This window comes from Scomber scombrus, chromosome 18 (assembly GCF_963691925.1).
Source record: "Scomber scombrus chromosome 18, fScoSco1.1, whole genome shotgun sequence".
NCBI lineage: Eukaryota > Metazoa > Chordata > Actinopteri > Scombriformes > Scombridae > Scomber > Scomber scombrus.
In genome coordinates, this window is record NC_084987.1 from 26,255,013 (window position 1) to 26,327,101 (window position 72,089).

A 72,089-nucleotide genomic window follows, 5' to 3' on the forward strand; every position below is an offset into this window, starting at 1 on the left:
GGTGTGAAGAAGCACAATGAAGAAGCGGGTCGGAACCGGCACAATTTGTCCAAGGTAATTGACTGCATTAAATTCTGTGGGGCTTTTGAGCTGGCTTTACGGGGCCACGATGAGACTGAATCCTCAGACAACCCGAGTGTTTTCAGGGGCTTAGTCGATCTGGTCGCTTCGCTTGATAACGTGTTGGAGGATCACCTGAAGACAGTCTTTAAAGGCAGCTCAAAGACCGTGCAGAACGAGCTGTTGGACTGTATGTTGTCAGTGCTTAAAACCCACATTCTTGGAGAAGTAAACAACGCAGATTATCTTGCTATTCAGGCAGATGAGACTACTGACATTTCCACCCGCTGCCAGTTGGTGCTTGTGTTGCGGTATAACGACACTCAGAACAGCATTCAAGAGCCTTTTTTCTGAGTTCCTCCCTGCCGGAAAAGAAGGTGAATGTGGGTCCACAAGACAAATGCATTGTATGCAGACACATCGAGGATGTTGTAAAACACAACCATTGGCCATCTCCTGGTCATTCGCTGGCAAGTGTAGGTAGCAGTCAGCTTGATCACCGGTGACCTCCTCATCAGACTGATCAGATGTGTCTGTGTCTTTGGGTTGATACTCCACTTCATCTTCCTCCTCAGAAACCTGCTCATCCGTATCGCTATGTTGCTGTGTGTCCTCAATGTCAGCACAGATATAATCCAAAATTTGGCTTACAGTAAATATTCTTCTCATTGTTGCATACTGTGAACTGGAGATGTGTACTCTGCAAGTCACCAACTCTAAACTGAATTGGCCTTACATATCTGGACATGTCCGTCTTTGTTTGTTTGGTCAAACAGGCAAAGAGAGAAGCCCTTAACTGAAGCTCAAGTGGTTTGAGGAAGAGCTGGCTGTGGGCTGTTGGCTGATAGTGTGTTCATGATTTCAGTTTTGGCACTTATAATATAAGATTGTAAAACAATAATAACTGGGTCGAACCTGACCCTAACAACACAGAGGTCATAATTGTCACCACACTGTAAGCCCAAACAGTACTACTAGTTTATAAAGACTGAGGTCACTACAGTTAAAATCTGTTGCTGAGTTAATCCACCTTTAAACTATTAATGTCTATGAACAAATATGTATTTTTATGTTTGTGTGGCTCAGCATTTCTGAGTAAACACAGCTGGTTCACTCACTATTTTTAAGTGTACTGTCGATCACGTGATATGACGTCATGACGTGTGGTCCTAACTGACGTTACCTGAAAAATCTATCCAAGATGGCTACCCTCGTGAGCGAAGCGGTATCGAGCATGAAACAACTTGTAAGTAAACCAAAACACTTCAAAACTACTTTGCTTGTTGTAACATTGTAAGAATATCCTATTACACGTGATATTTGATTGTTAGACAAGGCTATTTTTAACATATAAGTTGCAAGCGCGCAGCTTCATGGTGCTGTGGGCATTTTTAATGCGCTGAAAGCGCCATTGCCGTCAGTCCGCCTCCTAGTGACAGATAATATTGTAGATATATGCTATAACTTGTCAAATGCTAAAATATCCGATAATGTGATTACTGTATTGTTTGTTTCAATTGTTAAATGTGGTACAATGTATAACAGTGAAAACATGATGTGTGTCATAAGGATAGGAATACATGTGAAGAGCATGGGAACCAGTGTCACACGGAGGTGTGATTGGAAGGGGGTGACTGTATTAACATAGTCCTGAGCCTCCATCTGTTGATCAGCTGGTAACAACAGGGTCAGAAAACATCTGGATTTGTTTGTATGGGTAACTTTTAACCTTTTGTTGGACAAATGGAACGAACCCTTGAAAGACCCCCCGCAGAATTTCTGGAGATTCTGTAGGGGTCAACACGGGAATCACACCTTACCCCACCTGTAAGGGATTTTCACAGGGAGGTCACAGATCCTGGAGTCAGAAGATGAAGGATGAAGCCAGACCTACAGCCCAGCGGGAGACGGCACAACTCACATTTCAATTTGCATTCTGTTTTCCTATTTAAGAAGGTCAGGGAAAGAGATAGGAGTCAGAAATTTACGAACGCTGACAGAGATGCTGTTGACGTCAGGGAGAGTAAAATCGACCCGGAGCTCTGTATATGCTTTATAAATTTACTGTTAAATAAATAGCGTGTTGAGACCGAATATTCTTCTCCTATTTTTTCATCAAAACGAACACGTGGACTGAGCTCACACATAGAGAAAGATTTAGCAAGTAGTATAGCTCAGACCACAACAATATCCTGTGTACTGTTAATATCGGGGTAAGGCAATAATGTTAATGTTAGTCAATAACTCTTTTCAGTAAGCGATAGTCCTTCTGTTTTTGAGTGTTGCTGCTGTTTGTGTTAAGCCCCCTGCTCTGGTAAGTTCAATGTGATGTTATTCCTACATGCATCCAAATGAGCTAGTGGCTAACGTTAGCTGTAACTTTTACTCAAACAAAGTTAAGGTTATGGACTTAATAGTTACCGAATATCTGCAAGTTTACATTAAACATTTACAAATGTATTTTCATTATAGGTTGAAGTGGAAGAAGTGCAGTGAGCATCCCCCAAAATCAAACTGCGGTCAAGTGAGCCGGCGTTCGTCTTATCGTGGTCAAACCAGCCGCACCAAAATTTCAAGTGCGCCCGTATTACAGAATGTATGGCAAATGCACGCAGTTCACTGATACGGAGCGAACAAACTTCCGGTTTCCAAAATAAAACGTTGGTTATTGCAAGGCAGTAAAAACAGACATGCCAATGTGATAGGCCACATTGAGCTATTGAACTAAATTGCTAATATTTTCTTATGAAAAGGCTTGATGCTTTCATATTAATTTTTGACAATGGATGACTTTTGGACCTCAAGACTACATTTACTACTCACAAAACACATAAACAATGGAGGACATTGAGGCAGTGGTGTACTTGCTGCTGTATGTGGCTTTTTGTCACACACAAAGCAAGAAATTGAGCCGTATGGCTGTAACTATGGTTGTAACGCTGCTGCCGGTATTTAAAAATGCCGGGTTTGATTCTTGTGTGGGACGGCTCATGACTCTTCCAGCGACAACTACCAATCAGCGGCCAGCAGTGTGTCAACGTCACATTTTAGTACCGGCTTGGCTCGCTTGGAACCTCACCAGAGCAGGTACTAAAAAAGTATCAGGTACCAGGTACTTTCCCTAGTGGTCAGCCAAAAGAACCGAGGCGAGTCGAGTCGTGCTGGAACTATGTAGTGGAAAAGCGCCATTAGTATCAAACATGTATCATTTGAGAGAAATTCAGCCTCGAAATTCCTTCTTTTGCATTGTAAACAGGCCTCATGCTCTATATTTACGCTACTGTAAAGTCCCTTTGATCCATATTTTTTGACAAAGGTTCAAACATTTGATCTCAGGACCATCCTGACTGTTCACTCACTCAGTATCAAGCATATTTACTATATCAATTTTGAGATATTCAGCCTCAAAGTTCCTTCTTTTGCATTGAAAAAATGCATTATTTGCAATATTTACGCTACTGTAAAATCCCTTTAATTTATAATTTCTGACAAAGGTTGATACACTTGACCTCAGGGCCATCCTGACTATTCATTCGGTCAGTATCAAGCATATTTACTGCATCAGTTTTGAGAAATTCAGCCTCAAAGTTCCTTCTTTTGCATTGAACAAAGGCACTATGTGCAATAATTACTCTACTGTATAGACACTTTGATCCATAATTTCTGACAAAAGTTGATACACTTGACCCCAGGACCATCCTGACTGTTCAAACAGTCAGTATTAAGCATATTTACTGCATCAGTTTTGAGAAATTCAGCCTCAAAGTTCCTTCTTTTGCACTGAAAAAAGGCCTCATGCTCTATATTTACTCTACTGTAAAATCCCTTTAATCTATAATTTCTTACAAAGGTTCATACACTTGACCTCAGGACCATCCTGACTATTCATTCGGTCAGTATCAAGCATATTTACTTTATCATTTTTGAGAAATTCAGCCTCAAAGTTCCTCCTTTGCATTGAAAAAAGGCCTCATGCTCTATATTTACGCTACTGTAAAATCCCTTTGATCCATATTTTCTGACAAAGGTTCATAAACTTGACCTCAGAACCATCCTGACTGTTCACTCACTTAGTTTCAAGCATATTTACTGTATCAGTTTTGAGAAATTCTGCCTCAAAGTTCCTTCCTTTGCATTGAAAAAACGCCTCATGCTCTATATTTACGCTACTGTAAAATCCCTTTGATCCATATTTTCTGACAAAGGTTCATAAACTTGACCTCAGGACCATCCTGACTGTTCACTCACTTAGTTTCAAGCATATTTACTGTATCAGTTTTGAGAAATTCTGCCTCAAAGTTCCTTCCTTTGCATTGAAAAAACGCCTCATGCTCTATATTTACGCTACTGTAAAATCCATTTGATCAATAATTTCTGACAAAGGTTTATACACTTGACATAACCCTCACTCCTTTCACCCATACGTCACTTACATGCAATATTGTGTGTTTTGATCATTTTGAGTAAATAAAAATCCCCATTTCCCCTGCTAATGTCCGTGTGTCTCTCTATCTCCTTGTCAGATTGCAAACATCAGCCAGGTTTGCAAGAATTGATTCCATATCAAACACTGTCACTGTAGCTTTGACAATGCTTTTGATGCTTCTAAAATAATTTTGTTCTATTTTTCAAGAATGCCAAATTCAAAGTCAAAACAGAAACTTTGACTGATTGACTAGCTTAGTGAATTCATTTATAGTTACTGTAGATTAAAATTAGTTTTATTCCCTTTATTTATTTAATATTTATTTATATTTAATTATGCATTTTTATTATTTCCTGAGTTGGTAACTTTCCACTGTATAAGCGCATATGCAGTGTTATAACAAGAGATTTGCCTCTCCAACGACCGTCAAACGTGGAGGAATGGCGCTCAAACGAGGGTAAGTTGCCTTCTTTCCTAAGCCTACTTGGGCTAAAGTGACATGGGTTGTTGACAGTATATTAGTAGCTAATTATCACCATCCTGTCCTATCTGATAAATATTTGTGCCATCTACACCACACATGTTCAGTCTAATTTTAATAAACTAGGTAACATATGCAAAGTATGCACAATAGGCTATGTTGTATACATTTTTATCAGTGCAAATGTCAAAATAAGGTATAATATGTCAAATGATGCCTAACTGTGATTAGTTTACTGCACAGGGTAATCTTATATGATATTTTGCTATTTTACAGTAGCTACATAACTCATCCGCAGCTTGTTGCATAGCCTACATCACACAGAAACGGGGGGTGACAGGCATACCCCGCTAGTTTATAACTATTACACTGTGGTTATTGTTAGGGAAATTATTTAATTTCTGAATTTTTAAGTTTATAGGCTACAGCACGCGCAGCTGAGTATGCGCAGTCAGGCGTACAGTAACACTTGAAGAAATGCAGTGGCATAACACAATATCTTTTTCTTTTGTTCACTTTAGTGTCTTTGTGTTCTCTACGTTTTGGAAAGGTAAGCAACCCCACTCCAGCCAAATGTAGGCCTACTTTTAATTTATAAATGTCATTGTTTTCCCCTGGATGATATTTTGTTCATTTGTGTTGTTGCAATCATGTTTCTTTCCCGAGAGCCCCCGCCGGCGGGGGCAACAGCGCCCCCTATAAATTAAAAACGTCTCAGGGCAATTAATAATAATTCAAGGCAGTTTCCATTTATTTACACGGCATGGGGGATGAATTGCAGATAGCCTGCCTCGTCGTCCTCAATGCAACACACTGTCTTTGTCTCCATCTAGTGGTTGAATTGTGCTATTGTGACAGATTTAGCCAACTGTTTTATGTTTACAGGTTTACTCTGTCATCTGTGATGTGTGAAAAACATCATATTTCCACACACTCTGCCAGCCACTGTAGTGTGTCACCTGCCCTGCACACTCTCTTTCTAAAACATTCTTACAGATTAGTTAATTTTTTTCTAGAACGATGTGGGACCAACCCCATTCATGCAGGAGAAGTCATTGAGAGGCAAGAATGTGACCAGGAAGGTGATTTGAACATTTACTTCTGTCCAACCTTCATCCCAACATTGATGAAGTACTTTCTACCTCAGGCTGCCCTATGGTCTGGCTTACTCATGGGTTAGTCCTGTTTAATTTTTGCTATTAATCTATATGATTATTTTAATATCTTTAAGTAAATTTAAACAATAAATAAATGTTCAATCTTCTGCCAGGTGATCTAGGGCGTCATGGATCAGGCCCAGTATATGACAGTCTGACAAATAATTACAGCAGAGCTGCCTGTAAATCACAACAGGTACAATTAAGCTGAACATCTGTTAATGAAACTGAATATTACTTGCAAGTTTCCATGCTGGATATTACACATGATAAAATAAACCAAATTGATGAAATCATTTCGATTTGATGTAATGTTTATGTTGAACCCTAGAATTACACTCTGGACAACAAAACGCAGGGAATAATGGAAAAAAGCCAATGGGACCTCAAACAGATCCGTTTCAACGCAGAAAGTTGACCAGACTCGATGACTTTGTAGACACCTACAGTCACACTCAAAGCCCTATTGAGGGAGTATTCTGACTCCCGGAGGAGAAAGAAGAAGGTAAGAAGTTCATATGCTGATAATAAATACTTCAATTACTAGTATTATAGACATTTGTGATTGTGCACCAGTAATTGCTATCCCAATTTCTAATTAATGTAGCCCCACCCTCACACTGAACAACCACACAAAAAGTAATGAAATGCTTAGACTATGGCTACAGAAATCAAAATCAAGATAATTTCCCATTCAAAGTCACATGAAGAATAATTACATTTTTTTGATAGTTAAATATAATAATGTAGCGTGGAACAATGCAATATTGTGGTTCATGAATACTACTATTAAATTAATTTGATATTGACAATATTATTTTGTTGATTTACTTTAGACACATCGGGTGGACGTGGAACGATGGAAGAGCAGAAAACAGAGAAAACGAGGGGTGTATGTGTCACGACTGAACAAGCCTTTTGTTTATAAACAACAGAAGAAGAAGGTAAGTGTTTTTGAGAGATTCATTGGAATTTCATAAGTGGATACAGAATAATGTACTGTGTCTGTCTATTTTAGAGAACATTGGTCAAAAAACCATCCAAAGCATCTGAAGATCATTCTCCATCACAGGTAATTTCTTGAGGCAAAATCTGCTACAAATAGCAAGCAAAACCAACAAAGTAGAAATCAAAAACCTGATTTTACATTTTCTGATTATAACACTTGATTTTAGATGAAAATGTATAAATGCATATAGTGATATGGTGAATTTCCATTGATTGCTATATGTACTTGAAAGATTTTTATAACACTACTATTTCTATCCCTAGAGTCCACAAAGCAGCACACAAGCTCCACCAGCATCACTCAGTGTCAATCAGAGTGCAGAAGATCTTCAATCACAAGTATGACCAATATAGCGTAATTGACTAATGTTATATTTCTTATTTATATTTTATGTATTTTATTAAATTGACTTTAGGATGGAAAAAAATATATAGAAAGGAATGTTTCCCACCACAAAAATAAGTCATTGCTTTTTATGATTAGTAGTTCACAGAACTGTGGGGAAAAAGGGACACAGAAGTGGTCGTTTCTGTGGTGCCCTCTCAATTAGGGAACAACTTTGTTATTCACCACAGTGAGTTCAACACTCTAAGACCTCACCAGTGGCTTGTAGGCGAGGTAAGTACGTTCATTAAAAGAACAGAACCACTTATCATAAAGACATAAAAACTATGAAAGATGCAGTCAGCGATGACCAGGCAGACTATTACAGTACAAGCAGTTTGAACATGTGTGATAGTGAGTCAAATGTCTTTGAAAAACAGCTCCATTAGCCACAACGATTGATATAAGTATGTGATTTAAATGTTTTTTGTTGACTTTGTGTTATACATCAGTGGTTTTCAAAGTGGGGGCCGCGGCCCCCTGGGGGGCCGCCAGGGGGCGCTAGGGGGGCCTCAGGAAATCAGAGGGAAGATGACAAAAAAGTGCAAATATGAAAAAAAAATTAAAATAATATATTTGTAAAAGAAATATAAAAGAAATATTCAAATTATTTTAAAATCATTATTATAAAATATAACTTATAATATAAAATTGTCATTCGTGACGTCATGAGGTCATTGTTGTTGACCGTTTACCCGGTGGTTTGCGCGCCATCAAGCTGCTTTGCTCCTCGAACTCGCATAGCTAGCACAAAATGGATAAGTTTTTGACAAGAAAGAGACCGAGGGAAGAGACCAACAGTGAAGAAACTGCTACAAAAAAACTTAACACCTCCTGGCCAACAAAAAACAGAAGGTATGAGGCAGCATACATCAAGTATGGCTTTACAGCCACACAGAAGAATGGGCGTGACTGTCCAAAATGTGTCCTCTGTCTGGAGACCCTCTCAAACGAGTGTTTAAAGCCATCAAAACTCCAGCGTCACCTGATGCAAAAACATCCGGCAGAGGCCGAAAAAACAGTCGACTTCTTCAGACGCAAAGAAGAGCATTTGGCCAGGCAATCCTCTGCATTTACACAGCAAGCTACTGTTCCTGAGCGGGCCATGAAGACATCATTTTTAGCCTCATACCACATTGCTCGTGCGAAAAAACCTCATACAATTGGAGAGGATTTAATTCTACCAGCTACCAAAGACATTGTCCGAGAATTGCTTGGTGATGACGCTGCTAGGAAAATCGACGCTGTCCCACTCTCTGATAACACCGTGAACCGACGGATCGGTGACATGGCCCAGGACGTATCTGCTCAGCTGTTGGACCAGGTGAGAGCCAGCGAATACTTTGCACTTCAGCTGGATGAGAGCACAGATGTATCCAGTGAGGCCCAACTGCTTGTATACATACGATTTATTTCCCAGGAAAGATTTGTGGAGGAAATACTGTTTTGTAAAGCGCTTGAAAGGGGAACCACCGGGAAAGAAATATTTCAGGTTTTGGATGATTACATCGAGTCTAACGGATTGGACTGGACCCGCTGTGTGGGGGTGTGTTCCGACGGAGCCGCTGCAATGACCGGGAAGAGAAGTGGAGTGACCGCTTTCATTAAGCAGAAAGCCCCGCAAGTTGTGGCTACACACTGCATGCTCCACCGCGAGGCACTTGTCGCGAAAAGGATGGACGACAAGTTGAATCAGGTACTGCAGGATGTTGTACAAATAGTGAATTTTATTAAAGCCCGACCCATGAAACACAGGCTGTTTACCCTGCTTTGTAATGAGATGGGGGCCCGTTATGAGGGACTGCTCCTTCACTCAAACGTGCGCTGGCTGTCACGGGGCGCAGTGTTAACCCGTGTCTATGAGCTGCGGAGGGAGGTTGCTGAGTTCCTCTCAACAGAAGAGCATCAGCTGGCAGATCGGTTTAGCGATGCGACGTGGATCCGCAAACTTGCGTACATGTCAGACATTTTTCAGCATTTAAATGTACTAAATCAAGGCATGCAAGGACGTGACACGAATACACTGCAGGTGCAAGACAAAGTGTGTGCTTTCTCCAAAAAGATTGCGCTGTGGTCAGACAAGCTCCAGGAGGGAGTTACAGAAATGTTCCCACTTCTTCACCAGGAGCTGCTGTCGTGTGATGAGTTGGGCTCCATCTCTCCACTGATCCAGTCCCACCTGGATCACCTTAAAGGATATTTCAAAAACTATTTCACTGATCTTGACAGCACACATCTAAACTGGGTTAGAAACCCCTTTGCCCCCGGTGTCGGTTCTAGTCTGGACATAAAGTCACAAGAGCAGCTGATTGAGATGGCAAACTCTGGGGATTTAAAACTGAACTTTGAGGCTCTCCCCCTGTCCACCTACTGGCTACACGTGAGAAAGGAATATCCCAGCTTGGCTGACAGAGCACTGAAATGTCTTCTCCCATTTGCAACAACCTACTTATGTGAGTCTGGCTTTTCAACTTTAAAGGTGCTCAAAACAAAACATAGAGCACGTCTCAATGTGGACAATGACATGCGTATGGCACTGACAGACATTAAGCCCAGGCTTGACAAACTGTGTAGGAGCCACCAAGCCCATCCCTCCCACTAGTGTAATTTCTGTATCACACACACACACACACACACACACACACACACACACACACACACACACACACACACTGAGAGAGGTTTGATTAGAGAGGTTTGATTTCTATTGTTCTGTTCTTGTTTATCAGCAGTTTGTTGAAAAGTTTATTATTTAGTGAAAATGAAATACAGCGTTGAAAAGATGTTAATATTGTTATGTTTAGCAAATGAAATAATTAGAAATGTGAGGGGTTGTGTTAAGGGAGGATTGTGTTTGATTGGTAAATCAATGTTTCTTGGGTTTTTAAAAAAATATTTGTGGTAAATGATAGTAGTTTGTATGTTTATATTTCATTGTAAAGAGACTCTTAAGCGGTTTTGATCTATTTATAAATAAGTGAGGAAGGGTTAGAGTCATATATGTTTTTTATTTGATTGTATTCCTTTTTTGTTATTACATCTTATTTTTTTGTTCTTGAAATCTAAAATTTAAATAATAATTGAATATTGAATAAAAATAAGGAAATCATTCTAAAAGTCTCTCCACATTTTGTCAGTGGGTTTGCCAAGGGGGTCCCCGGGCAGAGGCTAATGCTGTTTAGGGGGCCTTGGCATGGAAAAGTTTGGGAACCCCTGTTATACATAACAAAGATGAACAGTAATCCATAAGGATAATTTTTTCAGCATTTTAAATAATTGCATGACTTCACAAGACTTTGTGTGTGTTTATAAAAAATTCTCTGAAGGTCATCGAGCGTGTACTTCAACACACTGACAGGAAACTAAATTTGGGAAGCACCATTTACCATTATGTGGCTGGGGTGATCCTCTTTGGTAAGAGGGAAGAAGTAAGGAGACAGAGTATGTCAAAGGTAATATTTCTGCCAGGTACAAAAACAAAGTATAACAGTATGTCAAGTTAGCTGTGTGTGTGTGTGTGTGTGTGTGTGTGAATTAAGATTAATCAAGCCTTTTAGTCATTCATTCTTTGACAACTATAAGGCCATTGTGTCCTTTATTAACATTGCTAATGTACACTGGAAGTTTCTGGTAAGTCGTTACTTAATACATCACAACTGCCTTCAATTCTCTGTATGTCATTACTAACTAAATAATATTTCATATTTTCTCGTTTGGCTACAGTACATCAATGCTGCAGACAGTACTGTTTATGTGGTTGATCCCGCACACAGTGCTACCGAGCAGGCAGACTCTGACAACGCAGCAAAAAGATTGCGATAATTAAGCAGATCTATCTGTACAGCGTGACTGAAGCAATTTCAAAATTGAGTATTTCTTATATGTCTGCAAGGTGTGTTTTCTTTAAATGAAAATATTTAAGTATGGATGCAATGTTGTAAATCAGGCTTACAGTAATCTGTTAAACAACATGTTAGAGGCAGGTTTACAAAACAGAAATAGGTAACAAGCTGGATTTATGCATAAGGCTGAACATAGGCAATATGGCAGAAACTACTTTCACCCTTGCTAAACACCTAAACAAAGTTAGAAAATACTTGTGACTAGGGATGCACCGATATGAGTCAAGTCAATTTCAACTCAAATCTGTGAAATAGGCTAAATCAAAAATATTAAAACATGTCCTGACTACATTCTTGGAAACATCGGAAATGTAACGGCGACTTGGAAGGGTGTAGCGGGGTTCAATGTGCTCTATCAGCTGACGAAAGCCTCGGTCCTCCACTATGGACAATGGCTGGTCGTCAAGAGCTATAATTTCCATTACCTTGTTGGTGATTGACTTGGCCTTTGCGCTGTCCTTGGCAAATTTCTTTGTTTGGTCAAGTGCTTGCTGTATTGTGCTCCCAACTGCGGCTGCTGCTGTTTTTGTTTTGGGCTGCTTGCTAGCAACGTTAGCTTCCTGACATTGTATGTGAACTTCTGGATTGCGGTTTTTCAAATGACTCATTAAATTGGTGCCGTTGAATGATTTGAGTGCTGCAATTCGAGTATCTTTGTTTGAGACCGTAAAAAACGTCCAGACCGCTGACATGTATTCCTCTCAGTTAACGTGACAAGCACTCCTGTATTTTTTATTTTTTGACAAGCACTCCTGAACTGCCTCTCTGTGCGTCTCTGGCTGCGTCACTGACACTGTCACATGACCAAACAAGCTACGCATGGGCAAAAAAAACACACACACACACACACACACATAGGCCACCAGACGGAAATAAATATCGGTTGTTAATATCGGACCAGTTTTACTTATCCGACAGATGCCGATATGTTAAAAAATGACTAACATCGGCCGATACCGATATCACTGCCGATATATTGTGCATCCCTACTTGTGACCACTTAAAGACATCATTACCAACATTATAATTTTTTCAATCAAACTTGTTAACACCATTAGCTGAACAACTATTACAATATTTGTAATTCTGACCCCAAAATATTAACTCTGTCTAACTCTCTCGGCCAAACAACCCCATTTTTCTTTACTACGACATGCATTGTTTTCTTGGGTGAATAATGTGTACATATTCCTTACATTAACCACTTTAAAAAATGTCCTCTCACAGTGAGTATTTCAACATGAGGAGGATCTGTTACGGAAAAAGTGACTGGGTCAATATCAAGTGGAAAGGCGGTGTTATGGAACACCCATTTCAGAGGGACGGGAGTAGCTGTGGCGTAATTGTCATCGAAGTAATAAAAATGTTTCTTTAAACACCAGCTTTATCAAAATGATCTACATCCATTAAGAATTTGGATCAATTTCTATATTATTGCAATTCCAATTCCTTTATTCTGCTGACTAGGTAACTTATGCAAACAGATACTTTTTTTTAAAACTGTTTAGATGGCAAAGGCATTCATGGAGTCTCTTCCCAAGACAGCAGAAATGTCATTTGAAACTGCTCGAAGAGTGATGGCAGATGAAAGAAAACACGTGGTTGCAAAATCTTGTCAAATCCATATACCTCTCTATCAACTGAGTTAAACAGAAGACAAAGGTGAATATTTGCAAGAGAGGAGTTGCACTGTGGCGGAAAATTCTTCAAGGTAAAATAGACAGCTACTAGCTTATGTATTTTTGTCTTGGAACCCAAAGAGTTTGTCATTTCGAAGTCATCAAAGTAAAGTTGTATTTGAAGAGCATCAGGATACTTTTTAAACAACAGGTTTGAGGAGAAGTGAGAACCGTCATAGTAATCATGCATTTTGTTATCAGTGCTCTTCCTATTCTGAAGAAAGAGGTCTTGCATTTCCTCATGTTGGAATAGAAACCTTAAAGTTTCAATGACAGATATGTACTGACATGAATCTACCATCCTTCTTGCGGTTTCAGACCTGTGACCCAGGAAAATTTTGTGTGGTTTAACAAGGAAAAACTTCTCAGTGAAGTATTTATACAGGTAATTGCTGAATGATTGAATTGCTGTGGCATTGACTTCAAACCTAGTTCGTTGTTAAAGTAAACTAGATGAAGGTTCTGCGGACTTCATGGAAAGCGACTGTTTTGCTTCACTGTTCTAAACTGCATGGAACTTGGTCTAATTTTGGTAACGAGCACTGTAGAACTTAAGCTAACGTTAGCAGCTAAGTTAGCTTACTGTTCAGCAGCCCTGCTGAACAAAACGGGAGGCTTATCTGGATATGGTTTAGCTGGTGGTTTTCTACAAATGTCGAATTTAACTGAATGATAAACAGTTTGATGAGATATATTAAATTAAACTGGTAATGGATAACTTACCAAATACTCCGACAGCACCCAAGGCGAAGCATCCTCCATCTTCCTCTCCTTTGTCTGTCTTAGAGGCGGGAACATAAAGAGCGACCCCTAACCGTCTCTTAAGGTAACACACCCATTGTGTTAAACTAGTGGCAGCCACTCAAAGTAACACACACACACTGTGTTAAACTGTCCAACACATTAAATGAGTTAAGCTTTCGGTGCATTTTATACACATCTCAAGATGTGTATAAAATGCATATGTAACACATTTTTTGTGTCATTTTTTAACACATCCCTTCTAAGGCCAGGTTCAGACCGGACGCGGAAGTGCCGCGATTAGCTGCGAAGCGCTGAGGAGCAGAGCCATTTTCGTTTCGGTGCCCATGTTAACCAATGGTGTCGTTCACATAGGAAGCACCGCGGCGCTCTGCCCCGCTGCTGGCACACACACACACACAAAAGAGAGAAAGAGGGACACAGAGTGGGCTGGTCATATACCCCTTTTCCACCGAGCTGGAGCTAGAGCTTGCTGGGAGCTGGTGCTACAGCAAGTGCTCAGTTGGTGTTAACCCGAGCAACTCTTACGAACCTGTTGTGTTTCCACCGGCAAGGAGCCACGCGATTACGTCACTGTATAACGTAGCCAGCGTGCGCCTTTGAAGCACTTCCATGATTCACCAGTGAGAGGCAGCAACATGTCACAAGGCATCTAGCCCGCCGGAAACGAAGAAGAAGAAGACGAAGAAGAAAACAAATAAGTAGAAGAAGAAAACAAAGAAGACAACAAAGATGAGGAGAATATGACGAAGATGGAGCAAATTGCGGCCGCGATGCAAGTGCTGTTCATGTGTTTGCAAGCGCACATAGAAATACAGGAACGGAAAATGTTACTGCTTAGCACCATTCTTCTGCGTCGTCAGCGTACCAATCGCCCACAAAGCCGATTACACGCCAGGAGACAGGTATGTTTGATCGATGACATTGAATGCATGAAGCTAGCCTTTAACTTTGCTTACTTAACTGTATGTTTAATCCAGTTAAACGTGAAACACAGAGACTAAAATATCGCCCTTTATTCATCTCTGTAGCTCGTTCTATGGCTCGTGGCCAGGCGGAGATCGCATGTAATCTGCGAACATCCACGCTCACGCCACTGGTGGGACACGATTGTTCCGGATTTCAATGCTCAGCAGTTTATGCAAAACTTCCGGGTGTCCCGAGACTCCTTCATGTACATCTGCGATCGGACAAAGACCATCCTGGCAAGACAGAACACAAACTACCGCTTGAGTGTACCAGTGGAAAAGCGGGTCGCAATTGCCATCTGGAAACTGGCGACGGGCAGCGAATACAGAACCATCAGCCATCTGTTCGGTGTCGGCCTGAGCACCGTGTTCAACTGTGTCCAGGAGTTTTGTAAGGCAGTCAACACAGTGCTGCTGCCAGAACATATCAAGATTCCTGATGGTCCAAAGTTGATTGAAGTGGCCACATTTTTTTCCAATCGATGAAGAGTCCCACAGTGTGTAGGTGCTATAGATGGCAGCCACATTCCCATAATTCCACCAGAGGAATACCCCAAGGACTACTTCAACCGCAAAGGCTGGCATTCAGTTGTTCTTCAGGCTGTTGTAGATGGAAGAGGCCTCTTCTGGGATGTTTGTGTCGGCTTTCCAGGAAGTGTGCACGACGCAAGGGTTTTTCGTCAGTCACATTTGTGGGAAGTTTTGAGTGGTGGACAGTTGCTGGGGCAGAACAAAGTGAACATCTCTGGCTGTGATGTTGGACATTATCTTCTCGGTGACCCCGCCTAACCCATGCAGAGGTGGCTCATGAAGCCGTTTTCGGACACTGGGAGACTGACCCCTGACCAACAGGCCTTCAATTACAGGGTGAGCAGTTCACGCTCAGTAGTGGAGATGGCTTTTGGGAGACTGAAAGGATGATGGAGATGCCCCCTTAAAAGAAATGACTGCAAGCTGGAACTGTGCAAGACCATGGCCCTGACCTGCTGTGTTCTCCACAATATTTGTGAGGAGCATGGTGACAATTTCATGGAGGAGCTCCCAGGCAGACACATCAACGTTCAGCCTGCTGTCCGAGCCTTACCTGACAATGGTAATCTAGAAGGGAGTGATGTCAGGGCTGCTTTGATGGAGTACTTTTGTAAAAATTGAGACACTGTATTTGTTCTGCCTCCTAGGCAGTACAGTGTGTGTATATGTATGTATATATAATCTTTTTCAATGCATGTGGTTTTGGTTTCATAATAAAGTTTATGGTGTTAATTGACTTCTCGCGTGTATTTCTGGCGGGAGTGGGGTTGGAACTAATAAGAAATGAAGATAAGTTTTGCAAGATTTCTTCAGAACTTGTGGTATGTCGTTGTACTCAGTAAAAGACAAAAGAGGGTTTTGGCAAACAAAATTTGTATTGTCAAATAGATATATATAAAAAATAGTTATACACAATAAAAAAGTTATATACACAATAAAAAAAGTTATATACACACAATACAAAAAAAATGTTCCAAGGGCTCAAGGCTTCTTGCATAAGCCCTCCAGCACCGACACCATTCGCCCCATGAGCCCAACCACGGCGCTTGCGTTTCCGTCCATGCGTTGCATTGTCTGGAGGATTGCCGCAGTAACGTCCTGGTCCTTCCGACTCTGCTCCTGGGTGCGCTCCTCGGACCTCTCCAGGTACTCAAGCAAATCGGAAGACTCCCGCTTCCTTGTCCCTGTGTAAAAACAGAGTAATCAGTTAATACGAAACATGCCTGTGTTTACATATAATAGAGTATACAGTTTGCCTTCTATACTTTTGGGTAATAGTGCTGTAAGATGCATGGGTCTGAACAAATCTTACCATATCTGGACTGGGAGGAGGAGGATGAGCTGGACGGTACAGGCGAGCTGCACATCAGTGGTCCGGTGGAGCCCGCTCCCTCATCCAACGCAGACAGTCCTGGCAAAAAAATGATAAAATTAGTGCTTTAAATCAACAAGTGTTTAACCCTCTGTAAATCAGCTAGCCGGTTAATAAACAATGGCTAATGAACGTTAGCCCCGCTAGCCGGCTAATGAACAATAACACCGCTAGCCGGCTAATGAACAATAACACCGCTAGCCAGCTAATGAACAATACCCCGCTAGCCAGCTAATGAACAATAACACCGCTAGCCGGCTAATAAACAATACCCCGCTAGCCGGCTAATGAAGGTTTACGTCGCTAGCCGGCTTTTGTGCTAACATAAATTATACTACTACTTGCTTTAGACCAGCAAAGACTTGGTGCTTGCTCTAGCTCCCATTCTGAGGCTCGGGGCTGGAGCTTTGGCGGTGGAAAAGCAAAGAGCAGGTGCTTAGTCAGGCTCTAGCTCCAGCTCGGTGGAAAAGGGGTAATAGTGTGACAACAGAGGAGCCGAGGAGCAGAGCCAATTGCCAACCGGCGCGGAGAAATACGCTTCTGTTGTGAACTGAAGGGCTGTGGCACGCACGAGAATTTCCTAGCGCGCCGCTTCCGCGTCCAGTCTGAACCTGGCATAAGAGTGTGCTTTCTCTCCTACTACCATGATATCAATAAACTTGCCACTGTAGGTCATTTGCACCCATTTGCCACACGCCTTTACAATGTTGAGTTACAACTATATTTCGAGCCTATATCAATACATAGTGTTCTGTTGCTTATGTCTGAATAAACAACCAGCCAATCACTCTGCCCTGTCTGCCTTGATTAACGCACAGTCATTGTGCTGAAAAAACACCATTCTGAAATAAATTACTGTGCAATAAACTGTCATTGTGAAAATAAGGAAGATGAAATTATGATATGATTATATTTCATAATACGGTATAATACTTCATAATAATAGATGCATACTTCATAATGGATAGAATTATATATTTCAAAATAATTAACTTATCAATTGAACTTTGAATCAATTGGGGCTCCATCGTGAAAAGCCTCAGTTTACATGTATTATGCTTTACACACAGTAAATCTTTGATTACACTGATCTCTGCCTGATTCTGTGTTTCTATGATCATTGGAGTTTTATTTGTTTATGGGATAAATATACCGTGGAAGACCTTTTTTATTGGCTAAGCTGAGGATTTTTTCAACAACTGAACCCTGTGTCGCGTTGTGACTCATTGATTGGTGTTTTATAATGGAGGCCTACATACACAACACTTGTGAGTAGGATCAAGTCATTGTTGGTTTGAAAAATATAAAATTCTTTATTTGATCAGTAAAAAGTCCAAATTGTTTTTAACCTGATTTTTCTAGTTTGTCTGAAGAATAATACTGCAGTTAGTTCCGTTCAGTTGTTTTTACATGATGTAAGGCGGTAGAAATAGTAATATTTCTGCTACAAAAACTGTAATAGTTTAAATATTACATACATATATTTTCCTCTTAAATAGTGGTTAACCTGCTTGACACTTCATGTAGTTTACTTGACTTACATGATTCCCCAGTTATTTTTATATTTAGAATGCTAGTAATCCATTACCTTTATTTACTATAAAAAGTTAAAATGTAATATAAAAGAACAACTCACCCTACTAACCTTAATTCGAGCCCTCTGCTCTACAAATTCAAATTGCTTCCTCCTCCCCAAGACTAGTCTCAGCACCATGGCTGATGGGGTCTTTTGTTCAGCTGCCCATCGTCAGTGCAATACCCTTCCCCAACAGCTGAGGGCACTGAAATCTATTAAGACTTTTAAAACATTTTTTTAAATAGAACTTTTGTCTTTTAATTATTATTTTATGATGTTTTGTTTTTGTTTTGTTTGTCTTGTAGCACTTTGAGTTTTGTTTTTTATAAATAAAATGTATTATTTTTATTATTATTAAACAAACAAACAGTAGCACCAGTCATACCTCAGCAAACAAATTTTAAAAAATACAGAAAGGAAAATCAATCTAAAAAGAACACAACTGTAAAGTTGCCTAAACACAGGCCAGTAGTATTTGAACATACATTTTGCCCTCCTTTCCTTCTGGCCAGCAAAGTTCTCAATGACTTTTTGATTGAAGTCAGTCACCAGTCTTTTTTCCATGGACAGCATGGCCAGTGAATTTAGCCTCTCCTGGGTCATGGTGTTTCGTAGAAAAGTTTTAATTCATTTCAATGTCGAGAAGCATCTCTCAGCTTCCGCCGTGGTCATGGGTGTGGTGATGAGGATTTTCAGGAGGGTGACAGTCTCTGAAAATACCTCTTCAAGATTGTTTTCCATGAATAACTGAAACAAATCCAGAGCACCACAATAAGCTTGTAACTCATCCTTGCTGTACAGGAGACCAAGCTCTGTCTTTAGCTTGCTTCCATTGAGCATGGGGTAAGCTTTCAGGGTGTTGCTGAGTGCATCTTCAGGAAATGCTGCCTTGTACTTGTCACAGCCAGAAACAATAGGACCCCCGAGCAGACCAGAGACGAGCAAACACGCAGGAGGTAACTCAAAGAAGCAGGGTTTTAATAACAGGGAGAGTGGGGGTAGTGAGGGTGCAGTGGCTGGGTCTGGGGTAGGGTTCCAGGGAAGGTTGGTGAGGGAAGGTCCACGGGGGGAAGGCAGTGCACAAGGAGAGGGATCCAGGGTACAGAGGCAAGGCACCAGCAGGTGGGGAAGGTGAAAACTGTGGAGGGGACAGGAGAGAGCAGTTACAAACAATAATCTTCAACACGGAACTATCTGGCAGGGGATGGAAGGGTGAACCAGGTCTTTATGCTGTAGCTGTTGATTGAGATTGATTACAGGTGTACCAAACCTCCACCACTGAGCCCTGCCTCTGCCAATGAAACACAGACAAACAGGGGAGGAGCACAAGGGGAGGAGACAAGACAGACAAACAAGGAAACTCAGGAGGTCACAGCTGGGGCTGTGACAGTACTGCTCAAACCTGTCCCCAAGCAGCAAGGTGGTCTGTAAAGGAGAAGCGTTCCCTCGTGTGTCCCAGTATGGTGTCACAGATCTACAGAGAGAGGAATAAAAATAAATATTTAGACATGACAAAATGCCCATTTCACCCACATCACCTAAAGTTACAACAAGCAACAGTTCCATTTCTAAACATGGAACTACTACAGCCATTTTATTGCCACTGCTATATTCTATGAAATCATAAAAAGAGTAGAGGAACATTTTTGCTAATTCTAAGACCATTTATAGAGCTGCTGTTACTGTGGAAGGCCTTTAATACCATGAAACAAATGGCAAAAGACAATAGGTTTACATTGCTGCAACTTTAACCTATATAAAACATAGGTTAGTAAAAAGTTGACAAACATTCTTCCACACAGATTAAAATAAAACATACTAAATTCCAGTGTAACATGGACTGTGACTACAACATAAACTCACCTCTGCTGCAATCCTTTTATACTCCTCTGGGCTTAGTGTGCGACGCCTCTTTGTTGGCAGAGAGCTGCTACTTTGCACCACCATGGAATGGAGAGAATCTCTGCAAAGGACAAAGAGAGATTATAATGATAAAAAGAGAGATGATAATAAAAGAGAGAAAACAATTAATAGTAATCATATTGTAAACGGTTCAAAAGGCTGTACATGACCAAAATATGAATATAGAGTGCAAAAGATTAAAATGCATAAATCCAGGAAAAGAAATGTTAGAATATGTTAAAAAGTCATTTTGACTATTACAGTTGAGTTTGTATACAATTCATTATTAAAATGAGAAGTTACATAAGTTTATGTGCTTAGTAAGAGACACCACTATATACATTTTTTAAGTTATTGTGTCTGATTTCATTGTAATCTGTTGCAATACCAGAACAGGATATATATATATATATATATATATATGTCTTGTACAAAGTCTTTTTTTTTACAATATTAATAACGGGAATACAATTATTACCTGATCTTTTTTATGTCATGCTGGAACTGCTGGATGCACCCATTGATGTGGACCGAATATATAGACCAATAGTCCTCTTCTGGAGCTTAGCAAAGAGGAGGTCCACATGTGGCATGATGTTGTGAAACAGCTGCAGAAAGAACTTAAAATCCTGATCTTCCAGTAGCATGGCAAAGGCTCCTGCTTCTCTGACGGTATTGGGGTCAAAGTTACCTGAGTCTCGTATGCTCTGAAAACACTGAATGAGGTCTCCTCTGTGCTCAAACATGGTATTGATGGCACGGAGTGAGAGTTCCATCTGATGTTGCTGGATGTTGGCAGCCTATGGGCAACAACTTTATCAAGAACCGCTGTCCGCTTGGGTGATCTGGAAAAAAAGCTGCTAAATCCACCAAGGTCAGAAAAAAAAATTCTGACCGTGGGTATGTGAGAGGTGGCCTGTTGCATTATCAGGTTGAGCTGATGTGCGTAGCAGTGGATGTAGTGGGCATTTGGATACACATCTTGTATTTTCCTCCGCAATCCTGCAGTTGCACCCCTCATCACACTGGCTCCATCATAAGCCTTGGAGATGAGCTTATTTTTATGATCCTCAGGAAGGATGGCAGCAAGACGCTCTTTTAGTGCTGAAGCAATGGACTCAATGGATGTAGCTGACTGCAGAGGGATAAACTCAAAAAACCTTTCCTGCACGTTGTGTTTGTCATCGATGTAGCGCAGCACAAGCACAAGTTGGGACGTTTGGCAATGTCCATGGTCTCATCAGCCTGGATTGACAGAAAAGTACTGCTCTGGACTTCTTTGATGATTTGTTCCCTCACGACAGAAAACATACAGTCCAGTAGCTCGTTCTGCACAGTTTTTGAAGTTCCCTTAAATACAGTGGTGCTCTCCAGGTGCTCTTTTAACACGCCATCAAGGGAAGCAACACAATCCACTAGCCCACGGAATATCACGGGCCTATCTGAGCTCTCACTCTCATCATGACCACGCAAAGCCAACTCAAAGGCTCCACAAAATTTCACACAGTCTATTATTCTAGACAGGATGTGCTGATTTTTTGTCACCTCTTCGTTGTGCCTCCTAATGCCAATCTTGTAGCCTTCATCCAGCTGTTCAGCAATGCTAAGCCTGCCAAGAATGTTTTAGCTTCATGCTATTGTCAAGGTGGCTTCGGCTACTTTCATGTCGTTTGCATTTTTCTGACAGATGTTTTAGGTCTCGGACCCCCGTTTTTGTCCACAGGGTTTAAGTGCGGACACTTTGAAAGAGCAAACAGGGAAAGCAATAAAATTAGTTACTTACACGACATGTAAGTGTAAGATCGTCCTCTATCACTTCCCTGCTGCTGAAGCTGTAATTTGGGTTGGTCCGGTCCAAGCTCCTTAATCCTGGCCAATTCGCTGCCAATATAAGTGGGCTTGTCCGGGGGCGCACTGAGCTGCGCCCCGTGGGAAACGTGACGCAGGCCAATGAGAGAGCAGCCTCAGGTCATGTGCTTGTCAAAAGTTTGAGGGCTTGCATTGACTCCCATTAGGCCGGCGCCCCACATACAGGAAGTACATATAGAAATTAATAAAATACAATTTGGAATCGATTTATAATGAATGATGACAGGTGCTGAGAAGCTAACATGACCATCTTACAAACAAATACTTTTTATTTCATAATTATTTAGCATTTTCTAATTCATTTATGTTTAATATGATTAAGTAGATTTTGGCCAGATATTTGGAGGGTGCGGCGCCCCAGCGCCCGGCATTGACCAGCCGCCACTGGGTTACACCACTAAGACATTTTTGCATAATCTTCTAATAAATTCTCTCAAAAAGGATTAAAAGCAGAAATTTCATACTGGGTCCACAAAAAAAGTGTGTGAAAGTTATGTATACATTTATTTTCAAATTTGTTTTAAATTTGACTAAACACATGGACACCAAAAAATTTGCTTCATGTCATTGACAACATTAGTGATACCATTAACATGTGACTCTTAGAGGTAAAACTTGACACTCATGCAGGCTGTTATTAATAAGAGTTATTTGTAGGGCATATTTGCGAGAGTGTGAAATACAAGCACTGAAAAACCCACTCCATATTCAAACATGTTACATATGTTTCTGTTAATTATTAATAATGACTTCCATTCATTTTTGTTATTTTTAATTTTTTAATTTTTTTTAAGTAAGGGATGTGGGGGTTCGGGTAGAGTAAAGCAGGGAAATGGGATTTAGGGAAGTCAGATGGGGCAACAAGGGCAGTAAAATGGGGATGAGGGATGTAGGGAAGTAAGGTGGGAAAATGGGATTTAGGTAAGGGGTAGGAGAACAAGGGAAATGAAATGGGATTTAGGGAAGTGGGGTGGGGAAAAGGGCAGTAAAATGGGATGAGGGACAGAGGGAAGTAAGGCCTGGAAATGGGATTTAAGGAAGTGGGGAGTTGAACAAGGGCAGTAAAAAGGAATGAGGGACAGAGGGAAGTAAGGCCTGAAAATGGGATTTAAGGAAGTGAGGTGGGGGGACAAGGGCAGTAAGGTGGAGATGAGGGATGGAGGGAATAGATGTGGGGGATGGTGGAAGGTTCAGTGGAGTTACAAGGGAAGTAAGGGGGGAATGGGGATGCAGGGAAAGGATTATTTTTTGGTCTTATTTTTTGGTCGGATGGAGGAGATGATTATAGGGTATTTGGGAGATGCCTTGATAATACAGTGGGTTTCAGTTTCCTTTCGGGGCAGTGGTTCCTTCCTAACCGACACCACAGATTGCACACTGAACTTGGTACAAACAGGTTGCAGTGTCAGCTGGTTGACTTTACCTGCCTCTTTATAGGTAAGCTGCAGGCTGTTGCGTTCTAAATGTTGTTTGATTGCCCGGGTTCGTGCAGTGATCCTTCGGGGCAGTGGTTCACACGTATCAACAGTGCGATAGGGGGACCCCTCTACAGCAGGTGGGGGGCAAGGACGTCTTATAGGGACTTCTCTTGTGGGAATGGGTGTTAGGGGACTTGACTCACGAAAAATGGAGTTACGTTGAGGCTCCTGATCTACCTTACCTGCCTCTTTATAGGTAAGCTGCAGGTTGTTGCGCTCTATGTTTTGCTTGATGGCCCTTGTTCTTGCTGTGATTTTTCGTGGCAGTGGTTCACACGTATCCACAGTACGATAGGGGGACGCCTCCATACCAGGTGGGGGGCAAGGACGTCCTGCAGGGACTTCTTTTGTGGGAATGGATGGTAGGGGACTTGACACACAAACAGTAGAGTTACGTTGCGGCTCCTGATCAACCTTACCTGCCTCTATATAGGTAAGCTGCAGGTTGTTGCGTTCTATTTCTTGCTTCATCGCCCGGGTTCTTGCTGTGACCTTTCGGGGCAGTGGTTCACACGTATCCACAGTACGATAGGGGGATGCCTCCATACCAGGTGGGGGGTAAGGACGCCCTGCAGGGTCTTCTTTTGTGGGCATGGGTGGTAGGGTACTTGACACACCAACAGTGGGCTCCTGATCGACCTTACCTGCCTCTACATAGGTAAGCTGCAGGTTGTTGCGCTCTAATTGTTGTTTGATTGCCCGGGTTCGTGCAGTGATCCTTCGGGGCAGTGGTTCACATCTGTCGATTGAACAATAGGGGGATGCCTCCACACCAGGTGGGGGGCGAGGACATCCTGCAGGGACTTCATTTGTGGGAATGGATGGTAGTGGACTTGACACATGAAAAATGGAGCTATGTTGTCCTCTGGGTTTTATGCATGTCGGCTCCTGATCGACCTCACCTGCCTCTATATAGGTAAGCTTTAGGCGGTTGCGCTCTAATTGTTCTTTGATACGTCTAGTTCTTACAGTGACCCTTCGGGGCAGTGGTTCACATCTGTCGACTGAACAATAGGGGGATGCCTCCACACCAGGTGGGGGGCGAGGACATCCTGCAGGGACTTCATTTGTGGGAATGGGTGGTGGGGGAGTTGGCCGAAAATCACTGTTTTCTTGATAAGTCAAGTCCAGCTTTTTTTCGTCAATACGCTGCTTGACTGATTGAGTCATTTTTGTGACTCTTCTGGGCAAGGATTCACCTGTATCTTGAGATCGGTAGGCAGACCCCTCCACACCAACAGTGGGGCTACATAGATCTCTAGTTGTCTCCTTCAAGATTGACATGTCTGCAGATTGTCCGATCGTTTTAGAAATATGTGAGAAGCGAGTTGGTTCTGGATCAACTGTTCCTGACTCTATATAGGTAAGCTGCAGGCTGTCACGTTCCAGATGCTGTTTCATATTGCGGGTCTGGTTAGTCGTATATCTGAGCAATTGCGCACCAGGGCCTTTACTCATATATTGTTTATTGATGGGTTCTTCTCCATCCAACATGAAGCCACATCTTCCTGTGCTTGCAGTTAAAAGGGGCAGACTGTTTCGTTGACTGTCTGCAGCCTTGCTAAGTTCACTCTGAACGTACTCATGGAGCTGTTTGTCCTTCTTAGCAATCTCTTCAGCTGCTGCCATTGCAATGTTGTGTTCTTCACTTTTCAGTTGCTGGAGACGGGCCTGCTCGTCAGCCATAAGAGCAGCATTGAAGTCCTGACACTTAATTTTTTTGTTTTTGTTTTTTTGAGTATTTAGCTCAGCCTTTTTCAGGAACAACCTGCCAGACTCTTTCTGGGCCTGACACCAGTCCTGATCTCTCTGATGTTCTTCCCTTCTCCGCAAGTCATTCTCCTGTATTTTTGCCTTGTAGTGATCAGATATAGACTGAAGTGTAGCAGCTTTCTTCTCTTTTTTAGCGTTTTCCTTCCTTTCAAATTGTGCCTCCTGCTCAGCTATAGCTTTAAACAAGTTGGCCTCCTCCTTCAGAGCTCTTGTGGCAGCCTCCTCCTTAATTTTCAATGCATATTTGTCAGCCACAATCTCCTTTGGTGTCTGGAGCTTTCTAAATTTTTCTGCTTGCTCATTATCTCTCTGCTTGAATGATTTTTCTAACTCAAATTGAGCAAGTTTTATTATTTTCTCCTCCGTTATCAGGGCCTGTGTCTGCTTTTCTCTTCCGATATTTTTATCGGTAATATTATCCTGCCTCATTTTCAAGAGGCTTTTTTTGGACTCAGCTTCCTTCTCTGCCTGACATCTTACCTCTTGAGCATGAAGTTGGTCAAGTGCCCAAAGTCTATCTCTTTCTATTTTATCCTGCTGTCTCTCTTTCTCTTTCGCTTGTTTTATTGACAGCATTTGCTCATGCAGATATTCTGCCACAGACAGGTTATTTAATTTTTTCAGGTTCATTTTTTCCTGCTCTTTTCTAAGATCATCCGCTAGCTTTCTTTTGATCTGCTCTTGAGCCTGCCTCTCTTGTTGTTCAGCAGCCCTCTGTTCTTTTTGATGAAATTGAACCTGGAGCTCATTCTCTTTCTGGATATGACTTACCAGGACCGTACGGGTAAATTTTCTGACACAGCCATTATCATAAAATATTTTATTGTTGGCTGTGTCAATTGCTTGCTGCCGATCTTCTCTTTTGGCTTCAACCTCCTCTGCAGCAAGTTTATTTAAATATTCCTCCTTTTCCTCCACGCGTTTTTTGGCTCTCAGCTTTATTAGCCGTTTGGTTTCATCCTCTCTTTCCTGCACTCTGGATTTCTTGTATTGAACCACTTCATTTTTGGTTATTTCTTTGGCTGCAGCCTGGATCCTTGCCCATTCAGCTTGGGACAAAATTGTAGATTTTACTTGAGCCATTTCAGTTTATTTCTGGTGGTTGTGTTGTACGTTAGGGTTAGTATAGTATACACAGTATATACTCTTACGTTTGGATCACAATGTGTTAGATTATTATATATTAAAAAGCTTAATATGGTCTATATCAAACCTGTGGAACTTTGAACCCATGTCATCAAAGCACTTCAAAGCATTCCAATGACATCACTTGACTGTGATCTCTGTGACATCATTCACAAACATTCTAAATCTCATTGTTAAGCCCCGTCTTTTTGGTTACTGTTGCTATGCACTGTTAAATTTTATGACCAGCCAATCTGGTTGCATAGCAACGAATAAAGAAAATAAACAGTATCCTAATATTTTAGTTTTTATGTGTTGTTAGTAATTTAGGCTGCAGAATTTGACATGGAAAAAATTGGACTGAGTATGGCAAGTACGAGCACATTTTCAGAAATAAAAGCAACACACCTGCAGCGGCAAAGGAGAGATAATTGACATGGGAGTGATTTGCTGATAATAAATGGTTATAAAAGGTTCATACACACAATTCTTTGGGATTCATAAGACATCTGTACACACAAGTCATAAATGTCCCAGAAATTATTTTGTCAATATTCATTCAATATAAACAGTATATTAGAACCACCTTTTTTTATGACTTGGCCTAAATATACAACATTTAAAAGTGTGAGATTGCTAATAATACACAATTTATTTACTAATTGTAAAACCAGCCAATATATTGTAATGCATGATCTGAACTGCTGCTGAACATTTGTGTTTTTAATGTTTTGTTAGAACAACTGCTTATTGTGTGTCTGAAATACTTGTTTGGTTTTTATTTTAGAGATGATCATTTTTAGTACCTTTTTTTTAATCTTTTCAATGCACTGACAGGAGCTGATGAGAAACAGTATTTAGTTTCATTCGTTGTTTGCAAATACTAGTGAAAAATAATAGTGAAATTACAATAAAGTGAATCTTTAATTATGAATAGTGAAATGATTAATATAATAAAACTGTTCTGTTCCCATTTTTTGGTGACAATAGCTATATGTCAGAATTTCCTTGTTGAAATGTGACATTGATGTATTTCCTCCATCAGATTTGGCAAAAACTGACCAAGAGATGATGTGCTTTTTGTGGCAGAAAAGCAAACCTTGAAATTGACTTAATGGAACACCAGTTAGAGGCAGGCGGGGAGTTCCGGTCCTCTGAAATGAGGCCAACACGGAAGTAACTTAACACTGCATTCTATCAAAAGGCCACCAGGGGGCGACCGTTTTGGTGTCAAAAGGACTTCCGTCTCTATACAAGTCAATGGAGAATTCACCAACTTCTCACTTGATTTCTAACCTCAGTAAACGTTTTCAAAATGTGTTTATGGTCTCAATCGCTAATTTAAGCCTTATTCAATGCAGTATGATGTTCATTTGTGAAATGCTGATTTTATATTTGACGATAAAGCAGGGTATGCATTAGGGCGTGGCTACGTCGTGATTGACAGGTTGATTGGTTCACAGGTTCAGGAGGGCACCTCTTGCTCCTCCTGATGCCCATATAAGTAGAATCCGTGTTTTTTTTTTACCAGGCATGCACCTGAAATTTTCAAGATGGGGCTTCTCAGATCCGAAACTATTGGCTTCCAAGCAGCAGTCCACAAACCAATGGGTGACGTCACAGCTGTTACGTCCATTTTATATACAGTCTATGGGTATAACACAACACTTGAGCCAGGATCAGAGCGTCTTGCTCCTTTTATTTCCTTTCTTTTAGGTGAAATACCACGAGTGAAACTGCAAATAGAAGACAATACAAAACCTTAGTTTCCTTTACAGTGTGTCGCTAATAAACAGTATAACCCAACAGTAATGCTATTTAAAAAATAGCTAAAGAACTACACGGCACAAATGAGCACTTTTAGCACAACTTCTTGTATGACTTCCCAGTCAATAAACATCACACGTTACAGTACTAAACTTAACATTACATATTCATCTTCGTATCAAATATCAAATTATCAAACTTACAGCCATTGGTTTTGTGAGAATGAGAAGAGAAGATTCACTGAGTGACCGGCGGTCTTTCTTACTGCTGGTTGCCACGTTACCGCAAGTATAAACAGTTATGTAGCCTTCAAAATTAAATTCCAACTATAACTGAGTGTGTGTGTGTGCGTGCGTGCGTACGTTTCGTGCGTGTGTGTTTCTTATGCAGAATTTCTTACCATTAATTTTAATCTAATACATTAATTAAATCATTTCAAGTACCTTAAATCATGAAAATGATTCTGAGAGCAGCTGTCAAGGCACCGTCTCCAAGACAACCATTGCATTTTCCTGTTTTGCTCATAAAGCCTTCACAAAAAAAGATCCAAAACAAAAGGGCACAGGAAGTGGATAAGGGAACTAAAAGAAAATAAGCCATACATAAAATTACCATCAACAGATCATTTTCAGAGTCATTTACACAGCTGACATTGCATCTGAAAGTCTGTGAACATTTTGTGTATTTTATTGCCATCTATGAGCAGGTAGCCTATCAATGTGGCAAATACAGACAAATGACTCAATCACAATGTAAATGAAGGTAAATTTGTCTAATTGGACACACACACACACACACACACACACACACACACACACACACACACACACACACATAAACCACCAGTAAGTAAAAGTATGAAAAATCATGCTCAAGTAAAAAACAAAATACAAGTAGTAGCTGGTCTGTAGGTAGTAGTCTGAGACTGCATTCACATTCAAGTTACTGGGAAAATGATCTCAGACTTTTGGATCCCACTATTATGAGCTTGATGTAGTATGCAGTATTACAGTAAAAGTACTGCAGTATTATGAGTGATGTAGTATGCAGTATTACAGTAAAAGTACTGCAGTATTATGAGTGATCTAGTATGCAGTATTACAGTAAAAGTACTGCAGTATTATGAGTGATGTAGTATGCAGTATTACAGTAAAAGTACTGCAGTATTATGAGTGATGTAGTATGCAGTATTACAGTAAAAGTACTGCAGTATTATGAGCGATGTAGTATGCAGTATTACAGTAAAAGTACTGCAGTATTATGAGTGATGTAGTATGCAGTATTACAGTAAAAGTACTGCAGTATTATGAGTGATGTAGTATGCAGTATTACAGTAAAAGTACTGCAGTATTATGAGTGATGTAGTATGCAGTATTACAGTAAAAGTAGTGCAGTATTATGAGTGATGTAGTATGCAGTATTACAGTAAAAGTACTGCAGTATTATGAGCGATGTAGTATGCAGTATTACAGTAAAAGTACTGCAGTATTATGAGTGATCTAGTATGCAGTATTACAGTAAAAGTACTACAGTATTATGAGTGATGTAGTATGCAGTATTACAGTAAAAGTACTGCAGTATGATGAGTGATGTAGTATGCAGTATTACAGTAAAAGTACTGCAGTATTATGAGTGATGTAGTATGCAGTATTACAGTAAAAGTACTGCAGTATTATGAGTGATGTAGTATGCAGTATTACAGTAAAAGTACTGCAGTATTATGAGTGATGTAGTATGTAGTATTACAGTAAAAGTACTGCAGTATTATGAGTGATGTAGTATGCAGTATTACAGTAAAAGTACTGCAGTATTATAGTGATGTAGTATGCAGTATTACAGTAAAAGTACTGCAGTATAATGAGCGATGTAGTATGCAGTATTACAGTAAAAGTACTGCAGTATTATGAGCGATGTAGTATGCAGTATTACAGTAAAAGTACTGCAGTATTATGAGCGATGTAGTATGCAGTATTACAGTCAAAGTACTGCAGTATGATGAGTGATGTAGTATGCAGTATTACAGTTAAAGTACTGCAGTATTAGGAGTGATGTAGTATGCAGTATTACAGTAAAAGTACTGCAGTATTATGAGTGATGTAGTATGCAGTATTACAGTAAAAGTACTGCAGTATTATGAGTGATGTAGTATGCAGTATTACAGTAAAAGTACTGCAGTATTATGAGTGATCTAGTATGCAGTATTACAGTAAAAGTACTGCAGTATTATGAGTGATGTAGTATGCAGTATTACAGTAAAAGTACTGCAGTATGATGAGTGACGTAGTATGCAGTATTACAGTAAAAGTACTGCAGTATTATGAGTGATGTAGTATGCAGTATTACAGTAAAAGTACTGCAGTATGATGAGTGATGTAATATGCAGTATTACAGTAAAAGTACTGCAGTATTATGAGTGATGTAGTATGCAGTATTACAGTAAAAGTAGTGGTTTGGTCCCTCTGACTGATATATTATTATATATGACATCATTAGATCATTAATAGTGAAGGGGTTTTTTGTATCCATTGTGATGAATGTTTCTTGGTTATGGTGGACAGCTTCCTGTATATCCCACAGTTTACATGACTATTAATACCCTTCCTTTTAATGCCCCTCCACAGCTGTGAGTGTGACCTGATACTGGTAGACTCCTGTCTGTCAGATGTTCCTGTAACTGACGCATACAGTACACTGCAGTGACGTAAACCTGGTGTGACTGTGTTGTTGTTGCTCTCTCCTGTTTTTGACCTTGTTGTTGGTGATACAAGGTGTTCTGCATTGTGACTATATATGTGTGTGTATATGAGAGAGTTAGGTAACTGGGACATGAAGTGTAACTTTCCATAGGTGATGGCTCACAGTGGCAGATAAACAAAGTCAATGTGGCCAGTTAACCAATCAGAGGGCCACAGAGCCACTTGTCAGCTATTTTGGGAGAGACAGTGAGGAGGAAAGTATTACAGAGGAAACTTTACATTCTGTACTCTGCAAGTCAGACAATTTTAATTCTTTTTTTAATTTCATATTTTTTCTTAAGTTGTTTGATTACTTTTTGTGAATACCATTTTATTACTTTATTATTGTTATGTGCTCCGTGTGTATGTTTTACTGAACTACCAGATGGGTCAAAGACAATTTAGCCTGTAGCAACTCATGTTTTTTACAGTGTCTTTTTCAGGCACAGTGGATGATCGTATGATGTATCTATTTTATGCAACTTTGTACTTTTATTCCACTACGTTTCAGACGGAAATAAATTCCATTTCACTTCATTACATACACTTAACGAACACATTGGGAACACCTGTGCAATTGAGGATTATTACTGAGGTAGGATTGTCACAATAATGACGTTATCAATTTATCGTACAATAACGTAATTATCAACATCATCATGTCTATATATGGACTTATCTTATGATACATGGACTTTGACCTCCATATTGCCACACTTCACATTAGCAGCTAAGAGGCTATTCATGTCACATTGGCTAAGCAGGTAGTGTCCTCCATTCCTCACAAAACATGTGATCAGCTGCTTGCATATTAATGCATTCATAATAATAATAATCAAGTAATGATATATATACTACATTATAACACTTCTAATGGAGCCATTCTGCATAATTAATACTTTTAACTTTGAAACCTGAAGTACATTGTTTATAATGCATGCATACCAGGGGCGATTCTAGGATCAGACCTCAGCTCCTAATAAGAATGTGACATCCAATGCCCTGTAAGTGTTCAACCCTCCTGCTAAATAATTAATTTCACTGGATAACAGAACTTACAACAAGAAATATTAACACATAGTAGAGTGGTCTACTATGGTGTATAATAATAATAATGGCTCAGAATAAACAATCGCAGATTTCTACAGAGAGGACTCTAAGATAGGTAATGAATCCTGAGGCAAAGATTATATAATAATGACAGAACTATCCAAAGTACATTAAAGCTGTTAAAATAAAACCATTTGAACCCGTAGCACAAGTGTTTATCCCATCTCTAACAGACAGGCTCGCAAAATAATTAAAGTTGTATAAAATAATGTTTTACTTATTTTTAGGGGTGCTGAGATCATATTTAGGGGCGCCACTGATGCATACTTTGACTTAAGTAACATTTTGAAAGCAGGACTTTTACATGTAAAGTAATTTTATTAGTGTAGAGTACCTTTTCCATCCCTGGACTATTTAGCCATGGGGAAACCCTGGGGGGAAAAAGTCACAAAAAACCCCTCTTGATGATGAAACATATCATTTCCAGTCTTTTTTTTTATATCATGCAAGTCTAACTTCCATAAACAGGACTGCAGTTGTTAATGTTATTTGAGTGGTGGTAACTTTTCAGTGGGTGTTAAACTGACGACAGCAGACATACTGACACTTTTCCATTCAGCTGTTTATCAGCGGGAGGAAACGTTATGTAAAACATTCACACGCACGCACACACGCACCTCCTTGTTTACTATTTTCTTGCAGTCCAAGTAGGAGGGATTCCTGAATTCCGATTGGCTAGCTGCCACCCGACGCGCTCTCTCATTGGCTGAAGGAGTCTATTAAGTAAGAGTCTCATGTGCGGAGCTGCAGACTGACAAGCATCTAACAGGAATACTCTACTCTACTAACTGCACTGACATCGTTTCCCATTGAAGGATTTTTTCAAATATATATAGAGATTTTATTTTCATACTGTACTTTTAATTGAGTCTTTGGAGGATGACTAGCAAAATGAAATTTGTTCGTTCTATGATGAAGGCTGCAGCGCTGGCCAACGTGCCCAAACACATCGATCATTTCTCCAAATTCTCCCCATCTCCTCTGTCTATGAAGCAGTTCCTGGATTTCGGTGAGTCATCAATAAATCATCATGAACGTAGATCCATCTTTATTCAAAAATGCATATATAGAAAACAGTCTTCTGTCTGACATCTGCATGGTACAGAAATGTCACATTCTTTGTTTATTTCACTGCTTATTTGAGTTTATTTGCATTTGTTACATAAGAAATCAACAGAATCTAGAATTAAACGTCATATTATTGGTTTATTTCACTGCATATTTGAGTTTATTTGAATTTTTTAATATAAGAAATCAACATATATTATAATCTTTTATAATTTATGTATCTTTAAGTGTATCTCTAAAAGCCCCAGAAACCAGGAGATCCACTGATATCTCAAACATAAGAGAGCAGAGTTGCTCTAAAAGCAAAAAGCTGTGGACTTTGTCTTTTTTCTCAGTCTGTACAGTGACACAAGCAGTAAGTCATCAGCAATAAAAGTGCTGAGACAAAGGAGGAGTCCTGTTATGAAAGATTTATAGGTCTGATTTCACTAACTCAGCTCATCACCGTAGGACAACAAGCTGTTATCAGGCTGCTGTCACTGCAACTGATGATGACTGTTGTTAGGGACTGTATGGAAATTATTACAGGGGTTTGAAAGTGGTCAGGGTGTAGTCATTTTTCTATCAGCTGAATGTGACTGTTTTGTTCACTTTTATTTTCACATTCCAGATTTTTTATTTTTTGTATATGCAAAAGTATAACAAAAAAAAAAACAACTTTCACTTGTTGTATGGTGCACAAAGTTGCACTTTGCCAAATGCAAAAAACAGTCCTGTCTCTGTATCACGGATTATTCATCCATACATTGGTGGCACTCATTAGAAGTTCCATTAAAATATGAAGCTGCACCAGTTTATCACTGTTATATTATTTAGACATGTTGTGACACATGTCATTTTTTGACAATATTTTTTGCACAGTGCTTTAGTTTTGTTCTAATAATGCATCTTGTTTTTCTTCTCACAATTCAATCAGTTAAAACCTGAGTGTGAAAGTTCATTCATGGCCATGAGAAAATACTCTTAACTCACACAGTCCATTTACTAGCTTTATGCAGAGCTTTACGCACACCACATCTAATCAATGAATCAATCAATGGAAACTTGCCTGTGATTACACCTGAGACATTAGCATTTGAATTGATAATGTTGGAAGTTGAGTTGTAATCCTGTCCTCTTCCGCTCTGCAGGTTCCACCAACGCCTGTGAGCGCACATCGTTTGTCTTCCTGCGTCAGGAGCTTCCTGTCCGCTTGTCCAACATCATGAAGGAGATCAACCTGCTGCCAGACCGACTGCTGGCCACGCCCTCCGTCCAGCTGGTCCAGACCTGGTGAGAGATGGAATCATTAATACACACAGAATGGTTGACTTATTGATTATCTGAATATCTGATTGATTTGGGGACTGATTTATTGACTTGTTTACTGACTGATATTCTTGTCATGATAACTACTTTTGTCTGACGATATATTGTCTCAGAAATAATCACGATAAATGATATTATTATCATTTGAAGATCATTTTATACCACTGATATAGTGATAATATAATCGTATAATAATGGAAGGGGGTGGGGGGTGGGATTGGAGAGTGGGCGCTATGCTTCTGTAAAAACACAGACTGTCATTATGGTTGGGGACAGAGTTATTTACCTTTAATTCTTCTGCAGTCTCCACTCAGGACGTACACAGTGAGGAATGTGACATGAATAGCCTCTTAGCTGCTAATGTGAAGTGTGGCAATATTGGGGTAAAAGAATGGTCATGTCCATATATTATATGATAAGTCCATATATAGACATGATGATGTTGATCGTTACGATCATAAGCAATACCAGAAATCCAGTAACTGGTACTGTAATAAAAAACAAAGAAAAATCTAAATTCAGAACAGACCAAAAAATAAGGAGGCTTCGAGCTAAAATATAAGCAAATGTACTTATCAAACAGGGAGAATTAGAGATAAAGGCCTCTCTCTAATATAAGCCTGCTTCCAATAAAGGCCTGGTACCCCAGTTGAGGTAAATAAAGGCCCTAGACACTATTAGAGGAAATATTGTAAAATGGTGAACCATACTGAGGTCATAATAATGATAAGGTCATGTCCTTGTATCATATAAGTCCATATATAGACATGATGATGATGATAATTACGTTACTGTATAATAAGTGTTACTGTTGTTTTACACTTGGTTTCCAGGATAGGGATAAATACAGTGTTACTTAATTGTTTCTTCCAAAAGGAGCTAAGAACAGTATGTATTCACAAATTTACCAAATAACAATGAAACAACAGTATCAGAACTTAAATGTTCAAGGCTCATAATGTCCTGTTAAAGTACTGACAGAACTTTGACCCTTCAGACATGTGAAACACTTCCAAAACTCTTTCTAAACTGAAGCGTAATTCTTCATTTTTCACAGCTGCAAGCTTCTTAAATCCCACTGCTATGAATAGCAGGTCAACAATGTAGTCCCAGATATAATCAGATTAAGGTTAGAGTGGGGTTGGTGGGGCTGGTGGGGTTGTAGAAGGAGGAGGGAGTGTGGCTGAACTTTGTCCCAGTTCCTCCTCTAGCCCCCGCCTTTCTCCTTCTTTTTCCTCGCCCACTCCTGCTTGTTTTGCAGCCGAAGGGAACAGCATGTTCAGAATAGCAGCTGCGAGCGACACGAGTTATGCACAAAGTCACACTTCCAGCGTCATTCATAACACGACGGTGTAACCGTAGAAGCTGCTGAAAGATTTCTTCTCTTTTAATTTAAGGTCATTGAAATCATAAACATTTACACAGTCTGTATGTTTTTCAAAATCAGAAATCAAAATCTTGGCGTCATGCTGTGATGTTTCTAGGAACTTTCCAGGAATTCCTCACAGGAAAAGGATTTCGTCACACACACATTTCCTAACTTTTGGGAGTAAAATAAGGTCAGGGTGAGCTTTGAGTGACACGCCTCGAAAGCAACAGCCTGCAGAATGATGTTTATGACTTACTTACTTACTTGACACACAGGCTCAGTTCTCAGAAATAGCATCTTAAAGGTCCACAGATTCAAATTTAGCAGTGCTGCCCCCCCCCCCCCCCACACACACACCTGATTTCTGGTAACATGTTACAGTTTTATCTCAGTCAGATGACATAGGTCTGACTCCGTAAACATGGCTGATTTCCAGGACTTGAACTGAGACAGACTGAGGGAGCAAAGCTTGTCCTTATGGGGGTAAAAGAAGGTTCATGCGTCACCCTCTCTAAGTGGAAGAAGGGGCGAATATAACCTCACATGATTAATTGATAAGCTGTGTACATGAAGCAGAAACAAACTCTGAAAAACCCTGATGAAGGCAAAATAAGTGAAAACACATCAGGAAAAAAGCATGATATTAAGTGAAATCCGGACTTATCATACCCTGTCTGCAGTCAAGATTCATGTCTGTGTGATTTTTATATTATTATTTATGTGGCTTCAATGTAATGTTGATAAATAAAGTAAATCACAGAGCTAAGTATATATATTAAAGCATCCTTACACACTATTTGAAACATCTGGATTCATTCCTACATATGCTCCTTTTCTAGAACACATGTTATTTTGTATGAAAGTATAAAATATTTGGGGTAGAGATTTTGTCATTTACACACATTCACTCACAGAAAATAACATGCAGCTGACTGTAAGTTAGACTGTAATAAGAAACAGCAAAGTGGACCAGCTGATGCTCGTGATCTGCTGGAAGGGCCTGTCAGAGTCACGATGCGTTCATTTCTTGGAATTGCCAAAACATACACAGACATACATATCACATCTCAGGACTGGAGATAGATGATGGTGTTTACGTTCTACTCCTCGCTCTGCCTCCGCCTCCTCTCTTTCTCTGTCTGTTTTTCTATCTCCCTCGCCCAGTGGAATGTACCACTGATACTAACAGCAGGCAGCAGGTTGAATATGTGTGTGTGTGTGTGTGTGTTTACAGTATTCTGCTGGTTAGTAACACTCCAATGTTTGTGCTCTTTCAGGTACGTACAGAGCCTGATTGAGATCCTGGAATTTCTGGACAAGAACCCAGATGACCAGAGAGTCCTGGAGATGTGAGTTTAACACACATCTAGAAAATAACCAACCTGGATAGGAAACTTTTTACTTTCTCCTTTCTGTCTCTCCTGACCTCTGTTCAAGTCAATTTAATTCATAAAACAGAAGTTATCTCTCAAGTTTTGACTGTTCTCTTTAATTTACAAAGACCAAACATTCCCCTCATGCAAGCAGCAAGGAAAAACTTCCCTTTAATTTGGATAAACCTCAAGTAGAACTGGGCTCTAGGTGCGCAACCATCTGCCTTGAGAGAGAGAGAAAGAAGGAGAGAGAGAGAGCAGAAAGAAACACAGAGAAGCACAGCACCAATAATAATAATTATAGAATGATTTTTTTTTTATTCTAATCTGGATTGTGCCTCCTCCACCCGTCCTCTCAGGTTTGTGGAGGTCTTGGAGTCCATCAGGAACCGACACAACGATGTGGTCCCCACCCTTGCTCAGGGAGTCATCGAGTACAAAGACGCGTTTGGCCAGCAGGACGCCGTCACCGACCACAACATCCAATACTTCCTGGATCGCTTCTACACCAGCCGTATCTCTATCCGCATGCTCATCAACCAGCACAGTGAGCTGCTGCACACACACCTGACCACATGAACCAAAATCATTAAACACATACTCAGATTATGTTACCACTGTTAGTACAATTAATATTCTCTTTTGCTTCTTTCTTTTAGCTCTCGTCTTCAACGGCAACACAAACCCCGCCCACCCCTACACCATTGGCTGTATTGACTCCCAGTGTGATGTTACAGAGGTCGTACGAGGTAAGGACACAGAGGAGACGTAGAGGCCGTTCACGTGTGGGTTACACTAATGGTAATTAGTTTTAGACTGGTACAGTTTATCAGCTGGGTTCCGTTTTGCTCTAATTACAATCAGTGACCTTTCATCTGTGACTCCTTATCTATTTAGTGTATGCATACAGTAAGATGGAGGGTAACTCCAGATATACAGTATGTAACAGGAGTGTCACACAGCAGACTATATTACATTATGTACAATGTGAGCACAATATAATGTCAAACAATAAAGGTCTTATTCTAGATTTTGACACAGGGTACCTCCTCTAATACTACAGTTGCACCATTCTCTTATGTATGACATACAGTACAGGAAGTATTAGAAATATTTTAATTATCATATGCAGTATATTCCTCATTGAATTACATTTTAAACTAAATCAAACCTGCAGCAGGTTTTGCTTTTTGTTTACTGGGTCTCATACACAGTGAGACAGACAGGGTTAACAGACAGTGTAAAGAGTGGGAGGACTAATTGTTGCCTCAGGGTCAGAATGGGTTAATCCAGCCATAATATGTCACTTCTTGTTTATGGGTCAGTAACAAATAATGGTTGGCAAGATGAGCAATTCAATAATATGTTAAAATATAGTTTTAAAAGCAGCATCAGGTTTGTTAAAATGTACATTTAGTATTTTTGTTGCTTTTATATCATTTGAAATTACATTTGCAAGAAAGACTGAATGCTCCTGAAAATGTCAAATGGTGTAACCACAAAAGAAAAAAATGTAAATGTTTCCTGATCTCCATGATTCCCCAGATTAAATGTAATATTAAGAACAATTGTATTCCATTACCTTTATTTAATGTAAAGTTATAATGTAAGATCATGTTAAACTAGTTAATATGGTGTTTTATTGAGAATTTACTGTTTTTAAGCAAGTTGAATTATTTGGTTATTAAGTTTTTATGGTTACACCACTTAGACATTTTTGCCATAATCCTCTAATATATTCTCTCAAAATGGATTAAAAGCAGAAATTTGAAGCTGGGTTCACAAAAAAAGAATGTGTGCAAGTTATTCATACGTTTATTTTCACATTTTAACCCTTTAAATTTGACTAAACCACATGGACACAAAAAAAGGTCATCAAACAGCAAACATTGAATACTGAGAACATTTAGACACTTTAACATTTTTTAAATATTCAGACAAGCAAAGATTTTATGACAAAAAAAATCAATAATTTATAGTCAGCATTCATAATAGTTCATTCATAGTTCTCCTATAACTGTTTGACTTATGTAACACAGTGGATCTATGATGGATGAACAAAGGTGAGACAGGTCAGGAACTGGGACAGAGCCTGCTGGCAGTCATTCAGTTTGGCTCACTTTCAGTTTAAACAGAACAACTTGTTCAACAAACTGTTTATTCTGAAGATAGCTGAGCTTTTATTACGTCTGTTTATCTTTATGTCTGTTTAATCATGTCCCAAACAGAACAAACAATTGAGCTTGTTTTTCCCTAGATGCCTATGAGAGCGCTAAGTTGCTGTGTGAGCAGTATTACCTGGGAGCGCCTGAATTAGAGCTGAGGGAGATGAACGGTGAGATATGCGCAAAACTCTGTGATTAAACACACACACACACACATTTATTAATGATATATGTGTATATAGTATTATAGTATTAACTGTTGTTTTTTCCCCCCTCCCTTAGCCAGCAGAATCAGAGAACCCATCACCATCTCATACATCCCATCTCACCTGTACCACATGCTATTTGAACTCTTTAAGGTAAATAAACTGTAACTGCATTACAATAGTAGGAACCTTCTTGATAACTTTAAGTCCAGTAATTTAGTATTGCAAGTCCATGAAGTTTTTAACCAGATTTTTAAAAGAAGGCTGAAAATTGAAACAGCAGAGGTCAAGAAATCCTGACTTTTAGCCTCCAAACACTAGAATCCTACATTTCCCACAATGCAATTTGATAGGATTACTTTAACAATACTTAAATACCCCAGCTGAATACTACATTACCCATCAGCCTCGATAGCAACTACAAAGAGTCCATATTTCAGTGTTTTTAAGTGTTTGAGTAGAGAGTAGTTAAAACCCTTTTTTTGGTATCAGGATCTAAATATCACAACATAGCTGTTAAACAGATCCAAAATGAACTGAATTTAAAGTTTGAGGTTTTATAAATAGTTGAACGTTCTTGGAAGCTGACATGTGACTTTAGTGTGCTACCCACCAGCTGATAGAAACCTCCCTGTCCCCTCTCTGCAGAACTCCATGAGAGCAACTATTGAAAACCACGAGGCCAGCAGGACGCTCCCACCCATCAAAGTCATGGTGGCGCTCGGCGGAGAGGACCTGTCAATCCAGGTGAGTGCCCCCCCCACACCCCCACCCCCCCAGAATACAGCCGCAGCCATACACAAGCCAATATTACTCATGTTTTCTAATACGTCATTGGCTGAAAGAGAGAGTTGATCTGAATGCCCCAAAGTCTCACACCAAGAATAGAAACCAAGAAACCGATCTTTATTCATAAAACTCAGTAATCCCCCATGTACTAAAGCTATATTGAGGTATGTTACAGTTCACAAGCTGGTTATGTGACCATTATGGGAAAATAAGGGGGAAAAAGCTTTGAAAAGAAAGAATAAGACGATTATTTTCTTCTTTGTCCCGTTCTGAAATCACCCGTTGCTCCATTTTTTCCTTGTCACCTTTCACCTCTATTCAGCTGCTTAATTGGGTTACATAAACCTCATAAACCCTCCTTATCATCAAAGAATCCAAATCCGCCCAGATACCAAGCCCATTCACTAACGTCATCGGCTCCTGGCACACCATGCAGCTATAATTAGCCAAACTTAACCCCAGAGTGCTGTTGGCTGATAACGGCAACCTTTGGCCTAATTGTCAGCCTTTAACAAAACAGTTACACACGTGCACACACACACACACATTACAGGCTTTATGCTCATAAAGGTGACAAAATTGAAGGATTTCCACTTTTTATAACAGTTTTCAACGGCTGTATTAACCTCTCTGTGATCTGCGTCTCTCTCCAGATGAGCGACAAAGGAGGCGGCGTTCCCATCAGGAAGACAGAGCGTCTGTTCAGCTACTTGTATTCTACAGCTCCCAGACCCTCCATAGGGGATAAACACAGAGCCCCACTGGTGAGTGGCTCACACACCGACACACACATTCAAACATAATATCCATAAATAGGAAACGCTAACGTGTATATGTGTGCGTGTGTGTGTGTGTGTGTGTAGGCTGGGTTCGGCTATGGGCTGCCCATCTCTCGTCTCTACGCTCGCTACTTCCAGGGAGACTTACAGCTCTACTCGATGGAGGGTTTCGGCACCGATGCGGTCATACACCTGAAGGTAATATATAAACACACAGGGGAGGGGAAGGGAGTCCGGGGGGTGGGACATAGGAGTGAGGAGGGGGTTGTTGCTGTTCAAAAATGATCATATCAGACTAAATAATAAAAAGATTTTAGTCTATAATGAATGTTTTTCAGGGTTCGACAGTTCAGTAATCCATTGTAAAATACAGATGAGTTACAAAATATATTGTTTCAGTCTGGTTGTACAGTTTGTACCTGTGATACAAAGACATTTCATACATTTTGACACAAAGTATGGTTGCATTAAAGTCTATTCACTGTCTCTCTCTCTCCAGGCGCTGTCTACAGACTCAGTGGAGAGGCTCCCAGTTTTTAACAAGACCGCTCTGCGTCACTACAAGCTGAGTTTGGAGGCAGACGATTGGTGCGTTCCCTCCAAGGAGCCGCTGGATCTCGCTGTCTACCGCGTCGCTAAGTGATGAGGTCATGACCTACGTTTTTTTATGACACAAACACTGGCAAGCTGACCATAGAATGCCCTGTAAAGACGGCCATTGTGGGACCAGAACTATTAGCCCGGTGGTGAAGGGACCAAAAGTAGCCAAGGAGATCGAAGACAAGGCCCAAACTTCGGCATCCGGATCGTCTGTGAATTCCCTCGATTGGCACGGACGTCTCCTGCTTTCCTTACAAGTGTACGATATACATACAGGAAGAGAAGAATGAGGTTGACAGAGTCAGAGATGCAGTGGTGGGAATCCAAAAAGAGAAAGAGAGGGAGAGAAAGATTGAGGGATGAATTGAAGTGATAGTAGGGCTGAAACATTCAAAGTAAATATCTCATTAACATTTTCTGACAAATATTGCAATTGTGATTGTGACTTAACTGCTAACACGTCACATCTGACTGATAATCCATAAAGAAGTGGACAGCTGTTCATTGTAGCCTGTTTTGCTAAAGTGTCACTTTCTTCACAGACTTACAGTATGATTAATTCACAACAATGAGCTAAAAATAGTAATACAATAAGTTATGTCTCAATATATGCTAGCTGTTGTTTCTGTAAAAGAAGACTAATCACTGTGTTGGTCTTGTGGAGGCAGTAATACTCTCTCTATTGTTTCAAACATAGAAATGATACAGAAAGTAGAGGTACTGACATGCAGATAGCATATTAAACAGCCAGGAGTTCTTGGTTTAGTCAGTTAGTTACAACTGACTGAATTTTCGAGTGACTAATTAATGTTCAGCAAGTGTTTTTACTGCTTGGGTAACTGCTCTGTTAAAACTTGCAGTTTCAACATAGAATCATTTATCATTCAGCCCTAAATGACAGAAAGAGATGTTTTATTTTGTAAAGAACTAGCTGAAACTTGTCAGCAGCTGGTTTGAAGTTCTTACTTTGGGAAAAAAAATGTATCAAAGAAAGATAATTATCTAGCTGACAAAAATGTTGAGGTACTTTTTTTGGCATTACTTTGAACCTACATCTTTGCTAAAGGTATAAACAGCTGACTGAATGTATCAAAGGGTTTTCAGGTGTAAAAAACCCTAATGAAACTGTCTTCCAGTGGAGTCCAGGGTCTTCCAGTCTAATATTCTAACTCATACCTCATATGGAAGAACACTTTTCACCAAAAAGTTAGCCAACCTTGTTGCTGATTCCTTTTATTTAGATAGTTTGCAGCCAAGCAGCTAGCAGGAGGTTTTCTTTGGGAAACATGAAGTGCCTGAGCATGTTGATTGATACATTGAATGTCATGCTACAAGAAACAGAACATTTCCTCTTTTATTTTGTGTAACTGACCTGCTTTTAGTGTGAATAGGTTGGTAAGAACACTATGCAAACTTGAGCAAAAAGGCTCAATAAATCCTTTAACTTCCTGTTTTGTGGCCTTGCTAAGTGTCAGTTTAAGTTGAAGAAGAAGCAGCAAATGTTGAGCTGTTCAGTTCAGTTACTGATAGTGACACAGATTAAGGAATCACTGAGTCATCCTTTCATTAGTCCCACTGTTGTTGAAGACGTGTGCCGGGTACAAACTACAACATGTGTGTTGAACTATGCATGAAAATAATCACTCTGTTATACTGTATGATGAGATTTACTGTGTATTCACATATATGTACGACCCAGGCACTGTGTGATTGTGTCATTTGAAGTGTGTGTGTATATCTGAGGTGAGCTGTTCATTTTAGAAGACTTTTATTTTTTATAAAAAGAAATATTGGAAAATAAAATATCTTGAGAAGAATTTAACTTTTGTCTTCATTATTATTATTATTATTATTATTATTATTATTATTATTATTATTATATTGTGTAATGAGTGTGTGTGTGTGTTTTGGCTGAATTCGCTTCTACTGACAAAGAGTTTGCAGCAGCAGTTTTCTTGTACCCGTTGTGCTGATATAGTGTGTGTGTGTGTGTGTGTGTGTGTGTGTGTGTGTGTGTGTGTGTGTGTGTGTGTGCGTCACAGGCCATGAACTGTGAAGGGAGGAAGAAATACACATAGACTTTTGACAAATGTACTAATCAGACACTGGGTTATATAATGAAAATGTACAATACAGCGTGCACATGTGTGTGCGTGTGTGTGTGTGTGTGTGTGTGTGTGTGTGTGTGTGTGTGTGTGTGTGTGTGTGTGTGTGTGTGTGTGTGACTTGGACTAGCTCACAGTACCAGGGTCAATGGAGGGACTTTGGCCACCATGCAGGTTGTGTTTGTTGGCACTCCAGTTATCATGCAATGTGTGGGTGTGTGTGTGTGTGTGCATGTTTGAAGGGTCAACTTGACAACAGTGAAAACTGTCCTACTTTAAGTCCAACAGTATGTTGACATGTAGCCAAGCAGAAAGCACTGTAACACACCCTATGCACAAAAAGCCATCCTCCGCCATCTCATACGCTTCACAGACCACGTATCACAACCAGCATGGTGGCCAAAGTCCCTCCACTGACCCTGATACTGTGAGATGTTCCAGATCATCTACTCAAACAAACACATAATATTGTACTTTTTTCGTTATGTAACTTAGTGTTTGATTAGTTCATGTTTGTCATTAGTCTAGGTTTATTGCTTCCTTGCCTTTTCAGTTCATTGCCTGTTAGACACACACAAACACACACACACACACACACACACACACACACACACACACACACACACACACACACACACACACACACAGCATTTTTAAACCAATACAGGTTCATGGCAGGCTAGTTTGAACCAGTTAACGTGATGAGGACACTGTTACATCAGAGCATTGTCCAGGTTACCCTATTCTACATCTGCACTGTGCTCACTGAGGAAACACATCTGATAAACTGATGTTACCCACAAACAAACACAACCCACTTTTATCTATATGAGACACATCTTGAAATACCACACTCAGTTTTCAATCATCTGCACCCAAGAAACCCACCTGTAACCCATTAGACCAGTTCGAATGCCAGTTAGAGTTTCAACACTTTAAATAGGATTCAAGTGTGCTGTTTTATGTGCACAACAATGGAGGATTTTACAGTATTACAGTATTACATAAGGAGATCTTAGACTCCAAACAATCATTTTGGGTTTCAGTTTGCACCAATTCAGTAGAATGGCCCATATACGTATTTATATATACAGTACTGTGCAAAAGTGTTAGGCCACCATTATATTTGATGTTTTAGCAATGCTATAATGGCCATATATAATTATTTCTCAGTCTCTTTATTAGAATACAACCAGAAAATACAGGAAATGTGTATGCAGTATTAAAAAGCAGTATAAAACAACAAAAACAAAACAAAAACAGCTTCAATAGGCTAAAATTGTAAGTTTTTACTATGACCTCCCCTTACACTTGAGCAATAGCAGGAACCTGGCTAGATCAAGATGTGCTTAGTGCCAAGAGAGGTCACACTAAATATTGACTTTTGCCTGTAAAACCCATTTTGTTCTGAAAATGTATTTTTTATTTTTTTATTTTGTGTCCATATTTCCTGTATTTTCTGTTTGTATCTTAATAAAGAGACTGAAAAATAAATATGGATGGTCATTAAAATTTTACTAAAACAACAAAGCTAGTGGTGGCCTAAGACTTTTGCACACTACTGTATATATTGAGGAGGCTGGCTTGAATCTAGCCAGAAACAGATGCTGGGGAAGAGATGTCATTGGCCAGCGTGCCATTGTCCATGCTCCTGGACAGCGTGCCAACATCACAATTTATACTGCAACTGCAGAATGGTGTCTTCCACCATCATGCCACTCGTGGCCCATATAACACAGCTCATTATCATTATAATCAGATTTACTGACATACTGCATGACATCTTCATTCCCAATGACCAGACAAATGTGACAGGGAACCTCACATTTGTTGTCATATGGGTGGGTGAGTTTCCACCAGGCTACTGAGGTTTGACAGTCACAAAAACATCATATTAGAAGAGTTTATATAGTTTTGAAGGAAGTGTTGTGCAAGGGATGTAAGATATTTTGTATTTTCTGTATACTTTTTTGTTTTTTGTGTGTAGAGTTTCAACAAAGAGGGCCTAGTTTCAGAAATTGTGTTTTTAGCTATATTTAAAAAACAAACAAACTGTAACATAAAGTAACAGGGCAACATTAAATGTCTGCATCTGTTGGTAACAAAATGTGTGGAAGATAGAAGAGAAGAATGGACAACCTGTAATCATTTTTCTAAAGAATCAGAAGAGAAAGAAAACTGGAATATCAGTGTCCTTCATGTGTGATATAATGGGGATGAATATATATTTTAGCCCAACAGTCTGTGAACGTCCAGTTTCTAAGTCTCAACACTGATTTCAAAATTTCAAAAAAGAAAGTTTATTCACAATGAGGCCACTGACAGTGATGAGATGAGACACTATTAAACTGCTTCAGTGGTAATCCAGGAAATCATTATAAGTCCTACTGTATTTACTCCCTGAAGAAATGTATAGAGAAGAAGCATCTTGTTATAGTCTGTTTTCAACAGTGTGATTATTGGCTGAGCAGCGACCCCCTGTGGTGAGTTATAGAAATTACCACTATTAAATCTACAGATTCAGTTCTGAACATGCTCTAGGAAATTTCTTTCAGATTCATGTCGAATCAGTAAAAAACACTGTAAATTAACTCATTTATAATATTTCTAAATGCACTTTAAAACACTTTTATATGAGCTAAGTTTATGAGAGATTACGAGATCATATTTATTGACATTAAAATGAGCCTGGTTTTTAACTTGTTATCTGCTCTAAGTTTATTTGTTTTAAAATGTTGGAGGGCCAGAATTGACTTGCGGGCCACATTTTGCTTACCACTGGTCGTTAGTATTACATAATTAAACTCCTCCACCCAAAAAATGTTTTTCTTCTTGTTCCTTCTCTGTGATGTTTGCAGCTTTGTTTTATTTTGTAAGCTATATTTTACCAAGTAAGTGCTGGAGTCGATACAACAGCAGACACATCAATAAAATAAGACCAAAAACCAAGAAATAATGTTATAAAGGATAAAATGAGCAAAAACAGAGACGGTTAGCAAAGAGCTTACAACAGCCTTGGATTGAAAAGATAATTTTCCTCTGTAGATAGCTTTCTTTCTCATTTCTGTCTGTGCTTCTGAGATCATGACAACAAAATAATAAATGTAATAAATATGCAGAGATACGATTGAAAAATGCATAGAGTGGCTTTATAAACAACCAATGACTCAACTTACATCAGTTTTTTTTGTGGGGAAAAAACACATCAGACACAAATTATCATTCAATGGCAGAGTTTGTTTATATGTCAAATTACCAAAAGCAGTGACACACAGTCACCCAGTTGGTTTTGAATCCTTCAGGTCTGGGGCCTCACTGACAGTTGCTTGCTTTGCCCAGTTAATGTGAGCTTTGTGTGGCGTCCCTCCTGCTCCCAGTGAAGCTCTGTACTGATCTAGGGTTTTGGCCGAATAAGTATATTTGGTAGCTTCCGTGGACTTCCAAAATAACTTCCCCATGCCTCTTTGTGAGGTTGTAGAACCATGTGGATTTTTTATATATAGACTTTTTGGAGAATGTTTTACCCTAGACCGGCGAGGAACCGCATATATGGTAACTTCATTGTCTTTGATTTGCAACATGAAAATGAAAAATTTTGAAAAAAGTAACAAAAGCAAAAAAGTTATGTAATATATATATATATAACTCTCTAAGGTCGAAAATTTGAATTTGTAAGTATTTAAATGTGTGCCTTATAAAGGGTTAAAAGTTGACCCATAAGCCAAATTAGTCTCTCTTCCCCTGACATCCACCCTTCACCATCACATCACATATACTACACATCCATCTACTGGCTTTTAGCACTAATTTCAATATCAGATTTAATTTAGTTATCTCTAGTTTTAAAGTAGAATTTAGTGTCATCTAGTGGTGAGGTTGTAGATTGCAACCAATTGAATACCCCAACTCCTCCCTGAGCTTGTAGGAGAACTCATTGTGGCCCCGAAAAAATCCAGTGTTTGAATTGTTCATTCTGGGCTGCTGTAGAAACTTGACGGTGCAACATGGTGACCTCCTTGGAAGAAGACCCTCTCCCTATGTAGATGTAAAAGGCTCATTGTAAGTTAAAGAAAACACAACAATTCTACACACTGCACTGTTAAATAAATATTCATCAAGTGTACCTTTTCCACACTTCAAATGCTGTGTCTATGTGTGTCCACTAGAGGTTGTTATATGACTTTATATAACAACAATTAATTTTTTTTCTGATTGCTCTACCTGTGTAACTATAGGCTATTTTTGCAAAATGATACACTCTAAACACAAAACCTTACACCAAACCAGCAAAACATCTCTTCTAAAAGTATACAATTATTGCAAATCTCCTCACACAGTACACACAAACCATCATTTGAATAAGCACATGAAGCAGCAACTACATGCTGACAGCATAAATGAAGAGCACTTTGCTTTTTCTGTGTGCAGGGCAGCAGTTTGTCATACATGTAGTAAACACACATAGACACAGATATCGACATGTGTCAAGTAAGGATGTGTATTCTGAACATAACACACTATCATTATTAGTCCTGTTTCAACTGTTGTGTCTCCATTGCAGTAAGACCTTGATAGGTAAGACCTTGATAGGGCCCACCTGACTCTGGAGGTGACCTAATCATTCTGCAACTGTTTATAGGCACTTATCTTTGCACTTTCTGTTGACATCACATCCCGCTTTGAGTATACCCAATCAGCACCAAGTCAACCTCAAGCCCCACCAAGGAATTTTTCGGGGCTGCACCGAGTACATACCCCAAGGCTGGGACTCGTTTTGCCCCCGTAAAAGTTCTGGGAGATTGTCCTTCATGGCCGGCCCAATCATGGCCCCATAAAATTACCCCAAAGTTCCTGCAGTGGAAACGGCCCTATTTTCTCTCTCAAAATGTTCTGACACTTCTCAAGCTACAAAAACGCAGAAGAAGAAATAAAAAAAACATTTGTGTTAGAAAAAAATAAAGCATAATCTCAACTTCTCTGTAAGTCTCTGTAGGACTTCATCCACATCACATGTGATGCTGTCTTGAGCTAGACAGCATGGAGTTCTGTATCCAGGCCTGACATGACTAAACTAAATGTTTACCTGTGGTGTTTTCACATGTGTCAGTGTGGACAGGTAACTGGCATAATAATTTAGCATTGTAGAGACCAGTGCTCACAGTTTTACTAGTTCTTTCTGAATGTTTAAATACTAACAGTGATTGTAGAAGCTCTCTCTTTGAAACCATTAACACTCGTAGCCAATACATTTACCAATTACGCCAAACTGAATGCACGTTCTCTGCTTTACACTCGTTTGTAATATTATAACACACTTGTAGCGAAACTGTAAACATTGGTCTCTACATGCTGTACCAGGGGTGTCAATCATAAGGTCAGCGGGCCAGAACCGGCCTGCCAAGAAGTCTAATCTGGTCCACTAGATAACTTTGCAAAGTATGATGCCAGGCTTCAGGAGAAAGTTAAACTGTATGGAACATACATCATGTAAAATGCAGCTTCAGAGGTTTTTCACACATTCATTAAACATTGTGCAAAATGTTGTCAATCAGCAGCTTTTGTGCAAATTAATCTGTAAAAGTCTGAGACAATATTGTTGAAATTGTACTCATTTTACTTACATCTCAGGCTGTTGACCTGTTTTGTAAATAGATGGTTTATTATAGTAAAGTTAAATTACATTTTATCCTTGTTTGTGTTGAACGTTTATGTTCAGAATACACATCCATGCTTTACAGCACTTTACTTGGATGCCAATCCTGCTCCTGGAGCGCTACTGCCCTGCATGGTTTAGGTATCTCTCCACTGTAACACACCTGATTCTAATTATTAACTCATTATCAAGCAGCTGAAGCTTGTCACCGGCTTGATAACGAGTTAATAATTAGAATCAGGTGTGTTAGAGTGGAGAGATACCTAAACCATGCAGGTAGCAGTAGCTCTCCAGGAGCAGGGTTGGAGACCACTGGTTTACACATTTGGATACCTGTGTGTTTACTACATGTACTGTATGACACACTTTCTTCATACTGTCAGTGTGTAGTTGGTGCTCTGTGTGTTTATTCAAATGATGGTTTGTGTGACTGTGTTGATGCAAAAACACATTTTTTTTTTAAAAAGTGTTTGAATAGTTTTGCCAGAATACTTTGCTTTTGCAAGAAATGTAGTCACCACCCAGTTCCTAATATTTTGCCCCCCTCATGTATGTTAATGGACAAAATATTAGGAACACCATTCAATATAATGCACCCTAATACACCACCATCACCCACTATGACCTCAATAATAAACGTAGTAGATAAAAGTAGAATTATCACCTTTCTGACAATGTTAACAAAAACTGAAAAAGTATAAACTTCATAATTGTAGAATTTATAGAAGAGCTGTTGTATTGGATTGAATTACATTGCACATATGTACCTAATAACCATTTGAGAGAATGAGAGAATATATTAGAGGTTTATGGCAAAATTGTCAAAGTGGTGTAACCATAAAAACTTTGTACCAAATAACTAAAATTTTGAACAACATATCAACTAGTTTGGCATGATCTTACATTATAACTTTTATATTAAATAAAGGTAATGGAATACAATCGTTCCAAATATTACATTTCATCTGGGGAATCATGTCAATCAGAAACCATTTACATTTTTTAAATGAAGTAATTATTAGTAATTAAGTCCACTTAAATACACTGTAGGTGATAAAATATTTAACATTTATCATTATTTTGTGTGGTTACACCATTTGACATTTTCAGGAGCATTCAGTCTTACTTTTGGTTAAAAAAATGGTACAAATGTCATTTCAAATGATATGAAACCAACAATAATACAAGATGTACATTTTAACAAACCTGATGCTGCTTTTAAAATAATTATTCAACTTGCCAACTCTTATTTGTCACTGACCCATATACATTTGGTATGAGATACATGGTTTCAGAGATTCAGAGCAAAAACTTCAGAAGCATACTTTTAAAAAAAAGTGCAAGTGTGATGTGAGAATGTGTGAATGAATAATTCAGTGTGGAAAAAAGGCACAGGACACAAATGGAAAATTTTGGCATAAGCTTTTAAGTTTTTATTGAGTTTTTTTACGTTTTCTCTTTAAACTGAATTTGTTTGCTTTTCCCCAGTAGTTTTGTGATTTTTTTTCTTTTCATTATTATTATTATTATTATTGATCTGGTTTTTATTTATCCTATCAGTAAAGGAGAAAAGTTGCTCAGGTAAATCAGCATTCACAGTCAAACCTTCATATGTTTTAACAACTGAACTGTTTTTTTTAATAAGTCTCTTTTTCACAAATGCTGTTGAATTATTACAGTTTCACCTTTTTTGTTCTTTACATGTTTCAAAAATATAAAAGGTAAATAATAAACATTCCGTTGAAATATATTTTATACAGTTCTTGATTCTTTTTATTTTATTTTTTTTTTATATATATATTTTTTCTCTCCAGTGTAGTGACAATAAAATTATATCCAGCTTCAGTCTTTATAGCATAAACCCCATTCATCGATGGAGGGAAGCCTCTCGTCTTTCTGTCTCTGTCATCCTTTCTTTTTTCTCTGCCTCTTACCAGTGGAGATATACCACTCATCTAACTCTGCTGTAGGACAATCAATCAATCTCTTGATCAATCCACTGCCCAATTGACCAATCAGTCCACAGTGATATGTTATAATGTATAACAGTGTTTATATCAAGTAAATAGCTGCATCTGGACTGGAGCATGGTGTATTTTTCAGTTTATGAGAATCAGCAATAAACACCCACATTAGAAAATGAAAGGAGAAGGCAAAGCAAAGTGAGCACAAGATAAGATCAAAAACCAAAATAAATGAAGCTGAGTTGAATAGGCAGTTAATGGGATAATGAAGATTTAAAGTTTTCCATGCTGGGAATTCCATAAAACATAAGAACCCAGCATTCGTGGTTCTGTGAAAACTTGTGAAAGGTGATACTCAAAATATCTAGGAAATGTTCTCAAATAGTGACAGAAAAATGAAGAATCTCTCCGCTTGATTTTCCAAACAAGCTCCCAAAAACCTCAGCACCAGTGAGGGAAGCTTGTGGAAAACAACGATCAGACTCATGAAACTGAGTCTGTTTTGCTACCAGAGAGTGATCATGAAAAGTGGCTACCACTGAAAAATGCCTATGCTTGTATCATAGTAGGAAAAGAAGCAATAAATCAAATAAGGTATTTATTAGCTGTGTAAAAAATGTGCCATGTACTGTATGTATAAATATGTCCCACACCTAATCTTCTATCACTCTCTTAACTGACAGAGAAAGGAAGAAGGGAAGTTGAGAACCTCTGCTTTTTTCAGACATAGGAGAGGCTTTCCTTCACACTCGCCATTCATATTTAAGTTAAATTCATCATTTAAAAGTTTTCCCACGCATGCATTTAGAATTCATCTCCAAAAGATAGGATAGAAAAACACAAGAACAAGGGATGCAAAAAGAAGCTTCTTCCTCAAAATAACTGAAGGAGGAGGAGGAGGAGGAGGAGGAAGAGGAGGAAAGGACGGAGAGAAAGAGGAGAGGTGAGGCGCATGGGATGGAGTTAAGGGAAGGTTGCTGCAAGAAACGCAGACTGGAGTTTTAGAGCCTAACTTGCTAGCTACAAACAAAATTAAATATATATATATATTATTTTGTCAGATATATATATATATATATATATATATATATATATATATATATATATATATATATATATATATATATATATATATATATATATATATATATATATATATATATATCTGACAAAATAATCCTAACTCAAAATATTTTTTAATCAATGTTTTACTAGCTGTATTAGTGACATAATATTTAGCATTACAATAGTTAGCTAACGTTTTATCCAGATGTGTAGGCTAGTAGAGCCAGGCCAAAAACCTAGCCTAGCTAGCCTAGCAAACCTATAGCTAGCCAAGTCAATTATGATTAACCAGTATTTCCAGCCTATATAGGCCAGTACAACTAGGCCAAAGCTAGTTAATGCACATTTAACTAAGGACCATGAGATAATACTTTATCTGTCCAGAGTAGATAAGAAAACGTTATTTTCTATCCAAAAAGAGGGCCAAATCAAGTAGAATTTTAGGATAGTTAAACCAATATATCCAAACAGTGTATGCTAGTAGAGCTAGCCCAAAACAAGTAAGCGGATGTATTCTAACTTAAGGTGCACTGTTGCTTTACAGAAAACATTAAAATGCAGCTGAAAATAAGTGAACCTTGAGTCAACACTATTTTACAAATGACAAGTTTCGACCTAGCCCTACTAGTTAGCAAGCCTAAAATTGCAAAAATGCAAAGTAATGGATTGACGTTTTATATTTTAGGTCTCAATTTCAGTTCAGCTGTGTCCATTTAAGGTTTAAAAATTAAATTCACAAGGCTTAAGTTCAAACTTAAGCCAAATCAGTGGCGACTGGGGTGTGGCCAGACGCCCATACAGGACGTTTGATTCACCACCCACCAATCAGATTGCACTTGCATCCTGAAATACTCCTATCATATCATATTTAGGCTTTTAAAACTCCAATCAGCATGGAAGAAAGGTGGGGTATGTGACAGTAGGCAGAGCTGCTCCTCTGCATCTTGTCTTGATATGTTTGGTTGTTGTTTGGGTTTCAAGTAAATTGCACTATTGGTTAGCTCAGCTGTCAGTCATCTCACAGGGGCGAAGCTTAGCTCAGTATGCACTGCTACTTCTCTTACACACCAGTCATGTATACAGGTAGACACACTCATTATTACACATACTAACACACACATAACTAACACCAGATTCCCTAAACTAGTTTTACAGCATTATTGCTCCAGACTGCTCACTACACCCCCCCCACACACTACACGTTTCCATTTGTCTTTCTAGAACCACACAGCCATCACTTCTACTTCTTCACCTGCTGTCCTTTCAACTAACCTGCCACTTCAGTCTATTTTTATTTATTTTTAGGATGTATTCTGAAGCAGCATGTCTCAAGAAATGTATGGAAGGAGAAGGGTGGGGGGTGGAGGGTGAGGGTGGATCCTGATGCAGGGCTGTAATTATATCCCATGATGCTTTTCCTTCTCAGACATTTGAGTAACAGACAGACATTGGAGACATTTGAATACCTTGACACTGAATAATGCTCTGGCTAACTTTAACAGAATAAATCTTTATAATAGGCTACAAACCGAAAATGTTTGCGAATGCTTGCAAAATAATTTTTAAAGGGGCACTCCTCTGATATTTCACATGAAGATTAGTTAGCTGGGGTATAATGCCAAACACTATCTGTGTCCAATCATGCATTGTGGGAATTGTGATATCAAGCATTTTTGAAGCCCACACTAGCTACTAAAAATCAGGATATCTTGGTGTCTGATGTTTCTGTTTTGACCCTGGTCTCTCACAAACTTTTCAGACTTATGGAGTATTATTTCATCAGTGGAGTACCCTTTTAATGCTACATTACATCTAATTTGTATTCTTAAAACATCCTACTCGCACAGATTTTAGGCAGCAATACACAGAGATACTTTCTGATTTCCCAAGCAGCTGCATTAACATCGTTGTCTCAATCACATACCGTTTTGTTCTAGACAACTCACTTTTTACAGGGAAGGGTTAGTGGGTAGAAGTCCCTTTGTATGAATTTACTCTGCAGAGGTGACCAGGTTTAAAATATGTAACATGAAGCTCTAGTTTCTAGAATATCCTATCACAGCTACATCTGCCTCCGGACTTAACTACCCCAAACCCCATTTGAGTTACATGACCAAATGCTTTCTTCAGGCCTGTAACTAGTGCGTGCATAGGCTCACTTTATATTCACTGCATGCTCGAGTACAAAAGCATTCATAATAAATTAATGCATGTGTTAAATAAAATACAAAATATATGATATGTAAACCAAAAATACAGTTATAGCAAGTTAATAAATATACTGATAAAACCAAAAAGAAGTTGTGTTCCCCTCAGTGTAGCTACAGTACAACTTAGACTACTATTATTTTTGACATTTCAGAAGCTTCAGGTACTTTAGGAAGACAAATGATATCAGAACCAATCCCTAATCTCATCACATACAGTACCATTGTAAAATAAACACCCTGGAAGCAACAAGACCTACTGCAGGGTGGAAGGACAGATGGACACAGTTCAGTCCTAAAAAAAACGTAAATTTCTTCTTTCAGGCTTCAAGTAGCGTTTTAGGGATCCAGATTTACTCATGGAAACTTTCCTGAAAATACATACTGTAGCATCATGACATCTCCACATCCCACTTTTCAGATGTATGATAATCTGTATTCCTGAGATAGGCCCTGTTTTCAATTTACTGGCCCTATGCCATTTTGTTTAGAACTCCCCCAGAATGATACAGAGAATAGTGTGTTCATCTGAGTAACTCACAATGAAAAAATTAAAAATAATAATCCAAAAATAATCACACAACTGTGTATGGAAACCAAATAACAACCCCATACAGAACCAGCTGGGAGATTTAGTCTCTGTTTCAGCCATGATGCCATAATCATGAATCCCATTTGAAATCCAGTGGTGCTTCAAGTTATTGGATTCAGTCAACATGGCTGCATGTGCTATAGATGCTACAATTTACAATGGTTATCAATACTCAAAATAGGATAATAGCAGATTTCCAAACACTACATGGACACAACAAAATAATAAACACTGGATGGACTGTTGTTTAAAAAGTGAGCTGAGAAAACAGATGGACTTTCTCTTCTGGTAATCCATTTCTTCTTACAGTCCAGTTCACCCTTGTCCCCACACTCGCAAACTAATAAACTTAATGGGCACATTCTTGGGAATCCACAATTCATCAAGTGCACAAGGGGGCCTCAAGTCACACTTCTACAGTGTGCTGAATAATGCTCAATAATAATGCTCAGGCAATCAAAAGGAAGTGTATCTTAGTTAAAGTATGTAAAACAGCAGACCCTTCACATAATCTGCAAAAACTGCCAATACCAACATTACATTATTTAGAAAAATACTTTTCGATGAATGACACCACCAAGACTACATATTCGTGGAAAGAATTGAGGTCTGTCTCAAGGCAAATTTTAAATATGTATTTTCATCCAGTAAGATTTTTAATGACTTATTCCTCAACTTTATTCATGAAATAAATACTCTTTAAACGAACAGAAACATTAACTCCATGAAGAAAGCGACTGTTTTCCTGAGCTTGAGTACATTTTGAACACCAAAGAACACGAAACAATACGGGGTCTTCAACCGAGCAGACAGAATCTACGCTGCGTTGCTGTCATCACATTTAAATAATATATTAGTAGGAAATCTTACAGGGAATTTCATCCATAATTGGATTGTGGGATTCTCAAAGGGCAGATTTGGCAAAGCTACAACATGAAAAAGCTACTGGATCAAACATTTTGTAGATGACACCCTTCAGTTTCTTGCTTCTCTTTCGAGGTGAGATGTTTCTATGAAACCCTTCAATCTCCTCAACCACTATTTCCTTTCACTGCATTTATTCAGGGCATCCAGACGTCCAAGGTCATGTCCTTCATGTCATGAAATATAGAGTTATACAAATAGTTTTTAGGCATTTAATTTGGACTTCCTGAAGGCCTGGCTGTAGCCCTGTGTTTCTTCATGCCTCAATGTAGCAATATTGATTTTGAACCCTAATCCTAACTGAAGAAACCCTAAAACGAAACCACTAAAAAGTAAATTAATGCTTGAGTGAACATATACTTGTCTGGTACAAAACCTAACCAGTACCCTTTTTCCTGCCTTATCCTTGACTTAACCTTCAGAGTGTGGGGAGCAGAATCTTTAGCGACGTCACCTTTTTAACCTTGTTTTGATGCAGTGAATGATATGAAGGTCAAGAAAAAAAGTTCCAAAAATTTCAAATATACAGAAAACCATAGTGCACAAGGCAATGACATCTCAGAGTGGACAGCACAGTTTAGTTCACCGTCAGTTTGATAGTCCTGGGTCCAAATTGTGGCACAAATACACACAGCTGCCATTGGAGAGAGTTACATATAAGGGTTCTGGTAAAAGACTACAAGAGGAAGACGACAGAGAAGAAGAAGAAGAATAAGAAGAAGAAGAGGAGGAGGAGGAGGAGGAAGAAGAAGCAGAATAGCAGCCAGGTGAGAAGTTGAAGTAATAGTAGTAGACAAACTTGTAGTAGCCGGATAAATACTTGCAGAGGTTGGAAGGATTTTAGAGAGTTGGAAGGATGGGGGGGGGTTGGGTCTCCTAAGTTTTCTTTAAAAAATGGGTAGATGTTACAACCCTTTTTTTCTTATTTTATTCATGTTTCATCATTAAAAAAACAAAATTGAGATAATCTTTTTTTAAACATAATCCTACATTTTTTTTAATCTGTTGCATATAACATAATTCTCATGAAATCTTCACGTTTAAATTCTCAATTTCTAGCCCTGTTATTCATGGGGGAGATCAGAATGGCTTGCAGAAGTCATGCAGAATATTCATGCTGGTAAACAATGTCATAAAAATGCATTTCTAATTTGCAATCGTTGCTATTTTTTTCCCCTAGAATAGTTTCTCAAAGATGTTCTCCCACTCCTGCTGAATACCTGCTTTCTTTATAAAGCCTCTATTTTCTTGCCCCACATCCCCAGAGGTATAGAGTGTATGGTCTGCACAATATCCTTGCCCCCCTCACTCTCTCCATCAGAGCGGAGGGGAGTGCCTTCTCATCCATCATGCCTTCTCAGAGAGCAGTTTGCTGCAGGAGATGCTGTTTTGCACACATTAGCAGCCAGTTCAAGGGGGGCTGGGATAAAAAGTAGCTCGGATGACGATGATGGTGCTGTGACTTTGCATTGACATTGCCGGGTGGAGAAAAAAAAGATGGTCTCTCTCCCCCATTCTCATGAACTCCTTCCCTTCTCTCTCCTCGCTTTTAACATTTTTTTTAATCCATCCATTGTGTCTTTGACTGTCTTTCTTCGGGTTTTAATTGGTTTCATTCATGCCATGCAGTTTTGCTAAAGAGGAGCAGCGGTGATGCTGAGATGCAGGAATGGGCAGTCAGGATTCGTAAAGACTCAAGAGGGAAAGAGAGAGCAAGAAAGAGAGAAAGAGGCTCAATCACACCTTCGTATTCAGTGACACCTCCTTTCCTTAGCAAATGATACGGCCAGTTTCTGGTCTTTGAGGGTTTCTGTTCCCCACTGGCCTGAATCATAACCAACATGGTCTGTCCATCCATATGTCTGTCTTTGGGTTAATTCCGTCACAAGGTGGATTAAAACTAACTTGCTGACATCTGCTGAGATGTCAAGTCTTTAAAATGATCAGTTGAACTTGAAGTCCCAAGGTGTCAACTGTCTCCCAGAAGATTCTGACGATATATCAAATAGACAGGATCATGTCAAATATACATGTGATATGGCTGATGCTTCTGATATGTATGAGTAGATTTCAGCCTGCTTTTTTTTTTTTTTAGAGGTCCTGTAGCTCAGCAGGGATTTGCAGGACAGCCTGGTCTGGGCAGCCCAGCAGATACACTGGATCAGACTATTAGACATCAACAACATAACAGGCTGTTAGACATCACAATGGGCCACCCCTCACCTTGCATAGTGCTTTGAGTGCCAAAATTATGAAACATCTACTGGAAATGAACAGTTCCACATGTAGCTTCTTGAAATAAAAGTAAAGCAATGATACAACAAAATCACAAACTGTCGTGGAGATAGAGGGCATCCCTGTCGCATGGTACCACATCCTGGTCTTTCCAAGCCTTCCGGCTACATGCTGAGATTTGCTCTGAAAAAGAGCTCCCACCCGACTGGAGATGTTCTTGCTCTCTCCCGCATTTTTCTTAACTGGGATTGTCAGCAGGTTGCATATGAATGAGTCACATAGATGATGAAAATGTTCAGGTCAGGGCGTCAGATGTGACCGACGGTGACGATTTCTACCTCTTGTCTTCTTTTTTTTTTTCTCTTTCTCTCTATCTCCCTCTCGTCTTCTATAGTAAATCCTGCTGGGGGAGATGGAGGAGCAGCGTTTTAAAGTTTATAGGTTTCTTCTTCTTGTAGGGAAAGGGGGGATTTAGAAACTCAGCACTGAAAGGGAAAAAGAAAAGAGAATTTAGTTAGGATTTGAAGTGAGTAAGTAATGACTCTTGACACCTAGACACCAGACCATGGCAAAGAGTTGGATCAAGCTTGGATTTTAAAAAATTAAAGAATTTTTATGATGGGGCTAACTGTACAACCCTTACACAATTTCATAATTTCACGAGTAACACAATGTAATAAATATAAAGATGCTTTAGATACCTCTACATCCAGGTCTGGTGCAGGTCAAGGTCTAAGTCTCAAGGTCTAAGTCAATGGAATCATGGTGGTGGGTAAAGTAATGATTTCACAAGTATGGCATCTGCTCATATAGACAGTCCTGGTCCATGGGTACTGGCCAATGAGATGGGTTAGGAGTAGGAGCCAATGTTACCAATATGACCAAGAAAACCCATCTAACTTGTCAAGAGATAAAGGGGAAAAGTGAGCAAAACTCATTATTGTACCCACCATCACAGCAAATGCAAGTTTCAGTAATCCTCCAATTGTTGAGTTCCATTTCCAATGTGGAACCAAACCAGATATGGCCTGTTTCCCAAAAGCATCTTGTCAGGGTAAGACCTTGTTTTTCATTGATATCTATCCTATATTATAATAAGCCATTTATATAATATATTTTTGTGTAGTTTAACAATCCCAACACATGACTCACTTACTATCTTTTCCTGAAACTTTCAACTGCATTTCACATACTTCATGAGCAAGTGGGGGTGTTATGGAGTTGCAATTGCATGATCTAAATAAGGAAAGTCCATCACATATCATTTGATGGAGGCAACTGAGTACCTTACACAAGTACTGTGCCTGTGTACAACTCTGAGGTACTTTTACTATTTTTTTATACTTCTGATTCACTACATTTCAGTGGGAAGTATTGTACTTGTAGTCCACTTCATTTATTTGACAATTTTAGTCACTAGCTACTTTACAGATTAAACTTTTTTAAATTGAAAAATCACACAATAACCTATATGTAAACCTGTGGTGTAGTTGGGGCCCTGGCTTATGTTTCACATTTCTATAAATTGTTAACAGTTCCAAGGAGACATTTTCCATCTTAATCAGGCATGTCCAAACTATTCCATAAAGGGCCATGTGTCTGCTGGTTTTTGTTCCATCCAATCAAGAGCACATGATTTGACCAATGAACTGTCTTAAGACAGGTGTGCTCCTGCTAGGTTGGAATGAAAACCTGCAGACACATGGACCTTTATGGAATAGTTTGGATATGCCTGTTCTATTTCTTAGACAATGTCATTAACTGTTTGAGGCTGAAAGAGGTTAAAATCCATTATTTTTAACAAAAGTAGAAAATTATAGTTATATAAGAATTTTAAAAAAGAAGTTAAAACTAGAAATGTACTCACAGTAAAATGTTGACGCCTTAGTGATAACAATACATGATGTTATAAGCTATTTAAAAACATTTTTTTTAATACTTTAAGCACATTTTGCTGATGCAGGACTTTTAATTGTATCATTATATTTTCACATTGTTGTACTGGTGCTTTTATGATGAAGAACAGCTTCTAACTAAACTGGACATTGAGTTGAGATTGTTGGTGTCAAATTGCTATTTCCACAGTAACAAATAAATGTTCATGCTCTGTCTTTTCTTTTCTGCTGTATTATTTACTTCTATTCCTTTTAAGATGCTGTTGGTAAAGAGGCCTTAGGAGTTCATTTAATGTTACAAATGAGATTTAAAGTGGTAGTCATTGTAGAAACCGTTCTTTCTTTACTACTTCACAACTTTCCAAACAGCTCCTTGCAGGGTGGAGCAAGAACATAGAAATGGAAAGACTTCTACAATGGCAGGCAGAGTGTTCCTAATCTAATCTGTAGTTTCCAGAGTCAATAAATATGAAATAGTTGCTTGTACTAATGGAAACTACAGCAACATAATACTGTAAACCAAGGCAAGAAAATGATTGGCCAAACACACCAACTGAAGCAAAGAAAAGTCACATCATTACAAAGCTCACCCAGCCCAGCCGGCATGCAACAACACCAAGTACACACAGCTTGAACATGACACACACTAACTTCGTCTCCATCTCTGGAACACACACAAAGATACAATCTGCAGAAAGTTTCAGTCCTCGGGGTCTTCTCAGTCCTCTGATATAACGAATCTTTAGATGCTAATTAAGAAGCTCATGAGACCGAGAGACACTGAAGGTCACAGGCTTAGTGAAATTGTATAGATGTCAAAGGTCAAAGCAGAACTGAGTGAGGTCAGAGGACTGTGGCCAACCAGGACTGGGCTGAAAATCCAGACCAAGAGCTGAGAGTGAAACATCTCAGTTGGTGTGTCCTGCACATGTACAGACCAGACCTTGGCCAAATAACGATTTCTTTTTTTAAAGGGTCTTTGTTTCATCCCACTTCAACCATCACAGGGTGGAGTTTGCTGCACCAATTTTCAAATATAATTATACTCTGGTGCAGTTTGTGTTTGGCCCCAAATGTCAAACTACCACTGCACAGGTGTGGGATAAAACAAGCTGGTAGGTAGGTGTTTCAAGTGAAGGCTGTTTGACCCAGGTGTGGTATACACAAAGCCTACGTGAAAAATAAAGAAAGAAAGAAAAGGTATAAAGAAGAAGAGCGCGGAACACGACACAAAAAACACACAGAACACAAAACGAAAATGTCACACCAACACTGAACCACACAGGTGAGGAAACACAACACGAGAAGCAAACAGGTGCACAGGAAACAACAGTGAGGTTACACATTCTTACATGGAGAAGCGATTTTTTGCTTCTTTTCTTTCTTTCCTCCTCCTCCTCCTCCTCCTCCTCATCACCACACTTTTTCTGTCTTCCCCAAACTTTTTCCTCCTCCATCTCCTCCCTCTGATGCTGCTCGGCTGACAATCCACTCAGAACACATCATTTCACAGCACATTCCTCCCCTCCTCCTCCTCCTCCTCCCCCCATCTACAATAACATCACTCCAGTCTTTTGTTCGTTTGTTTTAAAATGTCCATTCTGTCTTCTTCCTCGGTGAAATCCGTTGTTGTGGGCCAATCTGTATTTTCTTTTTTCTTTTTTTTATTTCAGGTGCGAAGGTGCTCCAATTTCACTCAATTCCTTTTTGGTTTTTTGCTGTGAGAGACTTCAGCATGGGCGGGAGGGGTGATGGTTGGTGTCGGGGGGGTATAAAGTCTCACAGAAAGAGGGATACAGTTATTGAGAAAGGGTGCGGAGACGAGCGGACGACATAAGAAAACAGGAAGCACAGTTGAACAAGGAAAGCAAAATGGCCAAAAAATCTTTTAAGGGAGCACATGGCATTCACAGGCACAGAAAAGAGAGGAAAGCTCAGTTTTTTTTCCCTCATCTCTCCATTTTTTCCCCCACACATACAATACATGTACATCTTTTAGGAAACATGGGCAAACAGGAATAAGGGGGTGCACAGAAGGAGAGATTGAGAAAGAGATACCTGAGTCGTGAATGGATGGAAAGGATAGAGACATTGGCAATGAGGGGCAGAAGCTAAACTATATCAAGTGAGAACCAGTGTTGATTTAGATTGAAATATCATCTGACTTTTGAAGGAAGCCTCTGCAGTGTGATGTCACACGGGGAATTCAATGCAACCTCTTCTTCTTTTGAACAAAAACAAGCTGAGATCTAAGATTTCAAATACATTTGATACAAACGTGATCAAGTCCAACTCAGTTTTACTGGTCTGAGGCTAATGCAAAAGGCTACAGATTCTCCCCAATTGAAAAAAAATAGTCATTACAGCCAAATTAAGGTAACAATGGTGTTCCTGTTCCATTTTAAACCCATCCTGATCCAGGCTGGATTACTAATCACTACCCCGGGGTGCAGACCCATAGGAGTTCAAAATACCCCAGATTCCACTGTGTATAACTAATGTAGGATAATTTGACTGATTGCAAATCGCACCACTGAATCACAATGAATCCGATCGCCAGCTATCGATATTGGGCAATTCTCTGAATAGTGTTCATTCAGTACTGTTGTTTTAACATTCCTGGAATGACAGCTCTGATATGTTTAAGGTGTAAGGGAAAGATCATAATTATGGTTCAGGAAGGCCACAAACAGATTTGCTACATGTTCACCCACCACCCCAACCTCCACATCCTTACCTTTTACCTCGCTACATAAAGGTCACACCACTTGCTGCATTGGCGCTGTACTTTGAAAGTAAATTATGAGGCACCAAATCGTCCAATTTGGATGTAATTCTCAGGGGAACTGGGCTGAATATATGCTGAATTTAAGCTTAGAAGGTGAGGGCCTAAGCCCTCAACTTGTATAAATACTTGTCAATGAAAGAGTTGCCATTGCTCTCTGACATTGTAGTGGGCACTGTGGACTAATCTACACAAGAGAGAAGAAGGAAATGCATGTAATTACCATTAGTTTACACCTTTACTGACTTGTTTCAACAGGAATTTAAACATTTAGTGAAATCTTTAAGTTGACTCCTGCTACCTAATAAGCATTTCTTAAATACATTTGCATTCAGTCAAATTATAATGAAACTGACATGGAGATCCAGGGAGGGTTTTGGGGAGCTGAGCTGCCTGCAGGTTTATCCGTCTTGATCCTCATCCTTTTGTGGGAGGTGGCATTCAATTCTTTCTCACATTGCATAGGTCTCCTTCCTTTTGAACTCACTGCAAAAGTTTAAAAGCGTTTATGGTAGAAGTGTAGAGAACAGGACAGGAGGAAATGAACCATGATGTGGACAAACAATGAAGAAGCAAACTGATGAAAATGATGGACAGGGAAACTTTGGTGAGGAGGTATCTTGGGGAGGTGAAGGGTCTCTTCTCTCTCTCTCTTGCAGAAGAGGAGTTGAGACATTGATGGAAGAAGCTGGATTTGGGTTTTTTTTTTTTTTTCATTTCTTAGCGTTAGTTCACAGTTACTGCTTCTTTTTGCATATATCTGATAAGCGCAGGGCTTTCAGAACAGTTCTCTGTGAAAAGAGAAGCAAAAAAGGAGAAACAAAAGAAATCATAAGCTACGATTGTTAATATGTTTCTCTTATCATAAGTCTCTCAAGATCGATAAGAAAGCCGCTATACAAGACCTACTAGAAATGTAACCCCTCCCCTTCCTGCAAAAATAAACTTTCCCGCCCCCGCCCCACCCAATTACAGTACCTAACTTGGTCTTTTCTGACCAATAGCATCATAGCATTTTGGCATGCATAATGTCAGCCTGTCCCACCTCTTCTTGCATTCAAAGAGGTGACGATTTTTTGTCCTGCATGCTTTGTTGGTGCATATGTATGCGTCTAAACACACACATCCATACACACTCTTAGTAGTCTAAATATTATATACACATTCATTAAGCTTGAGACTAAAATCTTATCAAACCTCCTCACATTATTAGTCATATCAATATCCTTATTGCTTGCTATGGAAACCCATGCAGATTCATCTACAACACAAACTTTACATTTGTACATTATCGTGACAAACACAACCAATCAGCAGTGGCCTTAGAGAAAAATGACAGACACACACTCAAAAACAAGTGGACGCTGGGAGAGGAGAGAAGGAGAAGGATGGAATGGTGAGAAATGGTTCAGCAGAGAAATTAGAGTGTGTGTTGATATCTATGTGTGTGTGTGTGTGCATGTCTATTAAGATCTAATTTTAAAATTATATTCTAACTGGGAATCTTTTCCTGAACATACAGATAGTTAAAACCTCAAAATCAATCATAAATTCATGAGTCAAGATACAGTTGGACTCCTGAGGCTGCTGAACAAGAAACAGAAAAAACCTTGGTGACCCAAAATCTCAGTCAGTCAGAAGTGAGGACACCAGGGTCACTAATACCCCATTCAGACCGACATGGTGACTTGTGTCTATTCCATGTTGGGGGATGTATCTTTATGAGTCAATGCGTGCCCTCCTCTCACAAAAATGTTAGGCGCAGGTCAGAGGCTGCCTCGCTTTGGTGAATGGGCGTTGCTCACTTTGACACTTAAATGTAATTTAAAAGACTTGCTTGGGTGGACTTGTGTCACACCGGCCTCCTCTGTCTGAAAGGGGTATCAGGGTGAAAGGAATAGTTTGACATTTACGACATGTTCGTTGCTGCGAGTGAGATGAGAAATTGACTTAATGCCTGAGCGGTACAGAGCTAGAGGCAAGAGGCGATTACATTAGCTTAACATAAAGACTGGAAGCAGTTGGGCCCATGTAGCCTGGCTCCAAAAAGTCCCAAACTTTGCCTGCCACCTCCTCTAAAGTGTACTTTGTAGGGACGTTTCCACTGCAGGAACTTCGGGGTAATTTTACAGGGCCAAGAGCAAAACCAGTCCCTGCCACGGGGTATGTACTCCATGTGGCCCTGAAAAATTCCTGCGTGGGTCTTGAGGTTGATTCAGCGCTGTTTGGTTATAATCAAAGCAGGATGTGATGTCAACAGAAAGCGCCAAAAATAAGCGCCATTTTATGATGGAAACTGTTGCAGAATGATTAGGTCACCTCCAGAGTGTGGTGGGTCCTATCAAGGTCCTACTCTGCAATGGAGACACAACAGCTGCCAAGTTCCTGCCTCCTACATTTTACTCAACTAACTTCCTTAATGGAAACGGAACAATTAACACAAATATGCAGAAACACAAAAAGGTGACTTTGGACAGAGCTAGGCTAGCTGTTTCCCCTTACTGCCAGTCTTTGTGCTAAGCTAACGTACTTGCCTCCTGGCTCCAGCTCAATACTTAACGCAAGAGACATGATATAGACTTACTCTCACTCTTGGCAAGAATGCATATAAGCGTATTTACCAAAAATGTCAAACAAATCTCTTACAGTACAACAGTTTGTTTCTCAGCCAGGAATTCTCCCTGTTTGGTGCCCTCACCTCCCAGCACTCCCAGAATGAGCATAAAAAAGTAACAGGACGGAGAGCACAGAGAAATCAAGTCCCATTTTTATGTTAGATCACCATGCTTGGTAAACACTTGTAAGTGGATCTTGTCCTAAAAGGATATTCTCGACTAAACTGTGTCGTCATTTAGTCAACGGTAAATGATTGTTTTTCTTTTTTTGGGAGTCAAATCAAAGGGGAGATTTCCTGCCGGCTGAAAGCTCTCTGTTACTTCTCTGGTGGGAGAGAAGGAAGGTGAGAGTGAGAATTGAAGACAAGGGATTTAAACAGATATGAAGCCAAACCAACAGCAGTGAATAAGACATGACATACATTTCATACATCTGAACAATCCAATTTAAAACAGAAAGGAAACCACATTTATATTTAGAGGAAGAAAAAAAAAAACTTGAAATAAGATTAAAAAAAATACAAAAATACACGAGTCACTGAAAGAAAGATGACATCATGATCTGATCACACAGATTGCTAATAATAATACACATCAAAACAAAACTGAACTAAATATTTCTTCGTTTCTTTCTTGCAGCAAGCAAAAAGAAAGGAAAAAAAGACATTTGACATTTGTGCATCTCAGTACAGAGGTAGATGCAGGTCTGGGCACACACACCCACACACACATGCACACACACACGCACACACACACACACACACACACACACACGTACACACACACACACACATCCACGTGCACACAGGTGTGCTGCAGATGAAACATATCAGAACAGAAACACATAGATCCAGCCACCACTGTCATTTATCTACATTGCATATGTCTATGTTTTTGTATGCTGTCTCTGGTGTCATGCTCTCGCTCTTCTCTCCATGTGGCGTGTCGCTTTTTTTGTCCTCTGCTCTTCTACCACGGGCTGTCGCTCCAGTAGCCGTTTACGGTGCCTCCTACTGAACGGCCGCAGCCGAAAAAACAAAGGAAGAGATGGACGGACAGAGGAGGAAGGGGCGGGGGCGGGGGGCAGGGGGGGGGGGGGGAGGAGGGGGTTCAGAAGGGTCAAAAGCAGGGAAAGAAAAGAGAAGCCAAAAAGGGAGAAAACTAAAAATATTGCCTCTGGCTGCTGAATCACACTGGAGTCAGTGCAAAGTAGTAACGCTGTTGGCAGCGGTGTTGGTGGTAGTGATGGTGATGATGGTGATCATGATGGTGATGGTGATGGTGAACTCAGACCTGAGGAAAACCACGCTTCTCACACACGGGCTGAGCTGCAGTGTTCGAGCATCATGCGATTTTCTACTTGTAAAGAAGAGCTGCCACCTTCAAGATAAAGCTGGAGTCATGATGTGGTTAGCCTACAAGCATCTCTAAAGCCCACTTATTGACATTTCATTGTCTCATCTGTTTAATCTGTACACAAACAGATGTAAAAAACAGACAATGTTGGTCTTAGGTGGAGCTACTGTAACTACTGGTATGCTTTCACCAACAGTGAATCTGAAACATCTCCAACTAGAACTCAGATTGTCAGATGTAAATGTTGAGTATTTTCTAGTTTTGGTCTCTGTGCAACTAAAATGGCTTCAAACCAGGCCAAGTCCAATGTGATGGCTAGTCTCTGGAAAGCTGTGCAGAGTCACTGCTCCTAGCTGTTGTTCGCCTAGAAATAGTGACGTAATGACTCCCCCTAAAACCACACATTTCTTCTATTTCTGTTTATGTACAAGTTAAAGTACAAGCAACGTGTTAATGAGTGAGCTTTTCTATTAATTTCTGTACTTTGAACAGAGCCAGCCTAGCTTACAGTCTTTATGCTAAACTAGGCTGACCACGTCCTGACTCCTAGATTGATCCTCTCATCTCACTCTGATGAAGAAAGCCTTTAAAGCTCAGCCGATGACTAAAATAAGACTGAGAAATGAGAGAGGTGATCATTTCCTTTTATTAAAAAGGCAGATGTTCTTCGGACGTTGCAGCTCAGCCTTTTTTTGTTGTTGCTGAGAGGCCAGGTGAGAGTGTATGGAGAGCAGGTGAGAGGTGTCGTGGCAAAGATGGAACCCTTACTGCTCCAGTTTCCATGACAACGTCTACACTGGAGGGTCTGGCTAGAGGCTAAAGGTCAAGGTTCATCGTGTGTTCACCCCCCCCCCCCCCCTCCCCAAAGTCATTGAGGTGGGAGTTTCCCCACAGCTGCTTTTCGTCTGTTGAATGACAACTCAGCCAATTGAGATGATTGGATGACTCTGCCTTTTATTGCCTCCCTGATTACCCCCCCCCCCCCCGCGCTAAAATCAGGGCTATAGCTACCATAAAGACACTGAGGTCATGTCCTCTGTGTGTATCCTAGGAATTTGGGATTTTCTGTAACTTTCTTCACATACATGTGATCAGCACAAAAAACGTAAAGGTCTTGCCCCTAGTTAGAGCTGGGTAAAGGTCATTTAGTGGGGGTGGAATACTATTATGTCTCAAAATTCACAATTCAACTATCCAAATGCACATTAAATGTCCTCTAGTGCATTTAAAAAAAAAAAAAGTAAATAAGTAGGAAGCTTTAAGTGTGTATTCTCAGCTAATGAAAATAGGAGCAGATTACAAACAGGGGGATTTAGATTAAATATAAGTAATATAATCAGTACAGTATGTCTTCCCATTTTGGACTATTTTCAGGGAGCTGATCTAATAATTCACAAAAATATCACCTTTATTATGTTACAGATATGTTTTTTCTTCCTTCCCCTCCTATTATTAACCTTGAGCTTCCCCAGGCTGTGAACCACTGCACTGTGACCTGCATCCCACTCTGACAGAGACATCCATGTATCTTAATACCTGCTGTCCACTGTATTTAAAAAAAAAAAAAAACATTACTTAGTCCTCCTGCAGTGCACTCTATGAGTATTGTTGAGAGTGAGTGTTTCGGGTCAGAGTGTGAACCCCCGAAGCACGAGAAAGAAGAGAAGAGGAGGAGGGGACGCTTCTGCCTTTAGAAGCTCTTTATATGGAGGTGATATACAATCTCTCCTCTCTCCCTGTACTGTACTAAAGGGATATTCTCAGAACAAATGTGTGTGTGTATGTTAAAGCGTGTAACAGAGCTTATGTTTCATTTAATTTAACCCAAAAAAATGAAAATTTCTATTCTACAGGTGCTACAGTTTCCTTCTCAGATATGCTTAAAATGTACAAAAATGTCTCCGTTTTTTCAATCTACTCATAGGTATACACAATGTTCTTATTTTTGGAGTCTCATGAGTAAAAACATGCATGCTGCAGTTTGAGTAATATGTTAGTGTCTATGTGTTTGTTTGTTTGTGTGTGTGTGTGTGTGTGTGTGTGTGTGTGTGTGTGTGTGTGTGTGACTGTGAGCTTTCTGAGGCTTAATATCAGAAAAAGTCTCTTACTCAAAGCTACTCTTAGTATCAGTCTTAAAGCATTGAAGTGCAAGTGCAGTCGAGATACAGGCAAGAAGTAGCACAGGGAAAGCTAGAGGTAAACTAACTCAGCTATCATATCAATCTAAACTAACCTAGACTCTATCCCTGTTAGTAAGGCAGGTGTGTTAGTGTGTGTGTGTATTTTAAAATACAGTTGCTTAAGCGTCTATCTCAGCTTATTCAGTAAAATTGAGCTACTCTGTGGTTTTAAAATAGGACCCTCTAGTGCTTATAGAGCCTAATTCGTTGCTGTTTCTATCAAGAAGGAAACGTGTAGTGGTGGTTTATGAAAGAGCGGCTGGGATGAATCAAATCCATGACACACTCCTCCTTTGTTGATGCTTGTGTTTCTATCTCATGTTCCCCACAAAAACAAAAACAAAACAAAAAAATGATAGTATATTGTTGCTGTTGTTGTTGTTTCCTGTTGACTATGCTACAATATGGAGGGGATAGGAGAGTGGCATCGCCTGAGGCCAGGCGGCTCGAAGGGCTCGAAGGTGGAGTTGGTGATGGGGGTGAGGCGCAGCGGGGCGCCCGTCATCCCGGAGATGTTATTGAGGCTGCGCGACTTCTCGTAACCCGTGGCTACATGAAGATGACAAACACAGGTCAAAGAGCAAAGGTCGTGAAGGGGAGTTTCGCAGTGAGCATTAAAGGTTTGTATGATATGGTGAGGAATGTGTTTTATGGGGATGCAAATTTTCATGACAGAAAATAATGATTTTTAGTTATATTCATTTATGTTATGTTATGACAGCATTGCACATCAGAAATACCAAATATAAACCATTTGTTACAGTTACAAGCATTTGTAAATGAAACAAAGTTGGAAAAAAAAGAGAAAAACAAAAAACAAAAACCAGCCCAAACCAAGAAAATATTTTTAGACCAAAGGAGGAAGTTGGAAAAAGACAGACCGACAGACAGACAGATGGACAAAGGGACAAACAGATGGACAGACAGACAGAGACAGGACAGAACAGGAATATGGGTTACGAAAAATCAGCTATCACTTGCCACAATATCCCTTAGACACCTAGTGGTGGTGCTCTGTAGCACCCACATAAACTGTGTAGGGAAGGGAAGATGCACTAGTCCAGTGGACGCACACAAAAACCTTTTTTTTTATGTGTGTGTGTAGATTTTTCTACTTTGTCTGCATCCACTGGACTACCAGTTCTGAGATTCCCAAAAGCACATCATTGTTGGTACTTTGTTCAAGAACAACAGACATAGCCAGACTCTGGGGTGGTGTGATTTTTTGGGAAACTCAGAGCAGTTCAGGTGGGTAAATCATCTGGAACTGAGCACACAGTCAGGGTCAGAAATAGGCGACACACATTCATCCATGTTAACACTCTAGTCTACATTTGAAGACGTTTGGATCTCAGAGTCCAGGTGTTTTAGCCAGTCTACCAGTAGGAACAGAAAACTGCTGTTAACAGGGAGACAGTCAGTTAGACAGAAAGACAGACAGACTGACTGAAGACAAAACTCTCTCCAGGGTCAGGGTCCAGTATGTGTTTCTATGAATTTAGGAAGTCAAATGTATTAAGAACCTACAGCCATGCTAGCAGCTCTCGGATAGCCCAGTGGTGCTCTGAGCTAAAGGCTAACATTATCATGCTAACATAGTGAAAAAGTTTATCATTTTGATTTTCCTTGCTAACAGCTCTAGCATGGCTGTAAAGTGCTCTGAGCTCAATTCTAACATTAGCATGCTAACATAGTGAAAACATTGTGGTTTTCTTTGTCAACATGCTAGCATTTACTAATTAGAACAAAACACAAAGTATATGTGAGGTCAGTGGGAATGTCCCGTATGTTTCTATGTATCTACGGCCATGCTAGCAGCTCTAGCATGGCCCAGCAGTGCTCTGAGATAAATGCTAATGTTAGCATGCAAACATTGTGAAAATGTTAATTATTTCAGTTTTTGTTGTTAGCATGCTACCATTTGCTAATTAGAACAAAACACAAAGTATATGTGAAGTCACTGGGAATGTCATTAGTTTTAAAGTCTATTGGTCATAAACCAAGGTAAATATTTTTGATCTAATGATGGCACTACATGAAACATAAAGGGATTGTCAAATTGATTATAATTCACAAGCTAGTTGTCCAGACATTTCACTAAGAACCACAAACGCTAGGGTGGTTCTACATGAGAAGTCAGGGGTCACCAAGGACATAAGGGCATAAGACCTGGGTCTCCTTTTTACAACCACGGGTCTGTACGTCTTTATGTCCAATACCTGAGTGGATCCAAATGGACCTGAGTGTAAAGTCACAATCAGGGCGGGAAAGAACGGTGTGTTTTGAGTGAGGGCAGAATGTAAACTGTGAAGTGAAGAGAATCGATGTGAGGAACACGTTAAAGGAGAACAAGGAGGTAAAAGCAACTGGAACATAAGCTGTTTGCTTGTGTTTTATACAAAGGGTCAACAAAGATGAGAGAAAAGATTCTTGACATGGGAACTGAAGCCAAACCTATTTTAGGAAAATCAGTTGCCCACAAGATGTATGTTGTACAATGGATTTGGGAATGTATATAATTTGGAAAGTATATAATAAAAAAGTCTGTAGGTTAGAACATTGTCTTTTGTCTGTCACCCAGTTGGTTACGGAAGGCTTTATTGCTTGTACAGGAGGTGGAATAGAACTTTTAGTTATTATATGTGATTATATTATATGTTATAAATCTGTGTTTGAATCATATAAACAAATGATTTTCATTTTATAACTTTATATTCGTTTTTAGGATATTATTATTATTTTAATACTGCTGCTCCTTCTCACTTGCACATGTTCAGGTCGAACTAATTT

At 39.5% G+C, this 72,089-nt stretch overlaps 2 protein-coding genes across 2 annotated transcripts in view; one reads left to right on the top strand and one right to left on the bottom strand.

Annotated features, from left to right (window-relative positions):
* Nucleotides 1-32,823: 32,823 nt before the first annotated feature.
* LOC133998901 (pyruvate dehydrogenase (acetyl-transferring) kinase isozyme 2, mitochondrial-like) lies at nucleotides 32,824-43,540 on the top strand. Its single transcript, XM_062437931.1, has 11 exons — nucleotides 32,824-33,075; nucleotides 34,265-34,406; nucleotides 37,089-37,160; nucleotides 37,544-37,731; nucleotides 37,844-37,933; nucleotides 39,442-39,519; nucleotides 39,632-39,708; nucleotides 40,204-40,302; nucleotides 40,998-41,108; nucleotides 41,208-41,321; nucleotides 41,623-43,540. The coding sequence occupies exons 1-11, from the start codon at nucleotides 32,946-32,948 to the stop codon at nucleotides 41,764-41,766; spliced, it is 1,245 nt and encodes a 414-aa protein (XP_062293915.1). The 5' UTR covers nucleotides 32,824-32,945; the 3' UTR covers nucleotides 41,767-43,540.
* A 26,156-nt stretch (nucleotides 43,541-69,696) lies between these two features.
* Nucleotides 69,697-72,089, bottom strand: part of LOC133998902 (potassium voltage-gated channel subfamily C member 1-like) — a 70,797-nt gene continuing 68,404 nt past the window's right edge. Inside the window, exon 5 of the mRNA XM_062437932.1 lies at nucleotides 69,697-69,848. Coding sequence (XP_062293916.1) covers nucleotides 69,697-69,848 — 152 coding nt within the window. The remainder of the gene's footprint in view (nucleotides 69,849-72,089) is intronic.

Bases quoted from the DNA above. Each gene is read 5' to 3' on its own strand.
- LOC133998901 (XM_062437931.1), top strand. From the start codon at position 32,946: ATGACTAGCAAAATGAAATTTGTTCGTTCTATGATGAAGGCTGCAGCG. The intron at 37,934-39,441 runs GTAAGGACACAG...GTTTTTCCCTAG, and splicing joins TGTTACAGAGGTCGTACGAG to ATGCCTATGAGAGCGCTAAG. The intron at 39,520-39,631 runs GTGAGATATGCG...CCCCTCCCTTAG, and splicing joins AGAGCTGAGGGAGATGAACG to CCAGCAGAATCAGAGAACCC.